This window comes from Genypterus blacodes, unplaced genomic scaffold, assembly GCF_046128005.1.
Source record: "Genypterus blacodes isolate CSIRO-AG114 ecotype Tasmania unplaced genomic scaffold, CSIRO-AGI_Gbla_v1 ptg000156l_1, whole genome shotgun sequence".
NCBI classification, from domain to species: Eukaryota; Metazoa; Chordata; class Actinopteri; order Ophidiiformes; family Ophidiidae; genus Genypterus; species Genypterus blacodes.
The window spans coordinates 4,890,239-4,950,881 of record NW_027466957.1 but is presented as its reverse complement, the minus strand read 5'-3'; the positions used below and the strand labels follow the sequence as shown (position 1 = coordinate 4,950,881).

General features: G+C 41.9%; 10 protein-coding genes across 13 annotated transcripts in view; all 10 read left to right on the top strand.

Moving 5' to 3' along the window:
• scrt2 (scratch family zinc finger 2) overlaps positions 1-1,181 on the top strand; it is a 4,372-nt gene extending 3,191 nt beyond the window's left edge. The window contains exon 2 of the mRNA XM_076167094.1: positions 382-1,181. Within this exon, the coding sequence (XP_076023209.1) occupies positions 382-1,181 (800 nt within the window). The remainder of the gene's footprint in view (positions 1-381) is intronic.
• Positions 1,182-9,867: 8,686 nt separating this feature from the next.
• srxn1 (sulfiredoxin 1 homolog (S. cerevisiae)) lies at positions 9,868-13,740 on the top strand. 2 transcript variants are annotated; one of them, XR_012965086.1, is made up of 3 exons: positions 9,868-10,185; positions 10,833-12,474; positions 13,121-13,740. XR_012965086.1 is itself a non-coding variant. In XM_076166142.1 (2 exons), exons 1-2 carry the CDS (start codon positions 9,946-9,948, stop codon positions 11,040-11,042), a joined length of 450 nt encoding a protein of 149 aa, XP_076022257.1. In that variant the 5' UTR covers positions 9,868-9,945; the 3' UTR covers positions 11,043-13,740. The 2 variants fall into 2 exon arrangements, 1 of the variants encoding a protein (XP_076022257.1); XM_076166142.1 differs by having other exon boundaries at positions 10,833-13,740.
• A 3,098-nt stretch (positions 13,741-16,838) lies between these two features.
• tcf15 (transcription factor 15) lies at positions 16,839-18,400 on the top strand. The gene is made up of 2 exons (XM_076166925.1): positions 16,839-17,588; positions 18,125-18,400. The coding sequence occupies exons 1-2, from the start codon at positions 17,118-17,120 to the stop codon at positions 18,185-18,187; spliced, it is 534 nt and encodes a 177-aa protein (XP_076023040.1). The 5' UTR covers positions 16,839-17,117; the 3' UTR covers positions 18,188-18,400.
• Positions 18,401-23,927: 5,527 nt separating this feature from the next.
• On the top strand, positions 23,928-26,107 carry LOC143013179 (uncharacterized). Its single transcript, XM_076166717.1, has 5 exons — positions 23,928-24,035; positions 24,156-24,272; positions 24,417-24,627; positions 25,359-25,501; positions 25,929-26,107. The coding sequence occupies exons 1-5, from the start codon at positions 24,009-24,011 to the stop codon at positions 25,962-25,964; spliced, it is 534 nt and encodes a 177-aa protein (XP_076022832.1). The 5' UTR covers positions 23,928-24,008; the 3' UTR covers positions 25,965-26,107.
• Positions 26,108-28,507: 2,400 nt separating this feature from the next.
• On the top strand, positions 28,508-31,946 carry LOC143013552 (tubulin alpha-1B chain-like). Of its 2 annotated transcripts, none has more exons than XM_076167230.1 (4): positions 28,508-29,011; positions 30,092-30,314; positions 30,629-30,777; positions 30,876-31,946. In XM_076167230.1, exons 2-4 carry the CDS (start codon positions 30,194-30,196, stop codon positions 31,854-31,856), a joined length of 1,251 nt encoding a protein of 416 aa, XP_076023345.1. In that variant the 5' UTR covers positions 28,508-29,011; positions 30,092-30,193; the 3' UTR covers positions 31,857-31,946. The 2 variants fall into 2 exon arrangements, with proteins under 2 accessions (XP_076023345.1, XP_076023346.1); XM_076167231.1 differs by having other exon boundaries at positions 28,970-29,006.
• Positions 31,947-34,570: 2,624 nt separating this feature from the next.
• On the top strand, positions 34,571-36,116 carry LOC143013170 (tubulin alpha-1B chain-like). The gene is made up of 3 exons (XM_076166707.1): positions 34,571-34,706; positions 34,904-35,052; positions 35,136-36,116. The coding sequence occupies exons 1-3, from the start codon at positions 34,586-34,588 to the stop codon at positions 36,114-36,116; spliced, it is 1,251 nt and encodes a 416-aa protein (XP_076022822.1). The 5' UTR covers positions 34,571-34,585.
• Positions 36,117-38,017: 1,901 nt separating this feature from the next.
• On the top strand, positions 38,018-39,656 carry LOC143013190 (tubulin alpha-1D chain-like). The gene is made up of 3 exons (XM_076166729.1): positions 38,018-38,237; positions 38,430-38,578; positions 38,673-39,656. Exons 1-3 carry the CDS (start codon positions 38,117-38,119, stop codon positions 39,654-39,656), a joined length of 1,254 nt encoding a protein of 417 aa, XP_076022844.1. The 5' UTR covers positions 38,018-38,116.
• Positions 39,657-43,400: 3,744 nt separating this feature from the next.
• Positions 43,401-48,119, top strand: slc13a3 (solute carrier family 13 member 3). Of its 2 annotated transcripts, none has more exons than XM_076166834.1 (12): positions 43,401-43,651; positions 43,763-43,929; positions 44,341-44,401; positions 44,515-44,694; positions 44,796-44,921; positions 45,117-45,209; positions 45,315-45,419; positions 45,545-45,642; positions 46,215-46,327; positions 46,707-46,868; positions 47,395-47,532; positions 47,647-48,119. In XM_076166834.1, exons 1-12 carry the CDS (start codon positions 43,416-43,418, stop codon positions 47,821-47,823), a joined length of 1,656 nt encoding a protein of 551 aa, XP_076022949.1. In that variant the 5' UTR covers positions 43,401-43,415; the 3' UTR covers positions 47,824-48,119. The 2 variants fall into 2 exon arrangements, with proteins under 2 accessions (XP_076022949.1, XP_076022948.1); XM_076166833.1 differs by having other exon boundaries at positions 44,341-44,414; positions 44,525-44,694.
• Positions 48,120-49,500: 1,381 nt separating this feature from the next.
• Positions 49,501-52,351, top strand: ocstamp (osteoclast stimulatory transmembrane protein). Its single transcript, XM_076166970.1, has 3 exons — positions 49,501-49,541; positions 50,260-51,262; positions 51,371-52,351. The coding sequence occupies exons 1-3, from the start codon at positions 49,504-49,506 to the stop codon at positions 51,719-51,721; spliced, it is 1,392 nt and encodes a 463-aa protein (XP_076023085.1). The 5' UTR covers positions 49,501-49,503; the 3' UTR covers positions 51,722-52,351.
• Positions 52,352-53,695: 1,344 nt separating this feature from the next.
• LOC143012901 (thyrotropin-releasing hormone receptor) lies at positions 53,696-55,466 on the top strand. Its single transcript, XM_076166239.1, has 2 exons — positions 53,696-54,469; positions 55,041-55,466. The coding sequence occupies exons 1-2, from the start codon at positions 53,696-53,698 to the stop codon at positions 55,464-55,466; spliced, it is 1,200 nt and encodes a 399-aa protein (XP_076022354.1).
• The last annotated feature ends 5,177 nt before the right edge of the window (positions 55,467-60,643 follow it).

The following is a 60,643-nucleotide window of genomic DNA, read 5'->3' as shown; positions in this document are numbered from 1 at the left end:
GAAGAATAAATGGCTTCAGTTTTACTGTAGTGTCATTTCTTAAATTCACAGTTGGAGTGTTGTGTGTGTTATGACGAGTGTGTATGCGCCCTCTTCCGTGGGACTGTTTCTTTGACGAGAGATTATTAAGTGTTCATCCTGGACACTGCAGCTTTCCTGTATGCAGCTGAGCAAAGTTTCTCTGCATCGCCGCACTTTTGTGAACACAGCCGTGTGTGTTCTGGAGACAAAAAAATGCAATTAGCTCTGTGTTGCAATTCTTTCACCATGTCACGAATGGCAAGCGTCCAACACCATAATCATGTAATCACCACCATGTCACTGTGCCCTTATCCATCACAACCCCTGGCCAACTGTATTTGCGTGTCTCTCTTCCCCCAGGCTACATCCAGGATTACATCACGCCATCTGTATACCAGGGGGAGAAGAAGATGGAGCACAAGCTGGCCTCGCCGGTGTCAGACCCCCTGTACACCCAGGTGAGCAGCGGAGAGGAGTACTGTGACCCCGACCTGAAGCACCCCGACAGCCCGCAGTCTGGCATGACGGCCAGCGGCTTCTACAGTGGTGAATCGGAGGCCCTGGCCGAGGGTTACACCATGGATGCCTTCTTCATCTCCGACGGGCGCTCGAGACGGAAGGGGGAAAGTGAGAGTCGTGCTGGGAGCTTGAAAGACGGCGGCGTGGACGTGGTGGCTCAGGATCGGGCGGCCGGCACGGCTCGCCACACCTGCAACGAGTGCGGCAAGACGTACGCCACCTCGTCCAACCTCAGCAGACACAAGCAGACACACCGCAGCCTGGATAGCAAGATGGCCCGCAAGTGTCCCACCTGCTCAAAAGTGTACGTGTCCATGCCCGCGTTGGCCATGCACATCCTCACCCATGACCTCAAGCACAAGTGCGACGTGTGCAGCAAGGCCTTCAGCCGACCGTGGCTCCTTCAAGGTCACATGCGCTCACACACGGGGGAAAAGCCCTTTGCCTGCGCCCACTGTGGCAAAGCCTTTGCTGACCGTTCAAACCTCCGCGCCCACATGCAAACACACTCTGCCTTCAAGCACTACAGATGCAAGCGCTGCAATAAGACCTTCGCTCTCAAGTCCTACCTGAACAAGCACTATGAGTCAGCTTGCTTCAAGGGCTCTGCAGACGAAGACGACTCTGGATCAGAAAACTAACCACCAGAAAGAAGCGAAATTCTGAACCCCTTGTTGTCGGTTCTCAACCAATAACCCTGTTCACTCTGCCCTTCATGCCTTTTTTCTTCCCTTTTTTTAGAAAGCAATATTTTCACTGAGATTACGTGAAGAAACTCTAATGATTATGGCAAAGACAATTTCAAAAGATGCTGGATTTTTTTCCCTGCACAGTAGCTAATCGTCCACAGAAACTTACAATCAAACAACCATCCCCCAAATACAAACTGTAGATGATAGTTGTACACAAATAACTAATATGTGTGCACACAGTTGTGGCACACATATACACACCTTCACACCATCATGTATGCGCGCACACCCACACACACACACACAGACACACGCACACACACATGCACACACACACACTCACGTACATTCACACAATTATATATGAGGCCTGGCATGTGAATTTTTATCAATGACTATAATGATATTGATATCAATAGTAATAATATTTAGATTCCTGATATTTTATAGCAAATAGTATGAGAAAAGAACAAAAAAAACATAAAAAGGGACTAACAGTGTTCTTTTGTTTTTTAGAGACAAATGACCTCTTGTATTTTTATGCTGCTTTTTATTTGCTAAGAATTGAATTCTTTTGCAACTGCCAACATGAACTTTTTATGAAAATGTGAACTATGACAGTATTTGCAAAAAAAGGGAGATCATTTTAAAGGTAAAAGACGAACCCTTTTTCCACACCAATGTTTCAATTCCACGGATGTTATTTTTCTATTTGATTTTTCTAGATTTATTTTTTGTGCTTATTATCCCTTGTTGATCGAAAGCATCTTTGTAACTGTGGGTATTCAAACACGTTAAATCTTCATGTAAATGAAATAGATAAGCTATACCAGATCATAGGCCATAGGTCCTTCAGCTCAATTCAGCAGTGATTTTCAAAGGTCTAACGGGTCTGTTGAACAGGTCGCCACAGTCGGATCAAATTCATATTCTCATCCTGACACGCAGACTCGGACAGAAACACTGAGAGCCAAACCAAATGATTGATTGTTACGAGTGCCATGCATGGTGACTGTCTATAGCAATGAAAACTCTCACAGTTCTTCCTCCACCACGGTGGCTTTCAGAAACTTTGCTGCCTTTAAGGTGCATCGTCCAGTCTTAATGAGCAATCTTCATCCAGTGAGTGAGGTGCTCGTCCTCCTCCAGTGTTACCTCAGAGTGAAGGTATGGACTCACACACCCTCAGTTACAAAGTGACACTCCAATTGTTCTGTTTGTCTGTCTGTACGTCGCTCAAAGCTCCGTCCATGGTTTAGATGCATCCCATCTATTTATCATGTAAATACTTTATTTACCTATTTATTTATTTATTTATCTATTTATTTATTTATTCACATTATTTTTCTGTGTATTTATTGAAGACCTGCTTATTTCTAATTATCATGTATTTATTTATTCTTTATTATTGAGTTTTAAAAAATGAACATCCATTGACCTTGTAAGATGCTGCTGATCTTCAAAGAAAGTGTTTATATGCATGAAACTGTAGAGAGTCCAAGGGACTTAGTTTGTTTTCTTTAAAGAGGAACAATGTACAGAACCACAGGTAGAGAACTTCAAGCGAATGAATGCAGATTCCTTTTGTTTCATGGCAATAACTTTACTAACACAGCAATTGACATGTGTAACAATCACAGCTGTCCTGTTTTCACTTGATTTAGGGCAATAAAAAGGAATGATGAAAAATGAAAGCACTAAAATATTCTCCATCTTAATGTTTTCAGAAGTCCACTGCCTCCACATGACGGGAGATTTCTAAACGATTTGTCTTTCAAACTCAGGCGATTAAATGTGCATAAATGGATTTCTCCCCTAAAATGTAACACTACCCATTTGTAAATCATCAGCTTGTTAAACCGTTAGGGTAAAGTAACATAGGTGTGATCTAGTAACGCCAGGTTTCATCCAAACATCCAAAAGCAATAATAGTAATAATAATACGAGCAATGCAGTAACAAAGACACAATCCTTTATACAGCTATTACAACTAAACTTCTCTGGACAAATAGGTAATGCAGTTTGGCATGGACAAGTGTTTTTCTTCTTTGTTTTTATTTACTGTCTTTTTTTACTGCCTCTTTTTTTAAGAGCAACCAGGTTTAAAGAAAACAACTCTCATCTGGCAGCTCAATGGGATGGTGCACTTTAACTGGGACTGCTGGAAAGACACGGCAGGATCACAATAATACTCATTTAAGCCGCTGACACAGGAGGGAATTGAAGTAAAGTTAAATTCAAAGTCGCCACTGCTGCCATGTTATTGCGCACGGCTTAAAAACGCCAGAGCCAAGCCAAGTCTTTGATGTGTCAGAGGAGAAAATGCTGCAGAGATAACAAAAGGATCGGTCATAACCAGCACTAATGCAAATGATCCTGACGTGAAGTGTTTTTCACGGTTGTTGTAATGAAACGATGCGCTGTTATTGCGCCCTCCCCCCCCTCCTCGCCATTATTCCTCCCTGCCACCAACCTCATCCCAACTGCCTGCAAACACACACACACACACAGACACGGAGGAGGGGATGTGCTCCGAGTAGGATTGGCAGAGGGTGGTGGAGTGTGGGAGGATAACAGGTGTGTGCAGACAGACTGCAGATAGGGGAGCGTAATTGAGTCAGTGAGCGACCTCCAAGGGGAAGGTCAAGCACCAGCAGGCAAATGCACTGTCAGCTATTTGCATATTCCAAATGGATGGCATGGCTGCGGTAATGCTGAGGCCGCCTTTAAAAAAGACTAAACAAAAACAAAACAAGTGATGTAGGAAGGAGAAAATTGGAAGAGTTGCTGCTCTGTTTGCGCGACCTGTCGTCAGATTGCGTCTACACCCTGTCAACGGTCGTCTAAGTGCTACAGCTGAATCACTGCATGAGAGCGTCCAAACCACCTGTCTCCTGATTAACGTGCAGCACACACACTTTGACACGGCAACAGGAATTATTTCCATCAGGAAAGGCGTTATTGTTTTATTTTACCGGGGGGAGAGGAATATGGTCCATGTCCTAATAATAAAAAAAAGAAGGAACCTGGTGATTGTGTTTTAATCTGGCATGAACAAAAAAATGTACTGTGGTCATAGAAAGGAACAGGATTGCAGCTGGAAGCGGCAGTATTACAGCTGAACCATCACAAAGGAGGCACAGTTTGACTCTGAACATAACTCTTCTTCTACACCTAGATTATAGGGAAACATTGTTCCTCTTTGTTGATTTTGTAAATATCTTTGTAAATATATCACAGCAATAATATGACAATGCATGTGGACATTTAATTGCTCTTTTCTATTCATGCTGTCTTTTTTTTTTTTCTTTTAAAAAAATTAATAAGAAAGAGACAAATACAGGTACTAAATTCTTCAGTCTGGATGGCGATGTGAATCAGGGAGTGTCTTGATTAAAAAGCTATCTGTTGTAAGTTAGAAACAAAACTTCCAACTCTGTGTATTCTGAGAGATTTGATCATGTTCTGTATGATTTTTCTGTTCTTCTTTTCTTTCATTTACGTGCCCGGCTTGGCTGCGCAATGAAAAGTGCCAAAAAGTATGATTTCCATGACAAAAGCCTTCAACATATGGTTGGCTGCTTGAAACCTTCCATATGGTCCTCAACAAAAAAAACTGATTAAGATTTTCCTCTCTCTCTCTCTCTCTCTCTCTCTCTCTCTCTCTCTCTCTCTCTCTCTCTGTCTCTCTTACAGCTGAGTATGAAACTTAAGCCATGATTGCTGAGGGGTGTGTTTTCATTTATCTATTTCTGCGACAATTAATAATGATGACAACAATAGCAATGATAAAGTTAATAAAAACAATAGCACAAGGAATCTATGGGGGCATTCTTCTTATTTCTTATGAAAGTGTTGGTTTTATCAAAGTGGGAGCGGTACTTTGACACACATACACAACACTATCCACACCACACACACATACACACAGATGTTCGTTGACAAAGCACAAACAGGGCGATGATTTACTGTATACATTCTAAAAAGCTTTCTTGCACTTTTTTGCACTAAAAATACATGTACAGTATAAATCAGGCTGAGGACAGTGGTGAGGGTGGAATCTGTCCTGATTCAACATTAACTCAATGAGTAATTGCAGCAACAATAATAATGTGCCATTAGCTGCAGCCTCCTCTAACAACGTTTTATAGATTTTGCAAGATTTACTATCAATTTACCAATTTCTTTTCATTTCAGTGCTACAAAAAAAAAGTAAGAACGCTGGAAATGCAAATAGGCTTTGCTTTTTCACAGCTTCTTCTTCTTCTTCCTCTTCGTCTTCAGAAATGGTCAGAGGTGACGTGAGAATACCGCTGCAGCTTTGACATGAGATTTCCTGAGATGTCCCTGATATCAAAAGCAGAAGCATCTGTTCCACCACTATTAAGCCTTTCCTGGTCATTAAATTTTAATGGAACATTGATTTTATGCTGGAACTATTCTTTCTGAGTGACTCAAAAACCCCGAGAAAAATATGGAACAAAATAAAAATGAATCATGACAGCGGACAGGGATTATTATTCTGGGGCTTTTCTTGATTGGTTTCCAGGGAATATACAACACTTGAATTCAATCGCTTGTGTCCTTCAGCGTCCTCCAGCAGCACACCAGCAGTATAATGAGACAGCAGGCAGAGAAACAAGACACTTTGCTGTTACAATCCTCTTTTCCTCTCCAGCTGAGGGAAGGCGGTGATTGCTACCAGCCACTTTCATGCTAGTCCAAACACTGAGAGCAACCCAATAATAGACAAACGCAATGACAAACCTGTATTCACAAATATGTTGCTTTCTTAGCAGCCAAAATGACAAGTTTACAACCAAGTGTTGATTCGGTTGCAACAGAGACGGAGCCGCAGAAGAGGAACGCACCGCATCAACATTCTCCTGCGATGCTCACTCCAACTTTAGCCGGGCAGATGTTGCCCCTTATCCGATTTTATGATGAAAGTAAATAACTGATTTCATTACATGGCAATGGACTGTAAAATGAGGGCCCATGCAATCCAATTACATCACCCATGGGTGTGCTGTGTGTGTAACAACAGAGTGATCAGAGCAGGGAGGCAGGTAGAGAGACCGTGGCCCTGCATACAGAGCTCCACATCATTCTGCTGCACGGCATGACAGCCATCGCCTCCTACTGCCACACACACGCGCGCACACACACACACACACACACACACACACACATACACACACACACACACACACACACACAGAGAGAGAGAGAGCACATGAAGTAAATTATTGAAAACAACCAGCAAAAATGAGCTTGCTACACTTAGGCTTCAAAGATATTGACCTGAGAACGCCATCATCTTTTGAGTGACTGTCAGGGAGAAAAATCTTAACTACCCTCTGATGGAGTGAGAGGTTATTACAAGGTTACAGCACAGATCTGCATTCAGCCGCTCACACTGGCCTATTAAACCAACCGGGGGGTGCAGGAAAGCTCTCATGATTATCATATTATTAAGAGGAAATCCACATTCTGCAGTTGTACATTCACAGTTAAATCCTCTCTAAACTGCCCCAACTGTAATGTCTCTCTCTTGCACACATGTTGTCACAGTTAGCAGGCATATCATCCTTTATTCAAACACTCGGAGCTGTTTCAGGCCCTCGCGCTGACCCGTTCCATACATCTGGCGCCATCTCTTGGCTGACCACCTGCAAGAACGCCTCCAAGCCGATACAGCTCAGGCTTTGTTTGTTGACGCCGCTGCCGCCGCCATTATTCATTTAAATTGGGTAATACAGCTGAAGGTCAAGGTATGAAAACTTGAAATCTATATCTCCTCTCCAACAGTGTCCTTGTTATAACCAGCACCTATGCTCGCTGACCAAAGTCACTCCCAGCGAGAGGTTTGGAACACACAGTCTGTTCAATCAGTCTGGGCCAACCAACTGTAACTGCCCCTTTAAGAGCTAACAGTTTGTCTTTTCACATTCTACATCACAGGAGAGAGATGCTCATTAAAAGCGCCTCAATTCCTCACTGTTTCATCAAGTGAGACTGCCAAGCTCTTTAACTCAGTGTTCTTGATGTTTGTGCTGTTTGTGAAAAACCCATCTGTTTCCTCCTCTCTCTGTTGGCAGAGGGTCCACCTCATCCGTATGCTTCTCTTTTTGAAGTCATGTCAAAATTGCGTTTTTATGCATCTTAAATATCCAAGTTGTCACCACCACTCACACAAAAGTCAAGAGGGGCATTCCTTAAATAGCTTGTTTTTCTCTCTCTTCTTATACAACAAATGTAGAAGCAAAAAAAAGGGTGATTTACAAATGTGAAGTGTTTTTGGTTTCTTTTAGAGACAGAACAAACTCCGCCATTTCTCTCTGGCTCACTATGTTGATTTCCGGGCTTGTAAAATTGAAATGCTGCCATTCTGGTCATGATTTTAAGGCCAAGGTTGGTGGAATTAAGTGTAGATGTAATGCGAGAGCACAGTGCTTCAGGCTTAATCCACATATAAATAACCAGACTCCAAAAGGACCACTTGTGCGCTCTTTGGGGCGAGGCTGGGAGAACAAATTCATTTCAAGGCAGAGATGATCATTAAACAGAAATCCCATTCTGGGCAGCAATACTGAGAGGAGACAGTGATGAAAATAATTTGATAGGTTCAGCCAGCGAGAGCCACCAGTGAATAATCAACATCACTGAACAAATCAGTCACACATTCAGCCGCAAATACGGCAACATCCGCATCTGCTAAACCGTGTCACCATTTCAGACACATTCATCCATCACAAAGCTATAGTTTGAAGACTGAAAATCACCGTCAGAGTAATTATCACTTTAAAAGCATGTCAATGTGTTAAGAAAAACGAAGGCATAAATAAATATAGCTCACTTCCCTGTCGGAAAAAGCTGGCAGGTAATTTTCTCCAGCTGCTGTAAGTGTGACAATCCCATGGGAACTGAAATCTAATATTAACAGCAAATCATTATGTGGAAACTGTTCTTCCATGACCTGCCACTGTACCTGTGTGACTAACTCAATCTAAGTAATTGAGATATGTTAGCAACAAGGATACAGGCCTGCTGTGACAGCGGAGGGTCACGCAGAGTGTAGTGGGACTGCAAACACACCTCAGCACCGCAGATGATTTACATGTCTATATGGTTTGACTGACAGGGTCTGTTCCCTTCATATGACGCTGTTTTCATGATGTGTGATGAAGTGGCTTTTGACTGACAGCAAAGCATCCACTTGAATATGACACTGTATGAAGAAATGAATGCCCAGGGGGGTTTGGAAATGTAGATATTTACCATACTGCAGTTATTCATTCAGAAACATCAAGTCATGCATCCAGCTGTACCTTTCATGTCAGCATATTACAGGATAATTGGGATTTTTTTCATTCCGTGTTTACACTGGGAGTGTTATTGGCAACATCGATATCTAACAAAAGAGGTTAAAATTTAACACAGCGTTTAATGATAAAGTGTTTCCAGGAAATTTAAACACACATTGTTGCTATTAAAGCTGCACAATATGAAAACCAAGCAAAGACATTAACAAGCAAGCACAGCCCAGCAGCCCCTAAATTACAAATGTTTTTGTTTGGTCCCATTCCACGAGACTATATATGTACTGTTACCATTGTTAATGATTACATACCATATATAGACCCCCTACATGTTTTAACTGATCCCCATGTGACCAATTAATCAACATAAAAGGCGCTGCCATTGTAGTTCAAAGTATTTGTAATAATTCAATATAATGGCCTGCCTCCCCTGTCCAAGAAATCATTTTTAATTGTCTCATTATAAAACGGTGTAGCTGTGGGTTGGAGAAAACAACAATTGTTCTGTTTCCGCTCTGCTGCCACACATCTTTGAAGCTCTCCACTTACCTGTGCAAAGCTGCGAGCCAAGACGTCCTTTTTTTTTGTAACCACAGCAACCTGGTTCTTTGAAATCTTCTACAAAAATGAAAAATTACCAAGAAGACTTTGAGGGAGGAAGCTTAGTATATAACACACAATACAAACCACTGACCTCATTAAAAACTATTGTCAGTAAAGGATATCGGTCTTTTTCTGGCTCTTTTCAACTGTTTGAGTAATTGCTGGAGTGAATTTTAATGAGAAACAGTTTGGCCATGATACGAATAAAACATCTTACAAAGGGTGCACTGCATCTAAACAGCTCAGGGAAAGTTTGCTTTTGCTTTGGATCAATACATGCCATCAAAAACAAAACAGCCACCTCCAATCCCAGCATGTTTCTGTGACAATAACACTGTTCATATGTGTAACACTGGGTTCTTCATGTTTATACTTTAGAAAATGAGCCATTTGATCCTTAATGTGAATAGCACAACCCAGTGTCCTTTACCACACAACAAATACAAGCATGTATGTACAATTGTTTAATGTACAATCATATTTTCCTCTAAGCTATTTTTTATCCTCAATGTGACAATTTACAGAAAGACAACTGTGCTATATGGCAACAAAACAAACACAGCTTCAAATTTGTTTAGATTCTATATCAATTCACTTACTTAATTGTAGAAAATACAAACGTAAAGCCCAGACAAACCACAGTGGTTGTGGGCGGGACATAGGCAAGCAGATGGATGATTGATAGCACAGACAGCCAATGAAAATCGACAAAAAACGACGCACTTCCGCGTTCAGACCCCCAGGAAGTAAACAAACTTCCACACTTGACACAGAATTTCGAAAGGCAAATGTTCCGCTTGTGTCAAAGTGCTAAATCTGGCCTGGAGCTCCGTATTTTCTTCACTAAACAGCTGGTGAAAATGTCCACGCAGCACATTGACCTGCTGGACGGTAAAATAAGCGACAACAGGTCGATTCACTCGCACAGCGTGGAGGAGGTTCATAACGTGCCGCTACACGTCATCACCAGGCCGATCCCCTCTGTGCTGGACGAGCAGAAGGTCCAGAGCCTGATGAACACCATAAAGGTAAAACAAACAAACATGGGAAACGGGGTGTGAATTGTACAACATTTTCGTGACACGTTCCTATTAAAGTTACATCACTCTACGTTCCTTGTCCGTCCTCTGTAAGTGTGATTTGTCGCCATCTAGTGGTTGCCGTATTATTATTGTCGGTTTGAATTTCATACTTGCCGTACTTGAATAAATTTGAAGACATCACTATTTACTCTGGTAACCAGTGATGGGTTGTTTTACCAATAATTTCACATAGACTAATAATGTACAGTTTATATTTAAAGTAATGATTGATTAATCAATCTTCAAAATAATTGATAGTTACAGCCCTAAATATGAATTTCTATGTTGAATATTGTACCATCAGATTTGTCACAGGCCTTCATGTTTTAATTAGTAATGGCAGCATTCCATCTAGTTGTGCCAGTACCAGGGCTCTGCCTCTGAGCACTCTGGTTTACAGGTACAGCTAAATGGAGCAGAGCCTTTAGTCATGCCTGTGCTGTTTTCTTCTACAAGACGCCAGCATATTTTCCATGTGAAACATCAACAATGACGGAATTGAGGAGAGTTATGTTTTAATTTTCACCTCCAGTCTTTTCTTATGAAACACACCTACGATATAAATTCACTGATGTCTGTGTTTTGCCTTCCAGGATGCAGCAGACATCAGTGTTGTTCCTCCGATAGATGTGCTCTGGATCAAAGGTAGAGAAGGAGGAGATTACTACTACTCTTTTGGAGGCTGTCACAGGTTTGCTGCATACCAGAGGTTAAAAATGGCAACGATCCCAGCTAAGATCATCAAATCAAACATCTCCGACATCAGGACTTACCTGGGTTCTTCAACACCTGATCTGCAGTGATACTGCAGCAGCTTTGGGTCTTTCTGCATCTTGATCTGGCTCAGCCTGCTGGCTGCATTTGTATCTTCTAAGGGTCTATTAGGACTAATAATAACTCCTCTGTTACAGCTGCTGATTGCAGAGCAAAGTGTGTACCAGCAGAGGGAAATGTAGGTCTTTGAGTTGTACACAAGCCATTTCCCAGTGGAAACCTTTGATATTAAATTAAGTGAGTGTGTGTGTGTGTGTGTGTGTGTGTGTGTCTCTCATTCTGTAGCTTTAGCCTTTTAAAACCTTTGTAATCATGCAAAAAGGAATTAAATGACCCGGTTTTCCTCTGTTATTTCCTTATGCAAACCCATTCTTTAAAAGCGTTCTGTTGTTGCATGACACTGTACAACAAGGACGGCTGCAAATGTTCCATCTTACAGGTTTTCCATGGGTGGCTTTTCCAGGGACGGTCCCTTGATAACTATCAGAGCCTGGCATGTTAAGATGATAAGATATGTCATCATAACCTAAACATTCCACAGACGTCAAAGGGTCGTAAGTCACAACTGGGTGAACTTGCAGTGATGTCACCTCTGTCACCAGTATGACAAAAAGCTTGAGCTACAACCTGTTTTCGCTGCAGATGGTGACATCATATCAGCTGTGGATGATTAAGAGAAGCACGTACGAAACTGGGACACGATCTCCCTCAAGCTTTGTTTGCAGAAATATGTTAAACTGGACGAGGATTATACTGAAATATACTGTAAGTGCTGAACATCAGAGTTACAGTACGTCTTTCTGTACTGTTTACAATTTATCACTTCATGCTCACACGCTAAGGAAGTCTTAAACGCAAGATGTTACACACTTATCACCAACTTATTTTTGGGGGGTAATTCTGTTGAAAGGATTTGGTAAATTTAAGTGACAGCTGGTGACAGTTAATTTTAGAAATGAAGTGGGCACATGACGTCTTTATGCTGCAGCAGCATGGGAGGGGGGAGGGGGGGAGCATTAGGCATGTGCTTTTATTGACTCAATAAAAAATAAACATAGCAGGACTGCTTATGTACCAATAATTTAGTCACCATAACATATCAGCAAAATACAGTATAATCACATACCAGTACCTCTGAACGACCGTCATTTCAGATTGTTAATCCATACTCAATTTATGAATGCGACGTTTCCTAAAGAATGAGAGGACAGCATTAATATGGAGCTTAAAAATAGAGCAGATGGGTTATAAGGTCAGGTGTCATGAGAACATGCGGCTGACTGGGAAAAGACAGTCTTCATTTCTGTTTTGACAGAGACGTTGGCTCTGGTCTCCTCCTCATCATCAGTTTTACCCTCCTGTCATGTGTAAAAAGGATCCCTGTAGTAACCTTGCTGATGATTTCCCAAGAAAGCCGGAGAATGAGAAGTGCGGACGCTCCTCTGGGACTCAGGGCTGAAGGTGAATCCATATGAAAACCGAGAGTGTAACCGTTTAATCCAACAATGGCTTAATGATTCAATTTCGTTTTGATTCTTTCAGCAAGATTCCTTGCATCATCAAATCTCACATTCCGCGTGCAGAACAATTCACTTCGGTCGGATTTAATTAGATTTGATTCTTCCAAAAAAAGTATAACCTCTACAAATGAAACAACTAAAATGATTCTGTCAGCAAAAATCAAACATGCAGTATGAAACGCTTTGGTTCAAAAACTGGGAATATAAGAACAAATGTAGGCGTCAGATAACAGGAGGAGTGTGATGAGATATTGTCTTTCAGGATTCACCCTGTACTCAAAATTAAAACACTGTTGTTCTTGAATTGATGCATCAGAGCAAAATGTAATGTAATCTCAACTGCAGTCCCAAGGATATAAGGCTGCATTCTGTTGCAAACACTGATGAGGGAGGGTCTTTCCCTGTGTAAATAGTCTGTAGGAAACGTGTGTGTGTGTATTTCATGTATTAGTGAGTTTGTTGTTAGTGACCTTGAAGCCGACCCCTGCTTACTAAATCATCCAGTCAGACGGCACCTCCCTTTCTTAGGTCTGAGAGGAAGGAACTGCGGCTTTGCACAATAATGACAGGTAAACTATACATCGCAGGTCATCGAGTCCTGTTCCCACATCGGGGCCTCAATCAAGAGCTACAGAGGTTTGTCCCACTGTGGCCATCGAGGAAATGAAGGGAGACCCGGACAGCCTTTACCCAGCCGCCCTGAAGGACATTAAATTTCTCCCCTGAATCGTCGCGTGTGAGAAGATTTCCTGTGGCTCGTTCACTGTCTGGAAGTAACCATATCCTCAAAGGCTTTCTGACACGCAACACCGGCATGAAAAAAAAATGCTGCACCTGTTGCTTTGGGGAGCCGTTTCCATGGGTGGTTCTTTATGTTTCATCTCTGAGGATTTCTACAGATCAAGGGGGGATTAAGGGGTTAAGAAGAGGAAGTAGTTGTGGTGATTTTGATAAATGATTCTTACAGTCATTTCTCCTGTTGCTGAATGAGTCTTTACTCAAATGAACATGTGGACTTCACTGTTACCGGGCTCTGCAGTGTGACTTCCACCAATCAGCCAGTAAAGAGAGCAAATATAGAAAAAGCATAACAAAGATAGAACTCCATTAAATACTGGAGGAACAGTAGAGGAATCTGTTATCTAATACAGACTTTAATCCAGGATGCTGTAGTTTAATGGTTTGTGACCTATCTGAGCCATGAGGATTATTCATGTATGTGTTAAACAGGTTTCATGTGCTGTTGGGGTGATGTCATAGACAGACGCACCGTTACTTCCTCCATATAATCACCCCGAAAGCTGAAATTCTGATCAACGCTCAGTGGGATTCTGATCGTTAGTTCTGCTTTGTTGCATCACAGATGATTCACTTTCCCCACTGGGTCTATAAAGTCATCCAGTACATTAACTGAATAAAACATACCAAGACCGCCTGCATAGGTGTGTTTAAAAGCACCATGGAGTCAGTCTGCATTATAAAAATAGCTGAAAAGTGATCTCTGGTTAGCCAGCGCACCCATTTGTTCCACTTTGGGGAGGCATTACAACCAGAATCCTCTTGAAAGAGGTGGGCTTTAGCTGTTGGAGAGGATGATGACCTCTCACAGCTTCCTATCCGGAATTCCATCAGTCTACTGATGGCTGGAAGCGTATAATTTGTGCCAGATTTGCACAACTGTATCTGCCCTCCGACCTCACCATGGCACAGAGACGCATACAGACGTGCACGAGCCCTCCTCTGTGTGTACAGAGAGAAGAAGAGGAGATGGATAAGGATGCAGAATAAGAATGCCTGCGTATCTGTATAATAAGCAGTGTAATAAAAGGTTCAAAATCAAAGCTTCTGCCCATGTGCTGTTTTTAGCAACAGGCTCCATTTCACCTCAAATGTATTTTAGTCAACTGGCCACTTGAAAGCACTGACATTTGCATACAGCAGGACAGGAGTGTTGCGTCTCGTCCACTCGTCTCCAGCAAACCCTGGGCCAAAAGTCTGAAGTTAAAATATGTAGCTAATACTTTAATTTATACAAATGATATCTTCTGAAACAGTTTAACCAAACACAGAAGCAAACTACGCCTGATACCTGAAGACTGAACTCTTAATCTCCATGCAAAAGCACACGAAAACTGACCTGCCCGTCTCTTATGGCAGGACTGAAGTCGCACTCTTACATGTTTGCATGTGATCCAGCCTTCTCCTGTCTTTTCATGATAACACCCCAGTACCTTACAAAACTGGTCTGTCCCTTCCAGGTCCTACGTCTCCCCGTCTCCCCCTGTGTCCCTGCACAATCTGGAAAAAAGCCAAACACATTTACCAGATAAAACCTGATTAGCAGTCTGGGCGTTGACCATGATGCCACTGCACAGATGGTCTACACACATGTTCGCTGAACACGGCTCTCACAAGGACAGACAGACATGTAGAGATATAAGCAAGATGAATGGATGCGTAAAAACAGTTCTCTGAAAAGGCGTCTGTTTTACCTTTGGTTTACCTTGACCCCTTTGCTCAGGGTTCAATGGGACGCATCTGCACAGGCGTAGAACACAAACTTTCCACTCTGGTCAGACAGAGCTCCTGTTCTCTGTGTGAAGCACAACAGAGGCCTCAGCGGGAGGCAGAACCAACAGGCTGTTGCCTCATCACTATGGATAAATGGATCCATTTCTTCCGGATGAGCACAACAGCATCAGTTCGATGAAATAGGAGAGCTGTTCCAAGAAAGCATGGCTGAAACTTCTGTTGCTTGGTCCTGAGTCAACATGATCACAGACAGACAAACACGTCACTGTTATGCTTTCAGGTTCAGACACACACATTCTGAAATACATATATTATATGTGACTGGAATATCAGACATCACAACAGTGTTTTTCTTGGTTGAGTGAAATCCCTGGAGAATGTTCTGTGTGTTTGCTGGTTAAAATATTCACACACTCTTTCTGTGTTTGCCATGTGACACCAGCGCTCCTTCCTCAGACAGTCTGTGCATTTGACACTGATGCAGCTCAGGCGACACATGAATGGTTGAATGGGCGGCTGGCTGTGATAGGAGGGGACGTGTTTGTCAGACCTGGTCTCAGCTGGCGTGGCTGAGGGTCCAAATCAGCCATTTGCTGTCCTGTTTTTTGTTTTTCAAAGCAGGGCAACAAGCAAATAAATCCTTGTCATTCCAGGAGCACTGCTGGACATCTGCTCAGTGTTTATTTACTCACACCTCATGTCCTCCTTCTGCCTGACCTGAGTGCTTCAGCATGTAGTAATGGCAGATACTTAACAGGATATGGAGAACAACTATTTTATGACTAATAATATAATAATAATGATAATAATAGACTATTAACTCACAGCTAAGAGTCTATAAAGACACTTGTGTCTGCACTGAGCAAAAAGAAGGACGGACAGCAGAACAATAACTCAGTCTTCGTGAAAAAGATATTCAAATAACAGATGCCAATGTCTTACATTTGACTTGACAATTTCCATTGGAAATGTGAGAGGGGGCAAGCCAAGCAATATTTACATGTACAAGTACTTCCAGTGGACAACTTCTCCAAACACCTGTGCAATTGCATCCACATTTTGAGAGAGATGCTATTTATAGGGTTGTTAAGTTTAATTCCCCCCCTGTTAGCTGGTTAACTAGCCTTTACAAAAACATAATGGATGATAACATCATAAACATAGTCAAATAACACAAAGGGCCTTAAATAAACAATTGGAAAGGCTTCAGTCTCTTAATGTCATTAAACGATTTATATGTCCAAATAATGTGTTACACTCATTAATGCCCGGGACCTCAGGTGAGAACTTTGTTTATGATCATCAGCTCAGAATGGCAGAAGTTTCAGTTTCACTATTAAATGACACATTAGAGTCTTAATCATGAAGGAGAAGCTTTTATTTTGTGTTGGTTAATTGGTGATATTATAAAATCTATGCAATATGAGTAATACATACCTAAATGTAGTTGTTCTGTTGATTGTTGTGTTGGTTTGTGTATTAACTGACCTGTCAATCACTGTGAGAGTAAAAGCAGCTTCCACTTTTTGAGTTTTGTTTGTTGGAAGATGTTTTATGTTTACATTTGAGGCTCAATAATGCCATGAAATCTATAAACATATTGTCTTACACAGTGCCAGTAGCTTTGTTTATATGACTGTTGGTGCTCATATCATATCATGTGTTTTTGTCATGTACATCAGATAAATCTTCTCATTTTAATATATTCTTCTAACATTTGTGATGAGTTGTTTTTGTGTATATAGAATAAAGCTCCTCCCATCCAGCTATAAGAGCCCAGCTGACCAGGTAGTGTGTGTGTGTTCGTGTGTGTGTGTGTGTGTCCAGCCTCACCACAGGCTCAAGAAAGCGGACTCCAGACTGAGGAGAGGCCGCTGAGCTGCACACACACTGTCCGCTCATCTGCACACATACACTGTCCACCCTGCTCCCCCTGGTGTGCCTGCAGCCTTCACACCGCGCTCACATGGAGGATTAGCTCCAAACACACTCTCTGAGGACCTGGGGGTTCGACCGAAGGAGTTCTTCAGCTGGAATTGTTCACTTTTAAAGATGACATTTGCCATGATGCGGCCCGTGGCGACACATTTAATCTACTCCGACTTCGGCATCAATTCGGAGGACGAGGAGAACCGCAGCGAGAGCGACGGAAGCTCGGAGCAAAGCTACTGCGCGTCCAGCGAGAAACGGCGAAGGATTTCCCGAAAACTGGACGGGGGCTCGCCTGTGGTGGTGAAGCAGAGGAGCGCGGCCAACGCCAGAGAGAGAGACCGAACTCAGAGCGTCAACAGCGCCTTCACCGCTCTCAGGACTCTCATACCCACCGAGCCCGTGGACAGAAAGCTTTCCAAGATCGAGACTCTTCGCCTGGCGTCCAGCTACATTTCCCACCTGGCCAACGTGCTCCTGCTTGGGGACGGCAGCGGTGATGGGCAGCCGTGCCTCGTCCATGCGCCTGGAGAGAGCGGGGCGAAGCAGCCGCGGAGCATCTGCACCTTCTGCCTGAGCAACCAGAGAAAAGGGGTGAATAGCTTTATTATTCATGTTTATCTGATCCAACAACCGTAAATGACCGAGAATCAGCGAATCAGAGCAGTTAAAGCGACTGGATTATTGAGGGGTTATGTGATAATAAGTGAAACAATATGTTGCTCCTTATGATGTTTTGCAAAAGGTTTGTGTCCGATTTATCTTTCTTATCTTATTTTTTTTGTATTTACTGGTTTGGTTACTGTAGCTTCTCATCTTGGACTGCGCGTAAAATAACTTTTACGCGCTGCATTCTTGTTGTGACGCACACCATAACTTCCTTACGTAGCTGCAGATGTTGTTTTTCCCACACATTATCGCGTCTTCTCACATTTGCAGAGTTTTTAAAGTAACCCATTTCTTATAGATTTGAAATTGAAATTGAAAGTGATTTCTAGGTATGACGTTATTGCTATAGAAAGTTAGTGGTTTGTGGTGCAGGTAAATAAAGTAAGAAATGAATCAGTGTTGTTGTTGTTGTTGTTGTTGTTGTTGTTGTGAAACTCATATGTTGATTTGTTTCTTTCCAGATCAAAGACGCTAAAGACTGTATCAAAATGCGAGGGTTGACTCCGCTGCGAATGAGACGCTGACTGAAGACCAGCAACTGATGAGCAACCTGAAAATCCTCATAGACTTTCTCAGGGAAGAGTCACAGCTGGTGTTACGCTCTCTCTCTCTCTCTCACACACACACACACACACACACACATGCTGGACAGCCAAAGAGACTATTTATACTTGACTGAGAATTTTAAGCATAAGACTTTCAAAAATGCAGTGCATTTGTTTGAAACTTATGAGTTTTGTAGCATGAATGCAAAAGTTTTAAATAAAATATATTTTTTATGTAAATGTTTTGGTTTGTGCTTCATGATTTTGGTGAAAGTCAGGTCAGCATGAAATCTGCTGTGACTTTGATCATTGTTGCTTCACATATGAAAATGAATAGAGATTCCTGGGATGCTGATGTAAAATGAAAATACATAAATGGAATGGATCTCTAAAGTATGGATCATTTAAAAAAAAAAATTTAGTTTTATTTCATGGCAAGTTAATTTTGGTGCAAACCCAAACATTTGCCTATTGACATATTAATTTATGTCTTTACGGAAAGGCGGCTTACGCACTCACACACGCTCACACATACATTCCATGCTATTCCATTGTTTCCAATGCTGTTGCCAAGAAGTTGTTTATGCAGCCTGTGGAGCCGCAGGGTCGAGGTTTCTGGTGTCATTGACTGGTGCATTTTTTTACGAATCTCACGATTGGTGTTTTTTGAAGTCTGTTATCGATTAGTCACGGCAAATAGTAGCTCACACTCTGCTTGGAACCCCCAACACAGCTGTTGGCATGTCAGAGGGATAAATCACTGCTGTGGGCCCAATGGACAGGGAGAGATGGGGTGAGAGGTCAGAGGTCACGTTGGAGCAAAGAAGTGAAAGCCTGTTGACATTTAATCATGGCAAATGATGCAAATATAATCCAAGTGTTGATCTTGAAACTACACTAACTAAACATGACACATCCACAATAACACACTCACTAAACATGATGTAAACTAACCAAATATTGCTGTTTTAAACTAAACGCCTTGTATCTCAGCCAGTGTTCAGCTCAGGAAGGAAAAGAAGTCAATGATCAATCAATCAAGTTTACTGTAGATAAGTTTTCCATTAATTTTAAAACTTTACATGACTAATTTTCAGAGATATAATAGCTTTTATTTTCTTATTCAGAATAAACAGTCTGATAAGGTACATTCTTCACTATGAGTACTTGTATTTGGGGATACCTCAGTATATTTTACTGCTTGTTCTAAAAATGTTAAATGTTGTGTAAATAGTTTGGAAAGCAGAGTGTGTACATTGTACTTTACAGTATTTTTACATTGTGATAATACACAACTAAAGTCGTCATTGGGTGGCACAGCACAGTCTGGATCATCAATGCATGTTTATTATATAAAGTCAAACATAAATGAATATCTTTACAATATTACTTGTAACATTTCATTTATTCCACTTCTGTTCACCAGTAATGTAATTAAAAACATTTTCTACTTTCTACTTTCTTAAGTCTTCTATTGGAACATGTTCTCCATTGATACGAGCCAACTCAGGCCACTTGAGGCTGAAAAATGTTTCATAACGGCTGAGAGCTCAGGCTGTCCGGTCTCTGCAGGCCTCTTTCTGTCTTCTCCGGTCTGAGAGAGGCACAGTGGTGATCGGTCTAACAGGCGGATTGTGGCTCAGACAGTCGGACAGCTGAGCCCAGCACACTCACAAGTTCCTGTCTGGGATCGCTTTGAATCAGCCTGCAAACACGGCGCTCGGAATGACAGAGGAAGGCTCCCCGGTGGCAGAGGAGGTTATACGGAAAGTGAATTTTAAGGCAGTTAAAGGTGCATGTTGGGGGGGGGGGACTCTCCCCCCTCCCCCACCTGCCCTGTCAGGCTAATTGGAATTTGCGGTGCTAAGTCCTCCATGCTCTGGCCCAGGCCTCCTCAAATGGCTCCCCAAGGTTCCCCCCGGCAGGAAGATGTCACGGAGGCACAGGAAGGGAAAACACGCACAGCTGACCTCTCTGAGGAACTCTCTGTGCGGCAGGCTCTGGGTCAACGCCAGTCCTGACATCATCCGGCGCTGGAACCCAGATGTACAGCTCTCTGGTGGTACGTCCACAGCCGGCCAACAAAAGTGAGCGTTTTACAAAAATTCGGAAGAAAGAAGACTTTTTCCAGGATGACAGGTACAAATTGATGGCTGGGATGAGATGGGAGAAAAACAAAGACAGCTAATAAGGTCACTGCGGCTCTGCATTACATGTCTGACAGGCCAGGATATGGATCCATTTGGGTAAAGGCTCGAGCTTTACTACTTCACTTTGGTGAGTTTTTTTCTTCCCTCGGATGCTCGGATCTCCTCAACTCCCCAAAGAGATGTTGTGCAGGAAGCCTTTCAGCGGGGATGAAATGAAGTCAGGCGGCAGTTCCACCTCCTGCCAGCTTTATGACCTGAGATGAAAAATGGCCCCTACAGTATGTGCTCTATTGTTTGTGAAAACTGGAAACAACAAACAAAAGGAGTGAAAACCATTCTCTCTTCAATTTTTTACTGTCGCTGTATTATTTTGTTGTCTCTTTGAGGGAGGAAGACTGCGTTCACCCAAACATAAGGACCAATCCAACATCAAATAAAATGTGAGGACAACTGCAATTATCCCATCAAAATAATCAATCAGCTTATTTTATTTTTATCTTATTATTATCTTATGTACTAAATGATGTGATTTTCATAATAGGGCTCGTTTTTACTTAATATCTATTCTTTAACTGTTTGAGGAGGAGAGGCTAAAGAATCACTAAAGGTTTTTAAATCATGTTAATGTATGATAATAATAACCTAAAAACTAAATTATTTCAAGGATGAGTCTTATGTTCTTAAGGCCCAATGACATCATCTCAATTTGTTTCTAATACAAATGGAGTGTAGGTATCGAGTGTGGAATCCAGTGTTGTTGAATTTAAACTGAATATGGCAGATTGCGACTATCAAATCAAGAAAACATCAGTAAATCTGGAAAAATTCACAATTTTTTCACGAAAACAGATTTTCACAGCTAAAAAAAAGACAAATGTAGTATTTCCGCCTCTTCAGATTTTTTTTATTTGAGATCAGAAAATGTCATTCGATTACAGAATATGTAGTTAGTTCCTCTTATGTTTCATCTCTCTCCAAGTTTATGTGCACAACAAAATCTCAACCAGATGAGACAGCAAAGGTGACAGAGACAAATGTAATATTACTTTCAGAGAACCATCACTTTACGGTTATTCATGCATAGAGAAGTAAAGTGACTTCACACTGACCGCAGATTTATGTAATGATCGTGCATACAGACATGAGTACAAGAAATCAGGATGCTCGATTTGAGGATCAGCAGAATGAAATCATCTTTACAGAGAAAACACAAATCAGGCGTCTGTCAGTGCAGCCCCCCCCCCCTCCTTACAGAAAAAAGATGATCCAGAAAAAGGAAGGATGTGGAGCTTTTCTTCAGCCTCATCTGGGAGCACTGACCTGATTCCCACATGGGTGCTTACCTTCAGCATTTTGTCGTCTTGCCAAAGAGCTCTTGTTAGAATCAAACCTGCACATGGTAATATTTTAATAGCTCGATCTCTTTCTGCTCTCCGCTTGCAGCAGAGTCTTTTTCGGCTGTGTTTCAAACACTCTCTGGCTGGGGAGATGGCCCCTTGCTCAACCCGCATGTCAAAGATATTAATGTCTCTGAGTAACTCTGTGGCTCGTCTGCCCAGAGGCTCAGATACGCCGTTTCCGAGTTTACTGTATGTGAACATCTTTTTCCAGAAGAGGAAGGAGCCTGCCCGATCATCAGCTCGGCTTCTGTGCGAGGAGCCGTTTGTGTCTGCACCATTTTCCTCAAACATGCAGGAACAATTGATTTCATGTGCCAAAGATTTTGGCAAGGCCTTAAGCCAGAGGGAGGATGATGGAGGGCTGTACATGCTTAGTGAATAGCACTGGTGGGGGGGGGGGGGGTTGGTTAGAGAAAATCCCAGAGAAGGAATTATGGAACAATACAGACCGTCGTAATGCTGTTCTGCTCTGGCCAGTCAACTTCCAGCGTTGTGCAGCCTGCCAAAGCCCAGAGACAGTGAGAGAATGAAGGAATAGTTAAAGTCTTTCTTTAAATAAACACCAGTGTTTGAGTTCAGTGGCTTCAATTTCTATAAGCAGCACAGATCAAACACTGAGTACAGATTCAAGAATCTTAATCACTTACTGACTGCATAAACAGCATCCATCCTTGTTATTGTTAGGAGGAAGTGTGTGTGTGTGTGCTTTCATTTAGCCCAACATATCAATTTACCATTATATCAGTTTCTATCAATCAAAGTTCACCATACACAATAGAAGGGACATTTTATGACTGTGCATGTCATTTATTGTTGTGCTTGTTCAGTCATATGTTTGGTTCAGATTTCCTTTAAAGGCAGTGGAGCCACAACAGATTTGATTTGTCTATGTGTCAATTTCAGAGTTTCTCATTTTGACTTCAGCAGATTGCCCTCCACTCCCTGTGCCACTTCAACCCAAAACACTGGCGCTTGTATTGTCCATCAAAGAGCCATATATCTGTCAAACCCTAGTAAACATGCGCAAACTTCATGGGAAAGTCAGAGTGTACAGGGCCTGTGGGAGCCAAGGCGGAACCATTGGGATGTTTCATTTCAGCGCAAGAGCAAACAGTCGGAGGATTTCCTCAATCAGAAGCTGAAGAGAGTGCAGAGAACAACCTCGCTGACAGAAACATGGAGACCTGCACTAGCAGCTGGGCGTGCTAACAACCTCTGGGATTTACTGTGGCATGCAACACCCTGTAACGACCAGAATCAAACACATTCATGCATGTATTACTCACACACACATTCACTCTAACAATTAAACCTGCAGAGAGTCAACTTTGATGACTCAGCATTCTCCCAAAGCTTTTTATTGCTGACCTTTGATACCAAAATATTGTAATTTTTCCCCTCAGAATAAAACACATAGTTGCAAAATTCCCTGGTGTTTTGATGGAGGTGTTTCTTGCTCTAAGCAGCACTGATGCAGACAGCTGGACATTTGGACTGCCTAATGGCTAAAATTACAGATAACAGCTCAAGCATTTACAGCATTATTTCAAATATGCAGCATCATTCCGTTGTAACTGCATGCTGATACTAACATGAGTCCCTGTCGTAAATCTTAAAGCACTCACAGCTGCAACTACCAGCTTGCAATAGGAAGTGGTCGAGAATCCTCATTTCCACTGATGTTATATGGTCCTCAGTAACTTTCTGCCTCGCTGCGGCGCCTCTGCCAGCTGCTGCTGAATGAGGCATTGTTTAATCCAGATGGTGGAATCCACAGACCTCACTCTTCCCTTTTCCATAAAGCCAGTCTGCTATTAATAACTATATTATCCTCCTTTGTCAACAAGAGCGACACATACAAATAATACGGTAGAGGGAAGACAATGGGGAGTTCCCTGGGATGAAAACAACAGGATGAGCCAAGAGTGTGTGTGTTTGATGTGAGTCTGTATGTAAGACAGTCAGTCTCAGACAGTCTTTGGGGAGAAACAACTTACTGTTGACGTATGGAAGTGATCCACAACACCATTTATCCACAATTTGTTCTCCCAATACAAACATTTATGAATGAGTTAATGATGCACTGTTATCATTCACCACTTGGAGGGGTACGGTCACAATGAATCACATCCACTGCTTGGTAATACCTGCCTTACATATGCCCCTTTACAGGAAACGATGGTCTCATTTCTGTTAAAGTGAAGGGAAATCCTGTGAGATCTAACTGCAGTGACTGAGGACGAGTTAAAGATGTACCAGGCAGTTTTATTCCTCCAGGTGAGTCCAGTTTCTCTTATTTGTATGTAAATACTGAAATTCAAGATCAAAACATTATTTTATTTCATTTGTTATTATTTTCTGATATATATTTTAATCATTGGAATGTGTCCGTCACAGTTTCTGCTGCTGCATTCAGCGACCCAGAAGAAACTTGAGGCTGCCTGCAAAGAGGACGTTACTCTGCCGTGTCCAGGCGCTTTAGGCAGAAATTTCCCCTCATTGATTTGGTATAAGGTCAGCCATAACCCAGAACAGATCAAGCCTAAATGTCTCACGTAGGACTCGATGTCCATCATTTACTTTTCACTACATTGAGTGTATGATAAAAAGTCAGTGAATGATTTGTCTCTGTGTCCTTTTCTCTCGGGCCTTGATCAGTTCAACGACCAGAGAAAAATAGGCATTGTCAGGAAAGCTAAGGGGAAGCCTGCTGAGAATTACAACTTTGACCGGTCAACTGTATTTGGAGAGGACTGCAGTTTGTCGCTAAACAGCGTGACTCCTGCTGATTCAGGGACGTATCAGTGTGTCATCGGGGCAATAATCGGGGGTAAAGACGAGCCTTACAATGTCACCCTGACTGTTCCAGGTAAGCACTCACTCACTGGCTCAGGGTTTGGTGACTTCTTTAAGATCCTGAGCATACATTGAGCATACACATTCTGTGTGTGAGATAAATGTACAAACAAAAACTATTTTCTTTACTTCATATTTGACTAAACAGAGGTGGAAGCACATGTACGTAAGTATTCTACTTAAATACAGGTGTGAGTTACTACTTTAATGATTTCATGCATCTTAATGGTTTTAGCTATTTTATTTTTTAGTGAATGATAAATTAGTATGAATAGGCTCAAATAGGCCTATAACCTAGCAGTATAAGAGTTACAGTTACTTGTTACATTTGGCGTTGCCTAGAGCAGCTAAAAGGTTAAGAAGCTATTTATGCATAACATAGAGTTGTTTTATTTTTAGCAAACAACACATGAACTAAATCTGAACTAAACTGTTTTACTTCAGCCTCACTGTTGTGCAATGTCCCCACATCAAAATGTAGCACATGAAGCTGAGGTTAAGTCCGCACCCACATCCACTGATGAGTGTTCCACTGAGTATTTTCCATTCTATTGTGACATTTACACAATTCCCATACATAGACACACATCTTGAAATAACATATCCACCAATGGGACAAGTTGGATCTGCCTGATCAAATTTTCAAAACTTGAAAAAACAGAAACAAATTATTTTGCCAAATTTCTTATAGATGTGTTGGTTGATGTAATATGTTTGTTCGTTTGTTTGTTTGTTTGAATACAGAGTGTGTGGTTCAGACAACAGCAAAAGCCCCCCTGACTACAAGCAATCATATAAACATTGAGGAGTGGCCTGTGCTGTGGATCGTCATATGCTACTGTGGCATAGGACTCGGCAAAATCGTTTTCTCTCTACTCAGCATTGGGGTAAATCAACATTATTTGTCTGTATGCATGTTTTTGTTGCAGGATATGAAACAAGCGAGCACTCATAATTTTGTTTGTTTGTTTTGTAAAAATGTGAATGATCAGGAATGCAATTTAGATTTATTTAACATTACAAAAAAAACAAAAAAAACAATATTGGGCCAAATAGAACTTACAAAAACAAATCGGTATCCTGTATGTGGGATTCAGTGTTGGGGTTTGTCTTGTTGACATAGTTTGCAAGTGTGTAAGGTGTTGCTGAGCACCTTGCAATCTCTGAGGTTCTATTTCCTTTTGAAGAACGAGCCCAGCATCCCCTCAAGTGCTCTTACAGAGAATGTGGGTGGTCTTCTTTTTTTTTAAATGAACAATGCGTGTATGTGTGTTTAAGGTTATACGTGTGTGTGTTTTTTTCACAATATTTCAGGTTGCTCGAGCTGCTTTCGTCACATCCTCAACATGAGACAAACAGAGGAAAATATGTGGTTGAAAGGCTCAAACTGATGAAGATAAAAACTTGTACTATCACACAAAATGTGTCAAAATAAATTGTATATGAGAATTGATTAAATTTAAAGAATTAAATTAAAGGATTACACAATATAATTACATTGTTTAAACCTCTTTATTGAATACTTATAAACACACTAGCACCTGCCTCAGAGGCCATGTAGAGACCCGTTGCAACCACCTACAATGCCGTAGCAACTGCCCAGAACCCAGCAATAACCGCTCTGCAACCATTAAAATACTGTAGTAGCACTACTCCAGCAACTGAGCAGAACGCCAGTAACACCAAACAGTCTATCAATTACATATTAATACATTAGTTACTGCCTTAAACATCACAACAATCTCCTAGAACAGTTTAGTAATCCACCGGAACACCAGCAACAACAGTGTAAACATAGCAAACAACCAGATCACCCTAAACAGCTTATGTACTTGCCCTAGCAACCACCCAGAAAACATAGCAACAGAGAAGAGCATCCTAGAAACCAATCCAAAAATCCTACTAACTGCTTCCTGACTCAAACGCCATAGCGACCTATAGTCAACAACTTAGTGGCACTGCGATGTGAAGGAATATGGGACAGTTAAATCAGAATGAGGTTAGTTTGTCTCAACAAACAAGAGCAGAAATGTATAAAAACAGGCAAATTCAACTCATACTCAGATTGACAGAAAGACATTGACATGTTATTATGACTAAAGCGCGCTGCTATTAATGCTCAGGCGTGTGGTTTCCCTCCACCACGCTTCTCTTACCGGACCTGCTGACACCTTTTTTGTAGAGACGCACCCTGCTTACATGTCAGATGTGTTTTGTGGTCGTCACATAATCTCAAAACATGTTTACTGATATGTGGCCTCAAGGAGAGATCAGTGTCACCTGAACTCCACTTGGGGTTATTCCAGTTCCTATTGAAGAGATGATGTGAAAGCACAGAGGAGGACGTTCAAGATTGGGTGTATTGCTGTTGGCTTTCCCTGCTGATGTGGTAAAGAAATCCCAACTGTTTTAGATTACACACACACACACACACACACACACACACACACACACACCTACACACACACACACACACACACACACACACACACACAAATCATCTCCACTCACCAATCGATTCATCTCTTCTGCTTCCTGAGGTGAGGTACAGTATGTCACTCACCAAATTCAGCCGTTGCAGTATTTTGAAAAACGCAGGCAGATCGCCACCTACTGGTAAAACACCAGATGACACCATCGCTGACCGCAAAGATACTGTCAACATATTTTTAGATGTAGATGTGGGGAGGTTTTAATTTTACAGTATCAATGCAACTTAATCTTCAGCAATTTAATGGTGTGTCTGTCTCAAAGCTTAAATGCGCAGTATCAGTTAAGAGGAATTGTTTTAAGAAGAGCAAATTCTTACAGGAGGAATTGAAGGTCCTGGCTTCTCTGCAGCTGTTCAAAACAGTCTCATCTCAAGAACCATTGAACATTTGTGAGTATTTATTTAGGAAATCATTCATATTTTCTTGCAAGTATCGTTTTCAAAAATCAAATAATACGACGAAAATAATTTATGGAGCTGCATCAGCGTGCAGACTGGCAGCAGGTGTGTCGTGTGTGGCACAAGTTCGGCTATGACGCATTGTGCACAGTAAGTGTCAGTATGGACGTTCCATTTGGACGTCATAAAGACAAGACGTAGCACGTGTGGAGATATCCAATCAGTGCTCCTGGCATGATGAATCAAATGGTGAAATGCCCTCCTCACACATGAGGACATTTTCTCAAAAATACAAACAAGAGTGTTAAACCCATCCGTGGTTCTGACAACGTGGGAAGAGATCAAAAGAGTCATTTTGCAGGGACGCACATACATCAATCACATATATCACGTATGAAGCGTCATGATGTTCCTTTGCTTGCAAACTGGATGTGTGCAGTGTTTTTTGATATTACACCCTGATTACATTACATTACATTACGGTCATTTAGCAGACGCTTTTATCCAAAGCGACTTACAATAAGTGTGTTCAACAAAGGTAGATAAAAGAACTTCAGGTCACAAGAAATCGTAAGCGCATTACCTTCCTAAACCAACAGCTAAGAGCATAACTAGAGCTAGAGTAGAATGTAGAGTTAATAAATGTTTCTGCAAAAGTTGAGTTTTTAGAATTCGAGGTGAGAATCGATCTATTCCAAGCATTTGGTTCATATCTGATCACTGTTCTTGAAGATTTATTGAACTTATTGTGGATTTGTTCAACTCCTGTTCTTTCTGGTAACATAAGGATGCATTTGTTTCTCTAGATCATTTTCCATTTACATTCCAGCCAAAGGAAAACTGTACAAGGTCAACCTGATTGTTATTTGTCAAATAAGTCAATAATAAACATTTTCTAATCTCACCTACATCTCAGCATTTTGCTTTAAAAAAAAAACATGTAACCAACCCCAGACGAACCTACCAAGAAAACAGACAATACGCTGGATAACAAAGGGCTTCTTTTATTTTTAATTAATTGGTTTTCAAGAGTTGTAAAAATGCACACGTTAAGAACAATCTATATGAAGTAAAACGTCCACTAGTTTTTAAAAAATAACTTGTTTTCTCGATCCTCGTGTGTCTGTGCTGTTCTGAGCGAAGGGAGCAGGCTGACAAGGCTGACGAGGACCCAAACAAAGGAGTCTCTGCTAAAAGCCTGTTCAAATTGGGTTTATTTACATCCGCTAATTCCTATTGGTGAAGCTCCCCCTAAGGTGTCCGATAACGTGCCTGACCTTACCTTTCATAACCTTTAATAATTATACCGTATATATAAGTATACAGTACAACAAGTTTGGAACGTGTCGCATTAAAGCATTGATTCTGTTCTTATCGTCTAAGGATCAGAAGGTCTGTGACTCCGGACTGCACATGGAGTGCCTATCTAAGTGCTGTCGAGCAACATACTGAACACCTAAACTGCTCCTGACGTGCAGGTTGGCTCCTTCATCAGGATCAGTGTGAGGTCTTTGTAAAACCCTTCATCATATATAAGATCTATATAAGCACAGTCCATTTACCACTTAAATTGTTGTCTGACATGTTCAATTCTCAATAAAGTCGCTTTCAGCCGAATCGGCGTCGAGATTTTTCTTCAGTCAATGACGAAACGGTATTATGGGTCGCATCTCATGAATATTCATTTCATACCACTGGATAGATTGTGTGGTAAGGGTGCTGGGATTTGTCACTGATTGTCCCATTCAGTCATCGATACAATTTAACGGCATCATAAAAGGTGTGGCTTACAGGTATTTGGTCAAATCCCCACCAGTCAAACACTTCATTACGTTTAACGTAATAAATTCATGACGTTTGACGTCATAAAAGGCTCTTGGACGTTTACGGTGTTAGACATTTGACGCCGACACACACCTCTGCGCGCCCATGCAGAGAGCATAAATACATGCCTGTGCCACCTTCAAAACTTGCTCCTCTTACATTGACTGTGAAAGGGTCAGAACATAGAGCTTAAATTGCCAGAGTTTCAGTACATCTACAACACAACTAACATATATCAAAATGGTAAGAGCTCGTGTGATGACTATATAGTAACTATATAACGTAACCCGAAATGGTCGCAGTAAATACCGGGATTTAATATTAATAATATTAATAGTGCTGTTCACATGTAGAGAAAACATCAAGTCAGGCTGGTGGTGTGAGGTGCTTTGGATTGGTACATGTTGACTAAGAAAGAGGGTTAGGTGTGCAGACTGGGTGGTTTTGAGAATAGTTTTGCCGACACAAGTGGATGGTTTTAGATTAAATTCAATCTGGGAGGAGGGGAACGCAAAGCAACAAGGGTCTAAACACTTCCGATCAATATCATTGATCGCACTGATTGGCTAATGACGAAGCACGTTGTAAACAATACATCATGCAGAGTCACCACGTATTTCAAAGCCTCACAAAACTCAATCTGAAACGAGTACAAAGTCAGTTTCATTCATTTAAAAAAATATATAATGTTACTAAATCATAAATGTATGCGAATGTATCATTGTGAAACTAAATTTTGATCTTTAATTTGTCTCCTTTCCAGCGTGAGTGTGTCTCCATCCATGTTGGTCAGGCTGGTGTGCAGATTGGTAATGCCTGCTGGGAACTGTACTGCCTGGAACATGGGATTCAACCTGATGGGCAGATGCCTAGTGACAAGACCACTGGAGGAGGAGATGATTCCTTCAACACCTTCTTCAGTGAGACTGGATCTGGAAAGCATGTCCCCAGGGCTGTTTTTGTCGACCTGGAGCCCACTGTTATCGGTAAAGTCTGAAATGTAAACACAGACATACATACACATACGTATATATATGTATATAATTTATATATAATGTAAATGGCTATACATATAATACAAACATCAGTATTTAAAAACTATATATTTCCATATTTTCAATATAATGAATAGATATGGACATTTACAGCATTCTTTAAACATCAATCTGTATGCATATAAACAAATATATTCGTACCGATAAATGGGGAAGAAATTATTATCATATTATAAGTATATATTACTATTATATATTTCATTTTACAACATGAACGGACCTTAATAATCAATCTGTCTCCTCAGATGAGGTGCGCACTGGCACCTACCGTCAGCTGTTTCACCCTGAGCACCTGATCACTGGTAAGGAGGATGCTGCCAACAACTACGCCCGTGGACACTACACCATTGGCAAAGAGATCATTGACCTGGTGCTGGACAGGATCCGAAAGTTGGTGCGTAACCTGTCAACAAAAGGAATAACTAAGGAATGAGCACATTTGTTTGATGTACTGTATTTCTTAAATTAAACCCTTTTCTCTCCCCCCGTCAGGCTGACCAGTGCACAGGCCTGCAGGGCTTCCTGGTTTTCCACAGCTTTGGAGGTGGTACCGGCTCTGGTTTCACCTCCCTGTTGATGGAGCGTCTGTCTGTTGACTACGGCAAGAAGTCCAAGCTAGAGTTCTCCATTTATCCAGCTCCTCAGATGTCCACTGCTGTGGTGGAGCCCTATAATGCCATCCTGACCACCCACAGCACCCTAGAGCACTCTGATTGTGCCTTCATGGTAGATAATGAGGCCATCTATGACATCTGTCGAAGGAACCTAGATATCGAGCGTCCCTCTTACACTAATCTGAACAGGTTGATCAGTCAGATTGTGTCCTCCATCACTGCTTCTCTTCGCTTTGATGGTGCCCTTAATGTTGATCTGACTGAGTTCCAGACCAACTTGGTGCCATATCCTCGTATTCATTTCCCTCTGGCCACCTATGCCCCTGTCATCTCTGCAGAGAAAGCTTACCATGAGCAGCTCTCTGTAGCTGAAATCACCAATGCTTGCTTTGAGCCAGCCAATCAGATGATGAAATGCGACCCTCGTCATGGTAAATACATGGCCTGCTGCCTGTTGTATCGTGGTGATGTAGTGCCTAAAGATGTCAATGCTGCCATCGCTACTATCAAAACCAAGCGCACCATCCAGTTTGTGGACTGGTGCCCCACTGGTTTCAAGGTTGGCATCAACTACCAGCCACCCACTGTTGTCCCTGGAGGAGACCTGGCCAAGGTCCAGAGGGCCGTGTGTATGCTGAGCAACACTACTGCCGTCGCAGAGGCCTGGGCTCGGCTTGACCACAAGTTTGACCTGATGTACGCTAAACGAGCTTTTGTGCACTGGTATGTGGGCGAGGGTATGGAGGAGGGAGAGTTCTCTGAGGCCAGGGAGGACATGGCAGCTCTGGAGAAGGATTATGAGGAGGTTGGAGTTGACTCAGTTGAGGGTGAGGGAGAGGGAGAAGGAGAGGAGTATTAAAGGTTGAAGCAGCCGGGTTTATTTCTCTGATTTTCAAACTGAAAAAATGTTATTCCAAAATTAAGTCCCTGTGATGTTAAGTTAAATAAAGCTCCTGTGATATTGAAAGTTGAGTTTCATTGTTTTTCTCTTCATCAGTAAGAGTATCAGCATAACGGTGGATCTTCTATGCAGTACAAAATCTTCTCAAATGTTTTTGTGGAACAGTTGTAAACATGTACACATTCATGTGGATTTCTTATGTGTGCAAACTCAATCACACATCACAAAACAGCACTGTACCCAGATACAGAAACATTGAAATTGATAGTGATGACTGTGATCATGCTCATTTCCATTTAACTGTGCTTGTCGTTAAAAATTGTCTATGTGTAAACTATGATACAAAAGAAGCCTGCTGACAGAGAGATTGTGACAACAGGAAGCTCAGTAACAAGGTCCAACTAAGGTGATCTATAACTGACAGGATCAGATTCTTCGTCTGTCCACAGCCGGGAGGTTCGAGGTTCACATAATGAGTCAGTTCAAATAAGTGGACAATGCAAGACAATATAGAGCACTATGTTATTAAGTAAAACGTCTATCAAAGGAGAGCTATACCAAGTCCAGAGGTTTTCAGGATCAATGAGTGAACCAAAGGACTGAATGCATCACATGGTGCACATCGGGGATATCGTACGATGTGATTATTGGACTGGGTTCACTGGAAGAAGTGGTGATTGAATAATTCATATGGGGAAGACGCCACTACCATATCATCTACAATTCACAGGATGCATGAAGCGAAATGTGCCGAGAGGAGTGGACTCGCCAGTGACCACCAACCAGAAACCAACACAAAGGAGGAGACACACTCACTTTGAACAGTATATATTGTATGAAAATCCTGAGTTCTGGGCTCATGTGCCGACGTGTAGATAGCTAACTGGTTGCAGACTGTGGACCACTGAAGCCATGAGACCTCAGCTGAAACAACGAGATCAGTCAATATTCTGTATCATAACCTTTACCTCTTTTGCTTAATAAACACCTTAAGTGTGACCTCTCTCAACCTGAAGTCCTTCTTGCCGGCCTGAAGTATTTTGAACACAAAAATTCAAATAATGGATTTTTTTATTGAAGGTGGTATCAGATGACATAATGATGAGCATCTCCGATTTTTTTCTAAACAAAGGGGGTAAAGTGGGAACCTGCAGGTGTGTAAAGTATGACAGCATGTTGCCATTTAAAAAAAAAAAAACTTATAAGTATGTCCTCATTGTATATTTGATTTTCACAAGTTGAAGAAAAAGTTGTTGACTTGCTAAGAATGTCTCCGCCAGACATTCTTAGCAAGTCGGCAGCTTCTACATAAGAACCCTCTCAAAGCTCCTCGCGCCAGAGCTCCTCGCGTCTCTCCATGCTGTTCAACGCAAAGTCCGATGAGGACCCAAACAAAGGAGTCTCTGCTAAAAGCCTGTTCAGATTGAGTTTATTTACATCCGCTAATTCCTGTTGGTGACGCTGATCTAAGGTGTTCATATACATACCTGACCTCAATTATCCTACCGGTTACACAGACAATATATTAAACTTTCAATTTCATCCGTTTTGTACAACACCTTCGTGACGTGTAACATGAGTTATGTTTGCGTTGTGGTGCCCTGACATTATTGTTTTGTATATTATCAAGGCATCATGTTCTGTTTTCAATAAAGTTGGGGGGCGCCGTGAGATTTCTCTTCAGCTAATCTGAAAGTGGTGTATGGGTCGTGCCTAATGAACATTTATGTCATGCAATTGAAAGGGACCCTTCGCTGGGGGGCGTGGTCTCAGGGGACCGACAGTCCCATTGAGTCAATAGCAACCCACAGGTAGGATACGATGTGCAGGTATTTGGTCAAAAATCCATCAATCGAACATGTTATGACGTTTTACGTCGTAAAATCATGACGTATAACGTCATTCCCAAATATTTCACACCTCTGCGCACACATGCAGAGGACATAAATACATCCCTGAGAACTTTGTCCTCTTGTGCTGACTTTGAAAGGGTCAGATTAAAAGAATTTCATTTATAGGGCTTCAGTAAAGCTACAGCACCAAAACAATATACCATAATGGTGAGAGCTATTTTAATATGTGATAAATAACTATGATGCATTTAATGTCCGTTTCATTTGTTTAGAATGAAACAAAATATCTGCTCAGCATATCTTACCTTCACCATCACCACAACATTTAGCACTGCTGGTACGACTGTAACTAACTTTAACTACCATTTTCCTTTGCTAGTTTCTCTATTTTTTTGTCTTCATTTTCTTATTTTTCTCTCTGGCACTACTTACACAGTATTTCATTCAGTCTTACACAACACATTCATTCGCAGACACACACACACACACACACACACACACATACACAAACTGACACACTCAGACTTCTCTGACAACCCCATTTGCATCATTGTGTCCTTTGTGTGTGTGCATGCTCTGTTGCCCTTACAATGTACTGCTCCCACCAATGTCTGTTGTGGAAATGTACATCATATCACCAAGTAAAAGAAAAGGGAAAAAAGTAATGATGAAATTGTATAATGCAGATTTATTGTGAAAATAAGCTTTATCTTAAAATGTTCCCCTTTCTAGCGTGAATGTGTCTCCATCCATGTTGGTCAGGCTGGTGTGCAGATTGGTAATGCCTGCTGGGAACTGTACTGCCTGGAACATGGGATTCAACCTGATGGACAGATGCCCAGTGACAAGACCACTGGAGGAGGAGATGATTCCTTCAACACCTTCTTCAGTGAGACTGGATCTGGAAAGCATGTCCCCAGGGCTGTTTTTGTCGACCTGGAGCCCACTGTTATTGGTAAATTCTGAAATGTACACTAACCACAAATTTAAGGCACACACAGATAAGTATACATACTGTCATACACATATAAACACATATACCTACAGAAAAATAACATATATATTTTTCCCTATTTAGACATACTGTCTACATACTTTGATTATGGCATTTTGCGACATGAATGGCTTGCTTTAACACCAATCTGTCTTCAGATGAGGTGCGCTCTGGCACCTACCGGCAGCTGTTTCACCCTGAGTACCTGATCACTGGTAAGGAGGATGCTGCCAATAACTACGCCCGTGGACACTACACTGTTGGCAAAGAGATCATTGACCTGGTGCTGGACAGGATCCGGAAATTGGTGCGTAACCTGTCAACAAGAGGAATACACTTTTTTGATGTACTGAATTTCTTAAATGAAACCCTTTTTTCTCCCCCCGTCAGGCTGACCAGTGCACAGGCCTGCAGGGCTTCTTGATTTTCCACAGCTTTGGAGGTGGTACCGGCTCTGGTTTCACCTCCCTGTTGATGGAGCGTCTGTCTGTTGACTATGGTAAGAAGTCCAAACTAGAGTTTTCAGTCTATCCAGCTCCTCAGGTGTCCACTGCTGTGGTGGAGCCCTATAATGCCATCCTGACCACACACACCACCCTAGAGCACTCTGACTGTGCCTTCATGGTAGACAATGAGGCCATCTATGACATCTGTCGAAGGAATCTCGACATTGAGCGTCCCTCCTACACCAACCTGAACAGGTTGATCAGTCAGATTGTGTCCTCCATCACTGCTTCTCTTCGCTTTGATGGTGCCCTAAATGTTGATCTGACTGAGTTCCAGACCAATTTGGTGCCATATCCTCGTATTCATTTCCCTCTGGCCACCTATGCCCCTGTCATCTCTGCAGAGAAAGCCTACCATGAGCAGCTCTCTGTAGCTGAAATCACTAATGCTTGCTTTGAGCCAGCCAATCAGATGACGAAATGCGACCCTCGTCATGGTAAATACATGGCCTGCTGCCTGTTGTATCGTGGTGATGTGGTGCCTAAAGATGTCAATGCTGCCATCGCTACTATCAAAACCAAGCGCACCATCCAGTTTGTGGACTGGTGCCCCACTGGTTTCAAGGTTGGCATCAACTACCAGCCACCCACTGTTGTCCCTGGAGGAGACCTGGCCAAGGTCCAGAGGGCCGTGTGTATGCTGAGCAACACTACTGCCGTCGCAGAGGCCTGGGCTCGGCTTGACCACAAGTTTGACCTGATGTACGCTAAACGAGCTTTTGTGCACTGGTATGTGGGCGAGGGTATGGAGGAGGGAGAGTTCTCTGAGGCCAGGGAGGACACGGCAGCTCTGGAGAAGGATTATGAGGAGATTGGACTTGACTCAGTTGAGGGTGAGGGAGAGGATAATGATGACCAATATTAAAAGGTTGAACTAGCTTGAGTTTATTTCTCGTATTTGAAAACTAAAATTTTCCCAAATTTTGAAGAAAAGTTCAAATAAGAGGTCTGGTGACATGACAAGAAGTGTAAACGCTAGCATGCTGCACCTGACTCATTTTCACACAAACATAGCGCCATGCTGTTTTTGATATTGTACTCTGATCAACAATCATTTGACTAAATGTAAAGTATGTGGAAAATCATGATTGTCAGTATTTTGCCAATATCTGATCTAGTTAAGAAAAGAAAGCAGCATTAGAATTATTCATCATTATTACTATACAACCAAGATATATTTACAAAAGGTTTAAAAAGAACATTGATGCAAACGTTCCTTCAACTAGTAGTTCCTGATGATTAATTTCACTTGTGGTTTGTTCTCACTCCTGTTGTTTCTTGAAAGAGAAAACACTCAAGTGTTTTCTTTTAGTCTAGTAGAGGCAAGTTTTATTCAAAATTCAAAATCAGATCCACATAACTATTTGGTATACAGAGGTTAACAGAGCACAGGACGCGCAGGGTAAACTACTAAGTAAAGAGACAGTATGATGCTTTACAAATGGTTTCTTAATTAATCAACACTAGGTATTAAAGTGTGGCTGTGCTGCTCAGAGAAGAGGGAGGATAATCAGCCATTTAAGACGGCAAACTAAGTGACGTTAACACTGTAAGCGAAGCACAGCCACCCCCTCACAGTATTATCTAATATTAAGTTTGACGGAACTACAAATTAAATAAAAAACACAACACGGTGAGAGCAGCAATTAACAGGTCCCTTGGATAATCAAGCAAACGTGCAAACAATTAAAACAAAATAAAACAGGACACACCAACCAGGCAGACCGCCAACATTTGTACCATAACGTTCCAAAAACAAAGTCTGCATCAAAGGAAATACCCCAGTGTCCTCGACCCAAACCTCCAACCAAACTAAAGTCAATACACGTGACCATAAGAAAACTCCTTTACGAAGGTTTTGCATAGAAAGCCGCTTCTCAGCTGAGGGCTCCTCAAGTCTCTCTACAGCGGCAACGCGAAGCCTGATGAGGACCCAAACAGAGGAGTCTCTGCTAAAGGCCTGTTCAAATTGGGGTTACTTCTATCTGTTAATTCCTGTTGGTGAAGCTCCACCCTAAGCTGTTCTTGACATACCTGACCCGAATTATCCTGCCGACTATAAAGACAATCTATTCAACTTTCAATTTTACCCTAATGAACATTTATGTCATGCAATTGAAAGGACCCTTCGCTGGGGGCGTGGTCTCAGGGGACTGACAGTCCCATTGAGTCAATAGCAATCCACGGGTAGAATACAATGTGCAGGTATTTGGTCAAAATCCCATCAATCAAACATTTTATGACGTTTTACGTCGAAAAATCATGACGTTTAGCGTCATTCTCAAACATTTCACACCTCTGCGCACACATGCAGAGAGCATAAATACATCCCTGTCCAGCCTTGGAAACTTGATCCTCATACATTGACTGTGAAAGGGTCAATATAAGACTTTCATTACCAGAGCTTCAGTACATCTATAAAACTACTACAATATATCAGAATGGTAAGAGCTATTTTAATGTAGTAAATAACTACTTAATGCATTAAATGTTAAGTCCATTTTAGTGATGCTGCTAAATGATAGTGATGATGATGGGAGGAAGGGATGTTAGAATGTTACCCGAAATGTTGAAAGTAATTACCAGGACTTAATTTATTATAATAACACACATATGAAGTAACACTGAGACTTCCCTAACAACCCTCTTTTGCATCATTGTGGTTGTCTACACAAAGTACTGCTCCCACAAATCTCTGTTGGAACTTAAATCATGCCAATTAATCATTACAAAAACTTAACTTTTAATTTTTCCCCTTTCCAGCGTGAGTGTGTCTCAGTCCATGTTGGTCAGGCTGGTGTGCAGATTGGTAATGCCTGCTGGGAACTGTACTGCCTGGAACATGGGATTCAACCTGATGGGCAGATGCCCAGTGACAAGACCACTGGAGGAGGAGATGATTCCTTCAACACCTTCTTCAGTGAGACTGGAGCTGGAAAGCATGTCCCCAGGGCTGTTTTTGTCGACCTGGAGCCCACTGTTATCGGTAAAGTCTAACCACAAATTTAAGGCACACAGACGCATACAATTATGTCATACACAGCTATATACAATACATACATATAAACATATATACATACATGTGCATATAAACAAATACATACTCACAGATAAGGAAAAAATAATAAGATTATAAGTACATGTTATTATTATATATATCCTTTTACAACATCCTCAGATGAGGTGCGCAGTGGCACCTACCGTCAGCTGTTTCACCCTGAGCACCTGATCACTGGTAAGGAGGATGCTGCCAACAACTACGCCCGTGGACACTACACTGTTGGCAAAGAGATCATTGACCTGGTGCTGGACAGGATCCGAAAGTTGGTGCGTAACCTGTCAACAAAAGGAATAACTAAGGAATGAGCACGTTTTTATGACACACTATATTTCTTAGATGAAACCCTTTTCTCCCCGTCAGGCTGACCAGTGCACAGGCCTGCAGGGCTTCCTGGTTTTCCACAGCTTTGGAGGTGGTACCGGCTCTGGTTTCACCTCCCTGTTGATGGAGCGTCTGTCTGTTGATTACGGTAAGAAGTCCAAGCTAGAGTTTTCAGTCTATCCAGCTCCTCAGGTGTCCACTGCTGTGGTGGAGCCCTATAACTCCATCCTGACCACACACACCACCCTAGAGCATTCTGACTGTGCCTTCATGGTAGACAATGAGGCCATCTATGACATCTGTCGAAGGAACCTAGATATCGAGCGTCCCTCTTACACTAATCTGAACAGGTTGATCAGTCAGATTGTGTCCTCCATCACTGCTTCTCTTCGCTTTGATGGTGCCCTAAATGTTGATCTGACTGAGTTCCAGACCAATTTGGTGCCATATCCTCGTATTCATTTCCCTCTGGCCACCTATGCCCCTGTCATCTCTGCAGAGAAAGCTTACCATGAGCAGCTCTCTGTAGCTGAAATCACTAATGCTTGCTTTGAGCCAGCCAATCAGATGACGAAATGCGACCCTCGTCATGGTAAATACATGGCCTGCTGCCTGTTGTATCGTGGTGATGTGGTGCCTAAAGATGTCAATGCTGCCATCGCTACTATCAAAACCAAGCGCACCATCCAGTTTGTGGACTGGTGCCCCACTGGTTTCAAGGTTGGCATCAACTACCAGCCACCCACTGTTGTCCCTGGAGCAGACCTGGCCAAAGTCCAGAGGGCCGTGTGTATGCTGAGCAACACCACTGCTATTGCAGAGGCCTGGGCTCGGCTTGACCACAAGTTTGATCTGATGTACGCTAAACGAGCTTTTGTGCACTGGTATGTGGGTGAGGGTATGGAGGAGGGAGAGTTCTCTGAGGCCAGGGAGGACACGGCAGCTCTGGAGAAGGATTATGAGGAGGTTGGGCTTGACTCAGTTGAGGGTGAAGGTGAGGCAGAGGATGGAGACGCCTATTAAAGGTTAAAATATTGAGTTTATTTCTCTGATTTGAAAATTTGGACTCAATTTCCCCAAATTAGAAATTCCACTTTAGAGCAGTTGAATTAAAGTCTGGTGACATGAAAAAAAAGAAACTAGTTGAGATCATTAATCGTGGCAGGAAGCTTTGCCAGTAGTGGGTCACGCTATTATGTAAGATGCATAATAACAGGACTTAACAACAGATCTGTGCCAGGACACACACACTTTTATTAATTGATGGAATTGAGGCCACATATCCTCCCTCTGAAGGACTGGTTGAGCTCACCAATTGAGAAGTTTAAGGTCTCGCCTTTGGGGGGCGATCTTATGTAGAAGTTACAGGAAAGAAATAAGGGTTCTAGTTCACCTCACCATGCGTCCACTGCCAGAGGTCAGTCATGGCCTGAGACCACAAACAGGCAACATATGTCACATGACACATGTTATTTGAGTTTTGCAGTCTTAACTGCAAATTCTGACAAAAACTTATAGCATCAACAGGATTTTGAGGAGCATTCTTGGCACTTGAATCCCCGAGGCTCAAGATTTACAAGATAACATCGGGTCACTGACTAAACCTGATACAGGTTTGTTAGCCTCGGAACATTTAGCATATTATCAGCAGAATCTGGTTGTAACTTATTTATTTCCTTGACAGACACAGGGGCTCTATTATAATATCATCTAAATGTCCTTCTTTGACCACAATCAAGTCAATTAACCAGCATTTGCCTGGACATAATAAAGTCTGCTGATTGCTCATTGTAGAAGATCAATATTCAATGATTAACCAATACTCATTGGTAACATGTACATCTCACGAGAGCAGCTCAGAATAAAGGTGTGGACCAAAAACAATGAGGGAAGAGCACTTTAAAGCTCCATTAATGAAATTGTCCCAGTCCCAGTCTCCAGGTCTATCCCCATGTCAAGGCTCCATTAGAGCGTTTCACGGTTCCTGGGTGACACTCTGACCATGTCAATGTGGACCTGGTGGGCCCCGTTCCTCCCTTCAGGGGATTCACTCACCTCCTGATAACGGTTGACAGAAACACCCGTTGGGCTGAGGCTGTTCCCACCACCACAGCTGATGTGGCCCACTCATTCATCAGCACCTGGGTCGCCCTGTTCGGCTTCCCCTCCGACCTCTCCTCCAATTGTGGGCCCCAGTTCATTTCCGAGTTCTGGACTTTGTGGTGGAAATCTGTAAGGAATGAAAACACAATTTTGTGATATGGTAAGATTTAATTCATGCATTCTACAAATAGAGCAAATGTGTAGGATTGTAATGCTACAAGGCAAATGTCTGAGTGACAGGCGAGGTCACATCTGTCTAAGACAGACAAATCAAATAATGCTTGGACTAAATTGAAAACCCATTGGTGGGATACAATGAATAACCGGACAGGTTTCCATGAGAAAATGCTTATGCTGGCCCAGAGACTATGAGTGACCAATCAGTAACGCAGGTTGTACAAAATACAGACATCAGAGGTCACAACAAATTCACAGCAAGGCCGGATGTACCCTGGGAAGAGAAAAGGTTTTCCTAGTACAACTTCCATTACAAGTCCATACATACATTAGAGTCCATGTCAGTGGCGATCCCAGGCCTTGTTGGTGAGGTCGACTGAAGGAGGGAAGAAAGTGTTCTTATGGTGTCAGGTTTTGGTTTTAACAGGCCTCAGCCTTTTTCCGAATGGGAGCATTTCAAAGAATTTGTGGCTGGGGTGGGACGGGTTGGCCATGATCTTTCCGGCTCACCTCAGTGTCCTGGAGGCGCACAGGTCCTGGAGGGACAGCAGGTTTATTCCGATCACCTTCTCGGTAAGGCGGATGATTCGCTGCAGTCTGCTTTTATCCTCAGCAGTTGCAGCAGTGTACCAGATGGTGATGGAGGAGGTGAGGGTGGACTCAATGATGGCAGTGTGCACCATCACTGCCTTTAGCAGTTTACATTTATTCAGCTGCCACAGGAAGTACATCTTTTTCTGGGCTGTCTTGATGAGGGAGCTGATGATCTGCTCCCACTTGTCCTGGCTGATGATGGTACTCAGGACGTGGCTAGACTCTGCAGTGTTCAGAGGAGTCACCCAGGCTGATGGCAGCAGGTGAGGTTGCACTCGTTTTGAAGTCCACGACCATCTCCACTGTCTTTAGCGCGTTGAGCTCCGAGTTTTTTTGTCCCTCTCTAAGATGAAGAGGGGTGTTGAAGGGGAGCAAGAGACCTCAGAGGTAGCAGGTTGTGAGGAGTCTGGTCCCTGCTGGGGTGTTGGAGGAGGGGTAGAAGAGCTGAGGCTGATGGGATGAAGTCAGGGCTGCCTGGTCTTTCAAAGCGGCAGTTGAACTCATACAAGCTGCTGGACAGTCTTGGGTAGTCATTTCCCATGAACCATAGTGTTTTACTTCTAGGCGTGGTTTAACTTATAAAGTGTTATTTCTGTTCTGGTTGAGTTCTGTTCTGGTTTAGTTGTATGAGTTGTTGTGGCTTTGGTTTGTATTTGAACTAATAAACAAGAGAGTTAGCGTTCAACCGAGGAACAACTCTTTGTGTCTGTCGCTCAACTCCTACAATACCTCCTACAATACCTCCATGGTGTTCTCTTGGTGGATCACTATCAGTTTCTCTACTCCTGTACAAATACAAATACATCCTCACCCTCTCACCCCCTCCTCCTCTTTAGTCAGACACTATTTGACAGCAACATACGAGGAGTTAACCTGTAGCAACCATGTAGTTAATCTTCCCCAGGGGTGTCATAACTCAGAGGTTTCAAAGTGCTGCGGTCAGTCAGGGCAGAGCTAGCAAGCTTCACTGTTGACATGGAAATCTCTGCCGTGGCCAAGAAGCTGTGGTGTGTTCGAAAACAGCTGGTCATCCTGCTCACCCCTCTGCTACTTTTGCCTTTAGTCTTTACTCTGCCGGAGAAGGTAAGAAGGGCTTTCGCGTTATAACCTGTGCAGATAGACTTCATGGCTGAGATCTGATGTATATTTTTTAATTGATGATTATTGTAGAATTACAGGTGCACAGTGAGAGTTAAGAGTTACAGCTGAAAGTTTAGTCAAAGAAAAAATAGATAATAGATAAAATACAGACAAAATAGTCTGAAAGTGAATTTTCGTGGGGCTGATTTTGTAAAATGACTGCTTTATGTCTGAAAGTTGATTTCTGGGATGTAAAAAAAGATTTCAGCAAATTCTACAAATAAAGTGTTTTTACTGTAACATGCATTGACCTATATTCCATTTTTGGTCTTGTTTGCTGTTTGGCAGATTGTGATTTTTACAAGTCAAACATTCTCTTCCAACTTCAACCTCTCAATCAATTTTCATTAATTTTCAATGAATCAATTCAACAGCATCCTGAAATGTCAGCAGTGGTCATCACACTGCCACATAGAGGCTTTGCAGCAGCTGTGGCTGTAAAGGACTCAGTGCTCAGCTCTGATTTAACACAAATGAGCTGATTGTTCCACATATTTGGTCACTAATCTATTTTCCTGTAGGAACATTGGGTGTGTGAGAAAGTTCAAAACAATGAGACAATGAAGAATAAAGCCGACATATTTGATTTTTTTAAGTCCTTTTACTACACAGATAAATGTGGTGAAGCACTGACCAATGTCTCTGTCTCTGTCTCTGTCTCTGTCTCTGTCTCTGTCTCTGTCTCTGTCTCTGTCTCTCTGTCTCTCCCTCTCCCTCTCTTTCTATCTGTTCCTTTAGGAGGGAAGATGTCTTTATGTGGTGTTGCTGATGGCTGTGCTCTGGTGCACGGAGGCTCTTCCTCTGGCCATCACAGCGATGCTCCCTGTCTGCCTTTTCCCAACGCTTGGAATCCTCCCCTCCAACAAAGTTTGTCCTCAGTACTTCCTCGAAACCAATTTCCTCTTTCTCAGCGGCCTCGTGATGGCATCATCTATCGAGGAATGGGGCCTACATCGCAGAATAGCGTTAAAGGTCCTGCAGATTGCCGGGGTAAAGCCGGCCTGGTGAGGAAATTGCACGAAGGGCTTGTTTGAAGTTAAAATCCTCTCAGGCAGCAGCCACAGTGTGAGCAAAGTGTTCTTATTCGTGGTTGTGTTTTTTGTATGTTTTTACAGGCTCATATTGGGAATGATGTTAACCACATCCTTCCTGTCCATGTGGCTAAGCAACACTGCCACAACAGCCATGATGCTCCCGATTGCTAACGCCATCCTGGAGAGTCTGTTTGGGGACCTGGAGACCCTGAAGCAGAAGTGCAAGACCACTGAGAACGCTGAGAACGGTACAACAAATTATGCATTTCTGTTCACAGCTCAGTCAAGTCTGGTCAGGTCTTCCTCACACTTCAGATCATAACAAAAGAAATCTGAATATTTACCCTGATGCAAAAGATGGTGTATTATTTTAACCATTTCTACATAACCTATTAATGTGTAATCTAGAGTACGAACTTTGCACAGTTCGTTCCAAAACAATGAGCCCTCGGATATGAGTTAGTTAAGACTGAAGTGGTGATTGATTAATGGTGTCGGACAGCTTTTAAGTCATTTATTAAATATCAAAGGTCGGTCAAAAGCTTCCCTAAGAGAACAGGAAATGATGACTCATGTTTGTACTATATACAAATGCTACACACATTATTGTATGTCTGTGTGAGAACCTGACGTCGCCTCTTTGCTTTAATTTCCTCTAGGTCAGTGTTCTCTCAAGCTGCATTCACTGCCCTCAGAAAAACAAGTACTCTCCACAGACGGGTGCGAAGAAACTGCATTACAAAACGTTGATATTCAGTCATAAGCTGGACAGTCATTACTCCCCCTTTGGTCAGAACAAATACATTGATTCATCTCTTCTTACACTTCATCAGGATGGAAGAGATGGAGCAGAGCGACAGAATTACAGCAAAGGAAATCCGTGAGGAGTCCGAGTATCAGATGAAGGTGTGGAAGGGATTTTTGATTTGTATTCCTTATTCGGCCAGTATAGGAGGGACGGCCACGCTGACCGGCACAGCGCCAAACCTCATCCTCATAGGACAGCTGAAAAGGTGACATGTTCAAAGATAAATAAAGGCAAGAGGCCTCTACTGTACAAACTGCAAAGCTCTACTATCTGTCCATTTGTGACAGCAGTGCATTGATTTTACAGCTACTTTCCAGACTGCGACCTCATCAATTTTGGCTCTTGGTTTGCATTTGCTTTCCCGCTCATGGCTCTCTTCCTTATACTGGGATGGATATGGATCGCGTTTCTCTACGGAGGGTTGAACACAAGGTACCCTGGCGTGGATTTCAATCAGCTCCCACACAGCTGAACCTCATGGATGAATGGACTCAATATTTACATACTGCAGAAATCAAGAATGAGTGAAACACACTTTTTTTTTCCTGATCATGATAGAAATTGTGTGATGTTCCTTCATTTTCGTTTACTTGTCCGTCTTTATTGTGATCTATCCATTTCATGCAGATTGTGTATCAAAAAGCAGGACGAAAGAACACAAGCCGAGGCCAGAGCCAAAGCCATTATAGATGAAGATTACAGAAAACTCGGGCCCATAAAGTGAGGACTTGTGTGTATGTCTTCAAATCTCATGCAGTAGACGGTGAATTCATTCACTTATGGCAGAACTTGTGACTGACTTTTACTTCACGTGCTACGTTTCAGATTTGCAGAGGGCGCCATCGCTTTCTTTTTTGTATTATTTGCCATTCTGCTGTTCACAAGAGATCCCAAATTTATCACTGGCTGGTCTGTGTTTTTTGAAAAAGGGTAAGCGAGACATGGAGACAAGATTTCACTTGGATTTTGTGTTTTAAACAACTGTATTGCATGAAATTATCATTTTATCAGTATACGTAGATAACTCTGCATTCTATTCTCTTGTTATCTCGTAGGTACGTCTCTGATGCAGTCACTGGTGTGATCATTATCTCCGTGTTGTTCTTCTTCCCATCGCAGAAACCTTCTCTCAGCTGGTGGCTCAACCCTCAATGTTAGTGTGACTGAAATACTGCGTTTTCACTGGAAAAATGACTACAAAACTAGAAACGAATAGCAAGAAGTTGGATTTCTATCCGTGTTTCTAGTGTAGAAGCTGTATGGAGTTACTCGGAGAATTGAAATCAGATGAGGAATGTTAATGATGTAGATTAGAGAGTCTGGAGGTTAAACTGTGGACCCTGTTTCTCTGATTATTTTAATCTTGTAAAACTATGTTACCACACTGTGTGTGTGTGTGTGTGTGTGTGTGTGTGTGTGTGTCTGTGTGTGTCTGTGTGTGTGTCTGTGTGTGTGTGACAGACTATCCAGTGCTCAGCTGGACAAACAAATGTGTGGATACAGACAGGAGAGAAAAACAAATACTGTATCTGGCTTCGGCTTTAGCTCATATTTGCCTGATGCTGTTTGTACATTGTGTAATGTTCACAGCACTGAATTACACTTTAGTACTAGAAATGGGCTCCTACATTATGAATTGTTTTTTGTTCTTCTGCCTCTATGTTGTTTTGTTGAATTTTATTTGTTGTCCAATAATGACACAGATATGTCAAAATGTTTCCACAGCGTCAAACACTCCTTATGTCCCACTCTTAACTTGGAAGAAAGCCCAGGAATCTGTGCCATGGAACATCATTCTGCTGCTGGGTGGTGGCTTTGCTATGGCCAAAGCTTGTGAGGTGAAGATGCTTAGAGTGATGTTTGTAGTAGGAATTTCTGCTCTCAGCAATAAACAAATGAATCAGTTTATTCCTTTACACTACAGTGGGTCAGTTCTGGTTGCTAGACAAAAAAGACGACGATACAATACAGAGATGTGTTTTATTTTTATTTTTCTCTACGGGCAAGAGACAAATTGAGATTTGATGGTTCCAGGGTGTCAGAGGTCACTGTGTCTCTCCACCAGGTCACAGAAACCAGATAGATAGGCACCTCTCTGGCCCTGAGGCCATGCATAAACACTGTAAATACAGTCACAGAACATGTGCCTCAGAACATGCGCTTTAGTTTTATTATTCTATCTGTGACCTTTGACCCTTGTCTTGTGGCGTTCTGCAGGAGTCTGGTCTGGCCTCATGGATCGGAGGTCACCTCCAGCCTTTGGCCCAGGTGCCTCCTGCTGCAGCTGTGATTCTGATCACAGCCTTCCTCGCCTGTTTCACTGAGTTTGCCAGCAACACGGCCACAATCATCATATTCCTCCCCATCGTTGCTGAGTTGGTGAGATCACGCTCGTTCGTCTTAAAGCTTTCACACATTGCGATGTTTCATGTGATGACAGGATAGTGATTAGTTTGTAGATTTGTATTTGTGTCTCTGACTCTGTTGGAAGAAACCTGTCCCTTCGCTGCTGTCTATCAGTAAATGCACTTTAATGACCTTTAGGTTTGTCAGAGGCTTAGTGGGCTTGTTAAACACTTGCAACAGTTGTCGCGATGTTTGGATGCCTGTTGGACATTAACTGATGTTGTCATTAATCATTATCTAGCTTTGTGTAACTTACAATGGCACGTCTGCTCAGGAAGGACAGGACACACAATATGAGATATCTGTTCTCATTCAAAACTGAAACATTAACCAAACCATAATCATCATCCATTTTCTACACCCACTTATCCTCTGCTGCACCATGACATCACATGGATCAATATACAATTTCTGTAGATTTGAACAGTGACGCATGACACAATATTTCTCTTGTCTTTCGTCTGTCCTAAAATTTGGTGTGACCTTTGCCTCTTCACAGGCGATACGTATTTCAGTGAATCCTCTTTACTTCATGCTGCCGGCAACAATAGGCTGTTCATACGCCTTCATGCTGCCAGTGTCCACGCCGCCCAACTCCATCGCCTTTGCATCAGGGCACCTTGTAGTGAAAGACATGGTAAGAAATACCTACCGCCCATGTTGACACTATTATATATTACAGTATGTAGAAACAACAGAAACAGAAAAATGAAATATGACTGATCGTGCACCTTTCCTGCCTGTGTCTCAGGTAAAAACTGGCATTGTCATGAACATCCTGGGTATTCTGTCCATTTCTCTGGTCATCAACACATGGGGCATGGCCATGTTTGACTTGGGCACATTTCCAGACTGGGTTCACCATGCTAATAAGACAGGCGCTCTGATGGACGTCGCCTCTGTCCCAGCACTCAATGCTACTCTCTGAACAGTGGCTCTGTCTTTAACCGAGGGTAGGAAAATGAATGAGGAGAAGAGTGAAGACAAACCAGGGATAAAAGTGAACGTCTGTATATGAATGTCTACTGTATAATGTTCGCCCTGTGTCATAGAAGTGTTAAAACGCTCCGGGGTTGTTCTTTTTAATAATAAGCTCAAGCATCTGATTTCAGCCCATCTGCTCTCTGGCTCATGCTGTGCTATTAGTTATGGCACAGCGGACATTCACTCCACATTCAGAGTATCAAAGCACTCTGCAGTCTGCGTCGCTGTGTTCCGTTTCCCTTCACAAAACTGACCTGATGAATCATTTAACTGTACGGTGAAGTGCAGCAGCTTAAGCTCAGATACTGTTTGTTTTCCTCTTTTTTTGTGTAATTTTTGATCTCCTGATTGACTGCAGAGTTGCTGTCTGCGCTCACGCTGCTACACTGACATCTGCTGTTAGAACGAGAGCTGAGCGTCTTTAGATCAGACACACCTTTGTGAAATCATTTCTTTTAAAAATGTTTTTAATTGCTGAGAGATAGCCAAAGCAATGACTATAATATGTTGTCGGCAATTATAATGACACAATGTTACAAATGTTTTCTACAGTATAAAACCTGTGTGATTACAAGGTTATTCTGTTATTGGCCTTATATATATAACATCTGTTACCACTTTGTTTGGGTTATGATAATGTTCTTATGTTGTCGGAGAGAATTGGATCTAATTGAATTTGAGTTTTTTTCTGTATGAAGTCTGGAAAATATCTCTAATAAAGTATGTGTATGTATATAGTAGATGAAATGTGAAGAAAAGGAAATATATAAATATATCTTAGTCTTTGTAACAGCTTGTTGGAAATGTTCACACAAATCAACAACTGAACTCAGCCTTCATCATCAGGTTTAGAATTTAACTGTCTGACTGTACACACACACACACACACACGTGTATGTATGTGTATGCACATTCAGTAATCCATCTTTCAACACATATCCTGACGTTTGAATAGGCACAGAGCGTGCGGTGGTAAATTCCTTTCCACACTGGTTTGGTGGTGTAAACTCTCAGAAGTCACAAGGCCAGTATGAATGGATAACCTGTGAGGGTCTGAGGTGGTTACTCAGTGTTAGCGGGTCAGTGTGAGGGCCCCTGAGTGTTTAAATGCAACAAAACTCACATGCCAGGGAAAGAAACAGCTGGCTGACAATTCTATCAAGAAGGTTTGAAAATTTAACCTAAGCTGTTCTAGAAATGTGTATTTATTATTCCAATTGACAATTCAGTACCCAGACCTACAATTATACTTTGAATCCCAGTGTCTCTTCTAATATAACACATAGAAAAAGGTTAAAAGGTTTGCATGAACGATTTTAAACAATATTGTGCATATATTTAGATCAGTTTGGTGACAAATCACAACAAAGACCTTCACCTCCACACACATATGCAATCACATCCTCCTTCCAGCACAGCACATGACTGCCAACACACTGTGTGCATGTGAATATGGATGTGTCATCCCGCTCCATCTGATTCTGTGCATGATGACATGGAGAAGAGTTTCTTCCTTACATGGGAACCTGGAAACCACACACATCAACATGATGTTGACTGTGCAATGAAGTTCCCCTTTCTGAACTTCACTCTGCTCCAAAACACTTGGATCAATACAGAAACCATGAAGTTCAGCACAGGGAACTTTGCCACACCTATTAGGTAAGAAATCTATCTATCTATCTATCTATCTATCTATCTATCTATCTATCTATCTATCTATCTATCTATCTATCTATCTAACTATCTGTATATCTGTCTATCTGTCTGTGTCTGTGTATCTGTCTATCTGTGTCTGTGTATGTGTCTGTGTATGTGTCTATCTGTGTATGTGTCTGTATTTTTCTATCTGACTATCTGTCTGTGTATCTGTCTGTCTGTCTGTCTGTCTGTCTGTCTGTCTGTCTTTTGTATGTCTCTTATTAGCTTTATTAGTTAGAGCCAAAAATCATTGAACAAAGCAGTATTGCTACTTAGTGGAATAAAACTCTTAAACCTTGTAAATGTTTAACAAGTTTAAAAAATGTAATCATCCCAGAGCAGAAATCTGATATCTCAATCATATATACTGTATATATGAGGTCATAGTTGATGGGACTGTGGCCCTATGTGGGAGTGTATTTGTAATCATTTTGTCAAGTGCAGTTTGTTTGTGAAATATCTTAGAAGTTATTTAGGCTTCTTACAAAGTGTCTGCTTATGTGATATCTGAAATGGGAGATTTGGGCTCATTCTTCTGCCAAACTGATTTGAATCTATCTGGCAGAAACAGAAACAGAAACATTCTGATCTTTCACGCATAAATCTGCTCTGTTATCTCTATTTTATATGGACATCCTGTATTTCGATTTTGTTGTTGAGCTGATTTGTCTCTTCTCAGGAGCAGGACGGCACATTGTAAACGTGTCTTCAAATGTGTCCTGTCCTACCTCTGGGATGTTTACTCTGCACCTTTGCCCGTTGGCAAAGACATCCTGGCTCTGCTGTCCCTCTGCTTCATGGTTTCCCTGGTAACGGGGGGCCTGCTCTATCATTGGCTGTCTACGAATCTGAGATACGACGGCGGCGTCTCCGTCCAGACCGCTTGCATCTACAGCGCTTTTGTGTTTTTGCTCTCCTTCCTGTGTCACCCTCTGCGCTGCGTCCTGACCATGATCCTGCCCACCGTGTGCACCAAACAGGGACGCAAACTCATCATCTCAGCCTCTGTCATGATATTAGTGTTGAACGTCATCCCGAACATCACGGTGAACGTAGGAGCGGTTGTGCGGATTCTGAAATGCACCTCTGAGGGTTTCGCCAGGACTTTGTTAAACTCATCGGAGCCTTTGAACAGGGCGAAGAAAGACCTCGTGGAAGCCCTCAAAGTGAAAATGGAAGACCAGGCCATTGTCACTTATTTAAGGAAGTTAGACCTTTCCACACATATTGACGTGTCAGAGGTCAAAGGTAGATTCACTAATATGAGCGGACAGATTGAGCTCAACTTTTCCTACGCCAGAAATCTACTAGAGGAATGCAAACTGCTGTCAAACCGGATTCTCGCTGCCATTTTTGTTGCTCTGCTGATTTTTGAATCTGCACGCTACTTAAAATCTTATCTGACATTAGTTCAGTTTGATAACATCCACCTAGCCAATGAGCTTATAGAAAAAAGTGGCAACCAAAGTCCAACTGGAAGCAAAATTCCTTCCAGAAACTGCATCATTACAAGTCAGGAATGTGCCTCTTCTTTCCTTTCACTGCTCATGGTGACTTTATATTTCACTGCAATGGCTTTGATAGTTGCTTTGGATCATATCGTGCATCACATAGTTGAGGTTATTCTACCATGGCTGACAGACATTCCAACTACAACTGCAAGCATAGAAGTTGATTTTAAGGTAAGATGGCACATATAATTACATTGGCTGTAATTACAACTATAGTTTGAATTTCTCCACCTTTTCCAAAAACTTTCTGTTCTAAATGTTTTCCTCCAACTCCAATAGGTTCACTGGCTTCCTCCTGCATTTTGTATTATCCCACAATCCTGCATCAAACAGGAGCTCACACACTTCCACAGGGATTACAAGTGGACTTTCAGCCCCGAGCCTTCGCTTTGTGACGTGACAGCATCAGCTCCTAACCCGGGAGTGTCGCTCCTGCTGGCCTGTCTGTGGCTGATGAGCTACGCGTTGGTATTTGTGGAGGTTTATGCCCGACGGATGAGGAGGAACGTGTCGGCATCTTTTTTCAGACGGCAGGAGGAGAAGAGAATCGCTTTCCTGATGAAGAAAATACAAGAAAGGCAGAATAGAAATGAGCCAAAGAAAGTTTCTAGTGGGATCATTCTTACCTGATTAGAGTTTATGCATTCACTTATGTTATGTAGTAAATTTAGTTATACATCAAATAAATTAATAACAAACTGCATATTTTAATCCCACCCTAACCCTCCCTATAAGAAATCCCTATACCAGTAAACTCCAAAGTCTCCTAAAAGACCTCACCAAAGCCACATTCCAATATTAGAAACACACATATCAACTAGTAAAATCATAGAAGTGAAATTGATTTATTGGATTTTTTGTTTTTATTTATCCTCTTGTGTATTTCTGTACAAACAATATCCCACATAAAGTTTATAATGTCACATTCAGAGGGTTTTAGCATTAAGATCCTTTGTGAGTTTCTGTTATTTGTGCTATTTATGGCCACTAGGTGCCGCTGTTGTGTTTGGTACGTATGAGGGCAGATCTCAGGTGAGGAACTGATCTATGTGTTATTTGACAACTTTCTACACCGTTTTCAGTATCGTTGATGACATCAGTAACGTTAGCACTGAAAATAAACCCGTTCCATCCAATAATTCACTGGATGTGAAATCTGTCATACCACAAAATGACTTCCTTCCTCCTTTTTGTCATTTTTTGTCATGTCAGTGCTGCTCTTGTTCAAATCCCCACGAGGCTTTAGGAATTTATTTTAAGACCACATGATATTAATAGAACTCTTCATCATCTATTTTCCATTCCTATTTGTCTAAAAATGTCTGCGAAAAATCAACAACTCTTTGTTGTTGGTCCAACTTGGTCTTTATCAGATTAATTCAAATGTATTTAAGTTAAAAACAGATGGTTGTTAAAGTTATATGACACAAATAAAACCACAAATAGCTGTTAAAGTGCTCTATTCTCCTTATAGGTCACTCATGGAAGATAAAGATACAACACTCATCAGTCAAACTCTATATTAGAAAACAATAGAAGATTATTCCATCATCTGTTGGCTTTCTGTGTTGCATTTCTCTTGTTCATTAGAGTACCATTTAATGGTGTTGGACTGAAAAACCTTTTTGCAGGTATCTGTCACCCTGCATTCATACAGACCACAGATCAATAAAAGGTTAAAGAGCTTTCTAATGTGGTTTCACGCAGTGTGTTGGTGTTTGTCTTACTTGAGATGAGATTTTGTGGACGATCAGAAAAGGGCTTCACTCTTACTTGTTGTTATCGATCATGAAGGGCACAAAACTTTGTCATTATCAGCGTCACTTACCCCATCAGATAGAGTTTACGAGGGAGCTGGATTTGTGGTGTGTGTTCAAGCTTTAGACAGAAATTGTCTGTTGTTTGTTTCTACAAAATATCGTATCCAGAACTGTTCCTTTGTCCTTTCACAAAGGATGAAGCATTAACCAAATAATGTCTGCTGGTGGCAAAAATGAAATGGTCTGCATTGTAATTAGTGTCGTTTCAATTCAATGTCCTGCCAGTGGAGCAGATGATGCGTTCAATTGCAGGCTACCTCCTCTGTTCTCACAATAATTACAGGGTATATGGTTGCAGCTATCCAACCATGACTTTCTATGGTTGGATGGGGAGGTGGGATTGATTTTTAAGTTGGTGGATGTACAAGACAGTGTATGAGCCGGGGAATATAACGATGTCTGAAGTGAGAGGGAGGGGTGCACTGGGATGAGAGAGGGAGAGAGAGAGAAAGAGAGAGAGAGAGCACTGAGGATGACTACAGCAGCCCTGGTGAAGGGCTGATCACTCTCCTGGTTGATTGCACCTGAGTCTGCTGCCTTATCAGACGGTGCATTGCCTTTGACAGGATATGGTAAGGTGCCATTTTTCTGAAGATATTCATAAAATATCGAAATTTAATTGTTGCTCTTTTCTGCAACCCTTTCATTCTGTTTTTTCTCATTCTAACTTTGCACGTAAGAGTGATTTTACTTCTACCTTGATCTCGGTCGAATCCCTTGGACTATCAACTTCAAACCCAGTTTTTGTTTTTCTTGCCCCTGACGATTATCTGAAAGGAGCACGATGAAGAGCAACATGAGCGTCATTCAGGATGTGGCCCATGTGGTGAATCTGACAGAAATGCCTCTGAACCCTCTTGAAGTACAGGTCATCACTATATTTTTGACGATGCTTATCTGTGGAGTCGGGATTGCTGGGAACATGATGGTGGTGTTAGTTGTCCTGCGAACGAAGCACATGGTGACCCCGACTAACTGTTACCTGGTTAGTCTGGCAGTGGCAGATCTCATCGTCCTGCTGGCTGCTGGGCTGCCCAACATCTCTGACGTCGTTGCCTTTTGGATATACGGGTACACAGGATGCTTGTGTATTACTTATCTTCAGTATTTGGGCATTAACGTGTCGTCCTGCTCCATCACTGCATTCACTATTGAACGATACATTGCCATCTGTCACTCCATCAAAGCTCAGTTCATATGCACTGTGTCCCGAGCCAAGAGGATCATAGCTGCTGTCTGGGTCTTCACCTCTCTGTACTGCATCATGTGGTTCTTTCTAGTGGACACAGATGAAACCGTCTACACCAACGGCGTGGTGGTCACGTGTGGCTACCGTGTGTCCAGGAGCCTCTACATGCCCATCTATTTTCTGGACTTCACCTTGTTCTATGTGACTCCCCTGGTCGTGGCCATGGTGCTGTATGGGCTGATCGCCAGGATTTTGTACATGAACCCTCTGGCGTCACACCTCTGTGACAGGGGAGGAGGGTCTGTGCACCAGGGTCCGACCAGCAGCACCACCAAGGGCAGCAAGGGAGCCGTCTCAGCAAGAAAACAGGTACAGAGAAGCAGATTTAACCTGTAATTTAGGAAGATCGCACACTGTAGATCAATAATTAACCAATATGAAGAAGATTTGGGTTGCCAGGTTCTGAAAACTGCAATTTTAATCAATTTTAAGAGAGGTGAGGGAGAAGAGGGGGAAGAATCACTGAGGAACAGTATTCACTTTGAAACAGCATTGAGTTACAGACAAAAAAGTAAATTAATGAAAAAAAAAACAACAACAAAATCAAATTAGATTTAATAGAAAGTGTCAGATTGTCTGATTGCAGTGTTGAATGAGTTGAGAATGTCTTCATCAGAATTCTGACCACTGTTGTTCTGATGTTTTAAAACATTTATTGTGGTCAAGCTGCAAATCTAAAATGTTTTATATTGTGAGTCAAAGCACTAAGATGACCTTTATTTACACATATAGGTTATTGTTGTTTTATTTTTTCCCATCCGTGGTGGATCTCAGAGTCAAATAAGCACAAACACTCAGTGGAAAACTTGAATTGTTGCTCATTATTGCTCACACTTCTTCCTCTTCCTTTTTTGCTTGCTGCTCTGTGCTGTGACCGTAGATAACCAAGATGCTGGCTGTGGTTGTGATCCTCTTCGCTTTGCTCTGGACGCCTTATCGAACGCTGGTGGTGGTCAACTCCTTCATCAACCCGCCGTACGGCAACACCTGGTTTGTGCTCTTCTGCCGGCTGTGCATCTACACTAACAGCGCCATCAACCCCATCGTTTACAACCTCATGTCGCAGAAGTTTCGTGTGGCCTTCAAAAAGCTCTGCAGGTGCACCAGGAGGCATGGGGAAAAGGTGTCCGAGTATAACGTGCCCATGTACTACAGCATGGTCAAACACTCGTCCCATGAGAGCTCTGAGCCGGTCATTGAGCAGGAGGAGGCCAGTGTCATCCGCTGCAACAGGAGGTGCATTGCACCAGGTGATGATGATGATGATGATGATGATGATGATGCAAATACAATCAGCATCACCTGATGAAGGAAATTTTGAGGCGGCAGTGGTTCATTTGTAGTGTAGTAGCTTGAATCTGTCTTTTAAATGGGTTGTAAATACAAAAAAAAGGCATGTTTACATAGATAATCTACACAAAAGTAAGCATAAGTCTGTCTAAAGGGGAGGAAAAAAACATTAATGAGAACATGGATATAGGATTCAGCCAGTTTTAGTGACATCACATGAAAATATTACTGGAGTTTCAGATCAGAGTTTTCTAATCCTGTCCAAGTCCTGCAGTGAGGACGTTAGGACTATAAACTACACTACATCAGTAAATACAAGTAACTCATTTACTCTAAAGACATTAAAATGTTGGGTTTCTAATGTACTTACAGTAGTTTGTTTTATTAATATGTAAATGTACTCTGTATGTTGTGTTTGTGCAAAGGATGCTAAGAAAATAAACCAATGACCTAACTTGAAGCTCTCCTTGTGGATGCAAGAATTCTAGACAGAATCCAACAATTTAAATATATGGTAATAATGTTGTCATGCCAAATTATTCATAAATAATTTTGATTTCTTTAAGATTTTTTGTGTACTATCATTGTCTATTGTCAAGCCGAGTACAAGATTAAAAGTAGTGGGTATGTGAAGGCAAAATAAGCAAATTGTGTGAAGTCAAAGTCAAAATAAATGAAGGAAAAAGTTTGAATAGCAATTTTAGAAAAACTGTAAAGAACCAATAACATCCCAGCTGCGCTTGTGAGTCAGTGAAGGGAAATCAAACCATCATTGTTAGCAGATGTGAGCAGAAAAACCAGAGGCAAGAATAAACAATAACAATGTGATGATCAATTTGTCTTGGCATTTAGTGCAGTTTAGCTCCAAATGTAATATATATAAACTTATATAAACCACCACACATCACTAGGCTTATGATTTCAATGTGATGTACAGTATATATTGTCAGTATTTGTAAGAATCTTTGAAAATGTGTGTTCATATTTGTGTCTATTCTATATATTTGACATGTTTTGGCAGTAAACACTGTTTGGTTGTTGAGTCATTTTATATTTTCCTGTTGGCTGCAGTATTAAATATTCTTACAAGCACTAAAAACTGATGATTAATACATCATTTGCTTCAGATTATATTTACTGCAATATATATTTATCTAGTCCATATTTACCAGTAGATTTACATTCTGCAAAAGCAGAAGACAATCTATGAAGAAGACTGACACTTGTTCCAGAACGTTATGATCTGCAGTAAACTAACAGATGGGTGTTTTTCACACACATCTAAATGATAAAAGGTGCTCAAGCATACACACATCTGACAATAAATCACAGGTGCTTGACTGAGACGACACACACACACACACACACAAACACACTGTGCGCTACTCTCATCATTTCAGCCCATAAATACGTGCAAATCATGTCACACATGCTCAAGTCTACCTGTTCACAGACGTTACACACACAAATCTAAACAACAGACAAGAAGAGAAGCGCGGATTAATCTGAAAGCACAAAAGCATCACACATGGACATAAAACACATACATTTACTCGAGAAAACGTGACTATAACAAAGGACACAAGAGACCAAAATCATCATGAAATAGTGGAGCAACGTGTGATCAGAATATTATTCTGGGAAATGAACAATAATGTCAATTAATCCTACAATTAAAGCATAAAAGTATAGTTTCACTGTCGCAGCTGTTGGGTAACAAAGTTTCCTGCAAATGTCTTATAACTTTCTAATCTGAGCAGTTTTCCATCCAAAAATAACTCAACTTTTCATAGATTTGAGGCTTTATCTGCTGTTATTGTACTTTTACGGTATTCAGTCGCACACTAAAGACACGATCACCACAAGTTCCCCCATTTTGTCAAGTTGTTTGACAGTTCGCTCTGCTTGGTAATGGCACTTCCACGGAGGGAGCTTGTCAGAACACAGATTTATACAGTCGCTTCTGCAGAAAATAGCCAGCAAGGTGATGTTTAAATGTGTTATCAATCATATCACAAAGGTTCCTAATCCAAGAACTCATAAACACTGTCGAGGGGACACTTAGAGCTGGGAAGGACTCGTATGATCGAGGCCGCATGAAAGTGTTGGCTTTTTCCTTCAGATTCAGGGAGAAGCAGAAGTCACATACCATCAATAGGAACTTAAGGTGATGATGCTCAGAGACAGAAACCTCTCTAAGCTAACCTCTTTTACTACATTACATTACATTACGAGCATTTGGCAGACGCTTTTATCCAAAGCGACTCACATTACGTTACCACCCTTCGCAGAGGGGGGAGCAATCGAGGGTTCGGTGCCTTGCTCAGGGGCACCTTGGCAGGGACTCGAACCGACAACCCTCCTGTTCCCAAGCAGTTCCCAAGCGGAAGCTCTACCCACTGAGCTACTGCCTCTCCTCATATTAGAACTAATATGTTCATTTCTGCTGCTGCATTGTATTCTAGGGACCTCCAGTTCCAGGCTGTAATTATCACACAGCTGCAGATGTTGGGGGCAGTCGTGGGACATGAAGAGGCTGATGGTGATGTTTGCTGATGCTTTATGGTGCTTTGCCAGAAAACAAAGCAAAAGATGTCAGGTCATTTCCCAGTACAGCATCAGCAGTCTGTCCTCTCTAAATGCTCTCAAAACAGATTTTGTGAGCAGATTAGGCTGCAGTGTAATATACGGCCTTGTTGTATATATCATATAATGTGTACTGCAGTCATGGTTGGATGAAAATGGAAGTGCAAGACATGATTCTTTATGTTGTGTAACCTTCAAACACGTCTCACATCATTATCTTATTCATCTGTTATCACATAAAGAATAAGATCCCTGCATTAATTTCATCTTCCTCGTCATCTCTCATTCTACACACATACTGGATGTGCAGCTCATGAATAAATCAAACAGCACCACAGGATGAAAAGCAGCTATCATGTATTTTTACATCTTTTGATAATGAGAGCTTTCTTTATCGAGCAGGAATAATAATAATAATGTAATTAACCAGCTCTCTTCTTCTTTATCATTCAAAATATTCAAATGGAAGCCCGAGTGTTTTGTATTGATTTCATGAAGGTTATTACTCTGTGCTGAAGGGTTTGTTTATTATTTCCTCACCATTAATCCTCCTCATGTCTGAATATGAATGAGTTTGTTCTCGGGTTGCATTCACTGAGATGACATAACGCAGTGAGAGGACCTTCCTTAGGCACAAAACAGGGGTGCTGGAGAGGAGTTAGAGCGGCAGCAAATGTTAATCAGTGAGAAATTAGACAAAAATATAAAAGGAAAAGGAAAACGTGGGAGATGCGCAGAGGAAGCAGGAGAGTTTGCAGCTCATCAACTCCTCCATATCTGAGGCCTGTGTTCTCCTCCATCTTACAGATTGATTGATTGATTTTGTGATTGGGTTGGACACAGAAAGGACCAGAGCGCCTCCATGGCAATTACACAGGTGCAGTTCAAAAGTCAACAAGAAAAGAACAAACGTGGCCAAGACTGTTTAACCGCTGCACTGCATCCGTGTTCTATAGGAGAGCAGAGTGCAGTTCTGCAGATCAATATATTCCATGACATGTATGATACCATCACTACACACACACTGTAGGGTTTTCTTATAGGACAGTATGATACATACAGCCATATAAACAAAAGGATCAATCTGAGCAGCAGCTGTTCTGACTCTTTCAGGTGTCTACTGTTGCACATTCAGGGATGGAAGTTGTGTGTCACCTTTAGAAATAATAACACCTGCACCATTATTCTTCTTTTACAGAATTTACAGTTGGTGTGTGTCGTAAAACTTTCATCGTTCTGTATTTATGGCTGTGCTGTAATGACTCTGCCTCTGGAGTGGGAGTGATTTGCGCGTTATCTCCATGGATACAAGGGCCGAGATCAGGAAACGGGATGGCACTGACCAGGCACTAACATGGGGTTGATATCAAGACTGGGCTTTTATCAAATCTAAGACCAGGATGATGAAGGTCAGAGAGAAAACACATAAACGCCAGCACATTGTAGCTCTGAATGATTTAAACATGACATCACTGTTTCCCTCAAAGCCAGTGTGCTCACCACAGGGGGGCGGATCTGTTCCTGATCTGTGCCAGGTGGGAGAGACGTCAAACAATCTGGGACCGGGTCCGGAACAATGAACGCTTCAGTGGATGTACAAATCTTCCGTTATTGATTATAGAGCCACAGCATCATCATCATCATCATCATCATTATCATCATCATCATCATCACAGGAAACATCTCCAGATTGATAAGTGGGTTTCACAATACAGACTTTGAACTTTTAGAAAAAAGTTTCTGCATTTATAACCATAGTAAATATGTTTAATACTTGTACAAGACTGTGTACAATCCCAAATGCTCACATGCTTTTAGAGCAATAGTTCAAATGTTTTCCCCAAATGAATTATGTGATACTAATATATTTAAAGCAAATATGATGAAAATGTGTATAATAATCCAGCCTTTGTTATCGACAAATGTTGTCATAATGAGGAAAACAGATGTTAGACAATTAACCAGTTTTCAAAATTGTCTATACAGAAATTGTCTTTGTTCTGGAACACATGAAGCCTTTCTTGATTTTGAAATGAAGGGAGGATGACCTTAGTTGTACTGATATTATAATACATCAGCCTTCTTCTTAAGTATAGTGGAAAGTATCTCCGCCTGACCGGGGTTCGATTCCCTGACAGGGAGACATATATTATTATGTTTTGGGACAGCAGTAGCTCAGTCCATGGGGCTCAGCTTAGGAAGTCCCCATGGACCGGTTCGAGTCCTGTATGGACCAAGAAAGTGGACTGGTAGCTGTAGAGTTGCCAGTTTGCCTCCAGGGCACTGCCGAGGTTCCCTACTTACCTACCTACCACCTAACCCCCAAAACTGCTCCAGGGGCGCCTTATCATGGCTGCCCTGCGCTGACCCCTCTGTAATGCATGTGGGACACACAACAAATTTCAGATTGACGCGTCTGCATGGTGACGTGTTCGCATGTGATTTGACCCAATTAAGTTTCTTTCTCTAATAATGAATTATTTATTCTCTTTGACCAGATTAATATTTTCAATTCATAGAGTCAAAATAAACACTTTAGTGGGTCTTGCAGTCATTTACTGGAAAATGAATTTCATGAACAGCAGTGAAACAATCAGTCATGGTGAA

Bases quoted from the DNA above. Each gene is read 5' to 3' on its own strand.
- LOC143013552 (XM_076167230.1), top strand. From the start codon at position 30,194: ATGCCTAGTGACAAGACCACTGGAGGAGGAGATGATTCCTTCAACACC. The intron at 30,315-30,628 runs GTAAAGTCTGAA...CTGTCTCCTCAG, and splicing joins CCTGGAGCCCACTGTTATCG to ATGAGGTGCGCACTGGCACC. The intron at 30,778-30,875 runs GTGCGTAACCTG...TCCCCCCGTCAG, and splicing joins TGGACAGGATCCGAAAGTTG to GCTGACCAGTGCACAGGCCT.
- srxn1 (XM_076166142.1), top strand. From the start codon at position 9,946: ATGTTCCGCTTGTGTCAAAGTGCTAAATCTGGCCTGGAGCTCCGTATT. The intron at 10,186-10,832 runs GTAAAACAAACA...TTTGCCTTCCAG, and splicing joins GCCTGATGAACACCATAAAG to GATGCAGCAGACATCAGTGT.
- LOC143012901 (XM_076166239.1), top strand. From the start codon at position 53,696: ATGAAGAGCAACATGAGCGTCATTCAGGATGTGGCCCATGTGGTGAAT. The intron at 54,470-55,040 runs GTACAGAGAAGC...CTGTGACCGTAG, and splicing joins CCGTCTCAGCAAGAAAACAG to ATAACCAAGATGCTGGCTGT.
- slc13a3 (XM_076166833.1), top strand. From the start codon at position 43,416: ATGGCTGTGCTCTGGTGCACGGAGGCTCTTCCTCTGGCCATCACAGCG. The intron at 44,415-44,524 runs GCATTACAAAAC...AGGATGGAAGAG, and splicing joins CAGACGGGTGCGAAGAAACT to ATGGAGCAGAGCGACAGAAT. The intron at 45,420-45,544 runs GTAAGCGAGACA...GTTATCTCGTAG, and splicing joins TCTGTGTTTTTTGAAAAAGG to GTACGTCTCTGATGCAGTCA.
- LOC143013170 (XM_076166707.1), top strand. From the start codon at position 34,586: ATGCCCAGTGACAAGACCACTGGAGGAGGAGATGATTCCTTCAACACC. The intron at 34,707-34,903 runs GTAAATTCTGAA...ATCTGTCTTCAG, and splicing joins CCTGGAGCCCACTGTTATTG to ATGAGGTGCGCTCTGGCACC. The intron at 35,053-35,135 runs GTGCGTAACCTG...TCCCCCCGTCAG, and splicing joins TGGACAGGATCCGGAAATTG to GCTGACCAGTGCACAGGCCT.
- tcf15 (XM_076166925.1), top strand. From the start codon at position 17,118: ATGACATTTGCCATGATGCGGCCCGTGGCGACACATTTAATCTACTCC. The intron at 17,589-18,124 runs GTGAATAGCTTT...GTTTCTTTCCAG, and splicing joins TGAGCAACCAGAGAAAAGGG to ATCAAAGACGCTAAAGACTG.
- LOC143013190 (XM_076166729.1), top strand. From the start codon at position 38,117: ATGCCCAGTGACAAGACCACTGGAGGAGGAGATGATTCCTTCAACACC. The intron at 38,238-38,429 runs GTAAAGTCTAAC...CAACATCCTCAG, and splicing joins CCTGGAGCCCACTGTTATCG to ATGAGGTGCGCAGTGGCACC. The intron at 38,579-38,672 runs GTGCGTAACCTG...TCTCCCCGTCAG, and splicing joins TGGACAGGATCCGAAAGTTG to GCTGACCAGTGCACAGGCCT.
- LOC143013179 (XM_076166717.1), top strand. From the start codon at position 24,009: ATGTACCAGGCAGTTTTATTCCTCCAG. The intron at 24,273-24,416 runs GTCAGCCATAAC...GGCCTTGATCAG, and splicing joins CCTCATTGATTTGGTATAAG to TTCAACGACCAGAGAAAAAT. The intron at 24,628-25,358 runs GTAAGCACTCAC...GTTTGAATACAG, and splicing joins TGTCACCCTGACTGTTCCAG to AGTGTGTGGTTCAGACAACA.
- ocstamp (XM_076166970.1), top strand. From the start codon at position 49,504: ATGAAGTTCAGCACAGGGAACTTTGCCACACCTATTAG. The intron at 49,542-50,259 runs GTAAGAAATCTA...GTCTCTTCTCAG, and splicing joins AACTTTGCCACACCTATTAG to GAGCAGGACGGCACATTGTA. The intron at 51,263-51,370 runs GTAAGATGGCAC...CAACTCCAATAG, and splicing joins GCATAGAAGTTGATTTTAAG to GTTCACTGGCTTCCTCCTGC.